General features: G+C 40.3%; 2 protein-coding genes across 6 annotated transcripts; one reads left to right on the forward strand and one right to left on the reverse strand.

Moving 5' to 3' along the window:
- Window positions 1–36,196: 36,196 nt before the first annotated feature.
- On the reverse strand, window positions 36,197–40,354 carry LOC102394784 (centrin-4). 3 transcript variants are annotated; one of them, XM_025268031.3, is made up of 6 exons: window positions 40,186–40,354; window positions 39,348–39,487; window positions 38,900–39,040; window positions 37,627–37,755; window positions 36,899–37,036; window positions 36,197–36,714 (listed from the first exon to the last, which is right to left on the reverse strand). In XM_025268031.3, the coding sequence occupies exons 2-6, from the start codon at window positions 39,408–39,410 to the stop codon at window positions 36,625–36,627; spliced, it is 561 nt and encodes a 186-aa protein (XP_025123816.1). In that variant the 5' UTR covers window positions 39,411–39,487; window positions 40,186–40,354; the 3' UTR covers window positions 36,197–36,624. The 3 variants fall into 3 exon arrangements, with proteins under 3 accessions (XP_025123816.1, XP_044786342.1, XP_006079011.1); XM_044930407.2 differs by lacking the exon at window positions 38,900–39,040 and having other exon boundaries at window positions 40,186–40,351; XM_006078949.4 differs by lacking the exon at window positions 39,348–39,487 and having other exon boundaries at window positions 40,186–40,342.
- A 126-nt stretch (window positions 40,355–40,480) lies between these two features.
- BBS12 (Bardet-Biedl syndrome 12) lies at window positions 40,481–53,044 on the forward strand. Of its 3 annotated transcripts, none has more exons than XM_044930405.2 (4): window positions 40,481–40,646; window positions 48,756–48,818; window positions 49,901–49,979; window positions 50,856–53,044. In XM_044930405.2, the coding sequence occupies exons 3-4, from the start codon at window positions 49,918–49,920 to the stop codon at window positions 52,969–52,971; spliced, it is 2,178 nt and encodes a 725-aa protein (XP_044786340.2). In that variant the 5' UTR covers window positions 40,481–40,646; window positions 48,756–48,818; window positions 49,901–49,917; the 3' UTR covers window positions 52,972–53,044. The 3 variants fall into 3 exon arrangements, with proteins under 3 accessions (XP_044786340.2, XP_025123810.2, XP_006079001.2); XM_025268025.3 differs by having other exon boundaries at window positions 40,482–40,646; window positions 50,829–53,044; XM_006078939.4 differs by lacking the exon at window positions 49,901–49,979 and having other exon boundaries at window positions 40,482–40,646; window positions 50,829–53,044.
- Window positions 53,045–72,089: the final 19,045 nt, after the last annotated feature.

Consider the following 72,089-nt stretch of genomic DNA (forward strand, 5'->3'; position numbering starts at 1 on the left):
ATTTAAGATGTTACAATGCTGATAATTTATATTTTTTTCTGTCACTCTTCAGATCAGATCAGATCAGTCGTTCAGTTGTGTCTGACTCTTTGCGACCCCATGAATCGCAGCACACCAGGCCTCCCTGTCCATCACCAACTCCCAGAGTTCACTGAGACTCACGTCCATCGAGTCAGTAATGCCATCCAGCCACCTCATCCTCTGTCGTCCCCTTCTCCTCCTGCCCCCAATCCCTCCCAGCATCAGAGTCTTTTCCAATGAGTCAACTCTTCGCATGAGGTGGCCAAAGTACTGGAGTTGCAGCTTTAGCATCATTCCTTCCAAAGAAATCCCAGGGCTGATCTCCTTCAGAATGGACTGGTTGGATGTCCTTGCAGTCCAAGGGACTCTCAAAAGTCTTCTCCAACACCATAGTTCAAAAGCATCAATTCTTCAGCACTCAGCCTTCTTCACAGTCCAACTCTCACATCCATACATGACCACAGGAAAAACCCATAGCCTTGACTAGACGGACCTTTGTTGGCAAAGTAATGTCTCTGCTTTTGAATATGCTATCTAGGTTGGTCATAACTTTCCTTCCAAGGAGTAAGCATCTTTTAATTTCATGGCTGCAGTCACCATCTGCAGTGATTTTGGAGCCCAGAAAAATAAAGTCTGACACTGTTTCCACTGTTCTGTCACTCTTAGTTGAGCTTAATCTTAACTGACATCATAGTCAAATATATCAGGAAAATTCTGCATATATTTTCTCCTGCATTACTAGGAGATATTGGCATTGTTGTTGTTTGTTGTTCAGTCGCTCAGTCATGTCTGACTTTTTGTGACCCCATTTATTGCAGCATGCCAAGCTTCCATGTCCATCACTGTCTCTCCCTGAGTCTGCTCAAACTCATGTCCATTGAGTCAGTGGTGCCATCCAACCATCTCATCCTCTGTCATCCCCTTCTCCTCCTGCCTTCAATCTTTCTGAACATCACAGTCTTTTCCAATAAGTCAGTTTTCCCATCAGGTAGCCAAAGTATTGGAGTTTCAGCTTCAGCATCAGTCCTTCCAATGAATATTCAGGACTGATTTCCTTTAGGATGGACTGGTTGGATCTCCTTGCAGTCCAGGGGACTCTCAAGAGTCTTCTCCAACACCACAGTTCAAAAGCATCAACTCTTTAGTACTCAGCTTTCTTTATAGTCCAGCTCTCAAATCCATACATGACTACTGGAAAAACCATAGCTTTGACTAGATGGATTTTGTTGGCAAAGTGATGTCTCTGATTTTTAATGTGTTGTTAGGTTGGTCATAGCTTTTCTTCCAAAGAGCAAGCATATTTAATTTCATGGCTGCAGTCACCATCTGCAGTGATTTTAGAGCCCAAGAAAATAAAATATGTCACTGTTTCCATTCCCAAGTGATGGGACCAGATGCCCTGATCTTAGTTTTCTGAATGTTGAGTTTTAAGCCAGCCTTTTCACTCTCCTGTTTCAACTTCTTCAAGAGGTTTAGTTCCTCTTTGCTTTCTGCCATAAGGGTGGTGTCATCTGCATATCTGAGGTTATTGATATTTCTCCTGGAAATCTTGATTCCAGCTTGTGCTTCATCCAACCTGGCATTTCACATGATGTACTCTGCATATCAGTTAAATAAGCAGGATGACAATATACAGCCTTGACCTACTCCTTTCCCAATTTTGAACCAATCGATTGTTCTAACATGCCCAGCTCTAACTGTTGGTTCTTGACCTGCATACAGGTTTCTCAGAAGGCAGGTAAGATGGTCTGGTATTCCCATCTCTTTAAGAATTTTCCACAATTTGTTGTGATCCACATAGTCAAAGGCTTTAGCATAGTCAATGAAGCAGAAGTAGATGTTCTTCTGGGATTCTCTTGCTTTTTCTGTTATCCAACAGGCATTGGCAATTTGATCTCTGGTTCTCCGCCTTTTCTAAATCCAGCTTGTACATCTGGAAGTTCTCAGTTCATATACTGTTGAAGACTAGCTTGGAGAATTTTGAGCTTTACTTTGCTAGCATGTGAAATGAGTACAGTTGTGTAATAGTTTGAATATTCCTTGTCATTGCCCTTCTTTGGGATTGGCATATAAAGACTTTTAGAAGACATGCAGCAAAATGATATTTTGAATTTTGTTTAGTCCTCTCTTCCCCAGTGTTTTTTTTTTTTAACACACTGCAAGGAGAGTTGATTTCCATCTTATTATTACACAGCGGAGGCCCCTGAATATAAATATAGTAGACTTTCATAGCAATACAACTTTGCTAGTTTTGCTGCCATTTTAATAGCTAAGATCTCATATCCATCATCCATATTCTGATGAAGACGTAACTCCGTACTTTGTTCGGGGTGCTCTTTCAGGTGCACATTATGCCACCTGAACCCTAGGAGCAAAGAGGAGTGGGAGGGTGATGCTTCCACAGCCTGAGTTAAGGCATTGCTTAAATGATTAAGTCGTTAACAGACATTTTAGACATCTATCTACTGAATTCTGCTAATTCTGATGTCAAGAGCTTGTATTGAGCTTATATGCATGTGTTTCTATAAAAGGTGGTCTCACTGTCTAAAGTCTATTTTTGGATCAAGAGGAATTAATGGATGACTTTATCATGAGCTGCAGCTGTAAGTCAGTCTGGTAACATGTCATCTAAGAGATACTCAAATTACAGTGTTGAGACTTAACCTCAGTTCTTCAATAAATATAGCTTTAGCCAGACCAATAATACATTTTATTTGAGGAATTTTAATATCTGGTGTTATAGAGAACAATGTCTTTAAATAGTTCTACCAAGTGCAGTGAAGTGATAGTCACACAGTTGTGTCTGACTCTTTGTGACCCATGGACCATACAGTCCATGGAATTCTCCACGCCAGAATACCGGAGTGGGTAGCCGTTCCCTTCTCCAAGGGATGTTCCTGACCCAGGAATTGAACTGGGATCTCCTGCATTGCAGGCAGATTCTTTACCAGCTGAGCTACCAGGGAAGCTCAAACAGATCCACAAGCTCATCAATATAACTGTTAAACTAACGTGAAGGTTCCTTGAGGGCCATGACGAATTTTTCTCTTTGGCGCATTCAGTGACAAGCATGAGGCACAGAACAGAACTCAGTTACCACTAAGCGGGATGTAGGGGAAGCACCTGGGTTACCTTAACAAGCACAAAGGCAGTTTTGTTACAAGCTCTATTTCAAAATTTTGTTTCAACAGTGCCTCCTTTTCTCTTCATCAAATGGTTACGATATTTTCTTTTGACACTGTACAGAATCTGTTTTGGTTCTTCAATACTTGAGCCAGTCTGGATGCACATAGACATGAGAGGCAGGAGCATTTTGAATTACTCTGATGTACAAGTATTCTGTAATCTGATTAATGTAAATATCATACTGATGTTTTTAAAGCTGTTAAGACCAGAGGTGCATTCAGAGTGCTCTGCCGTATAATCTGTCTGACCCCCATACCTGGGGTGGTCCTGAGGAATGACAGTTTGCCTTCCTACATTTTTCTGTAAGGATAACATTTTATGTCACAGAAAAGTTTGTTTGACTTTACAGTGGGTGAACTTTGGGCATTATCTCTCTTGGAAATAATGTTTTATAAAAAGGTGTTTTTAAATAGTTTTTATGTTTAAAAAGATTTTTTTCTTTCTTTTGAAAAATATTTCTTTATTTATCTGTGCCAAGCATTAGTTGCAGCAGGAGGGATCTTTATTTGTGGCATGCAAACTCCTAGTTGCAGTAGTGGGCTCTAGTTCCCTGACCAGGGATCAAGTCCAGGCCCCCTACATTGGGAACACAGGGTCCCAGTCACTGGACCACCGGCTCACCAAACAAACAAACACAGTCTCAAAGAACTGCAATTTTTCTTGGTTAATTCCATTAGAGAAGGATGCTGACTTTAATTCTTCCTTATTGAAGGAAAGGCTGCTTTGGTTGGGTTCTGCAGTAATTGTTAGAAATATCATTGAAGGTAAGACCTTTATTGGGCTTGGAGAACTATATGAAAACACTCTCAGGTAGTTTCTGGAAATTAAATAGAGATAATCTTGCCTAAACTATACCTGCATTTGAAGCGATTATACCATTGGGCTTAGGGTATATTTCTATGGGTCATTCCCTGTGAAAATTCAAACTAGTTCAGGGTTAAAGGGCTTTCCCCTCTTGCCCCATGTAATCCGTGTTTCAACTTCCTTGTTATAGTCTCAAGAGTATTTTATGATTCTGAAACAATCATTTTCAAACCTGAGTGTGCATGAGACTCATCTTTTTCTTTTTTCCAAGATTTATTTATTTTTGGCTGTGCAAGGTCTTTGTTGCTGCAGGTGGGCTTTCCCCAGGTACAGCGAGCGGGGGCTCCTCTCTAGTTGCAGTGCCCGGGTTTCTCATTGCCATGGCTTCTCTTGTTGCTGTGCGTAGCTTCATAAGTTACAGCACATGGGCTCAGTAGCTGTGGCACAGAGGCTTAGTCGTTCCGAGGCACGTGGGATCTTCCCAACCCAGGGGTCAAATCCATGCCTGCTGCATTGGCAGGCAGATTCTTTATACCAGTGAGCCACCTGTACCGAGCTATTACATAGCTCCAGGACTAGTCTTAGACCGCTGTAGAACTAGACGACCTGGAAAGGTATATCAGACAGGACACCCAGCTATGTTGTTTTCCTAATTAAATGTCTACATTTTTTCCTGACAATCAAAGACCTAAATTTCCTTAGTAGTAAAATGAGAGATTTGGACAAGCTACTTTTCAGACCATAAAGTTCCAACATCCCATTACTTTGCTTCCTTGGCCATTATCTGTATGTGTGAGTAAAACTCATGGAATTATTTTGCTGGTATGTCAGAACTATTATAGCCATGTGTATTAGTTAAAATCAGCCATAGCTATGAGTGCATCTTCATGTAATCTCTATCTAATAATGAAATCAAACACAAATTCTGCCTCTCTTCCAGTTACTTTTAAGGTCTCTGTGTGTATATATACTTGTAAATGAAAGTAGAACGTAAGCATAGTCGGTCTCCATATTTTAGTTCACTGTCTCTACCAAATGCTCTATAGACTACCCTAGTAACATTGTCAATACAAAGACAACATTGTGTAGATTTCACAGGGACTTTGAGAAGTGATGAATCAAGATTTCTCTAATTCTTTTTAAATTTACTTCTTTTCTCCTGTGTTAGACTAAGCTCTACACTTTGAAGCACTGGAGAAGAGGGACAGAGCCTCTTTAGCTTTGTAATTTAACACATGTTTTTTGAATGAATAATTAAGCTACCTTTCCTTTCTCTAAACATAAAACCCAAATATCCTAAAAAGCTGTCAACCTACTGAGTTTTCCTAAAAGCTACCGTATTTGAGGGTGTGAAATCATGAGTAATGATTATGATTATGTACAGCTGATATTTTTTGAGGGTAAATATTCTGCTTTGTAGATGTTATCAGGTAAAACCCCATTCAGTCTAGAAATCAGCATGAAAACTTTTTTATTCAAATTTGTTTATTTTCATTTGAATTGTCTCACTTGAACTAAAGCAATAATCCTGATGGTAAGACATAAAAACAATCACATTTCTTTGTTTTAGTCTTTCTTTTCTTTCATCCTAGTCATTTCTGTAGAAACAGAGACCAAAATGACTGGATAGCATTATGGAGGGTAAGAATTTCTGGTAAGAATACACCTACACAAATGTGCTGCAGGAAGTAGAAGTCCATACCTGTTACCCTTGTAACTAATGAGTTGATGAGTCATATAAGAACATAGGACTACTGCTACTGAATGTTGAAAATTTATGTCCCAAATATGTTTTTCTGCACCAATAACAAAACATGGATTCAAGGGGCAAAAACATTAAAGGCATAGATTTTATATACATATACATTTATATTTGTCTATACAGATGTACTGGGGCTACCCTAATGGCTCAGCAATAAAGAATCCACCTGCCAATGTAGGAGATGCAAGTTCGATTCCTGAGTTGGGAATATCCCCTGGAGGAGGAAATGGCAGCCCACTCCAGTATTTTTTTCTGGGAAGTCCCATAGACAGCAGAGCCTGGCAGGCTACAGTTCATGTATAAAGAAGAGTCAGGCAGGACTGAGCAATTGAGCACTCACTTACACAGATATACACATGCGCAGAGGTGGTTGCAAGTGTTAGGTAGTTAGAATAGGAAACAGGAGTCCAAAGTGGCGGTGGCTAAAAGACAAGGAAGGGAAAAGCCGGGAAATAGAACAAAGGAAGGTCAAAGGAAGGTCCGAGGACCAGAGTGAGGACCTCAGGTAGAACAAACAGCACTCCTGGCTAGCCCAATTTACAGAGGGCAGGCCCAGGGTGGAGGAAAAAAACATATAAAAAGAGGAGCCAAAGGGCCGGGGCTCTCTCTCCCCCGCTCATGTGCTCTCTGTCTCTCTCTTTCTCTCTGTGTCTCTCTCTGCCTCTTCTCGTTTTTTGGGTCGGCATCCCCCCATGCCTCGAGGATGTATTTTCCTGCTATTTTCTAAATAAAATAGAGCTGTAACACGGAACTGTAACACTGATCTAAGAGCTATAACACGGTCTGTCCAAGACCCGAGAGCTATAACACGGTCTGTCTGAGAGCTATGACATGCTAAGGGCTCTAATGTCTGTTGCTTCAAATTTTTGTTGAGACAAGACAGAACCAGGGAGAGTACACTCTCCTGACACAAGTAAGGTGTGGGAGGTGGACATGGAGGATGAGATGATGAGAAATGATAATGTTAATGAACACCTTTTATGTATGAGCCAAATGACATTCATTCATTAGTTTTATCATCACAATAAATGGTTTCTAGTAACACCATTTTACAGATGAAGAAAATGAGACTCAATAGAAAGTAGAGCCCAGTTTTGAAACAAGTTTTACCTGATTCCAAAGCTAATAAGACATATGACAAGACTTTGCCTGTTGTCCCTGGACTGCAATGGGTGTTGTAGCCAAAAGTCCATATTCAGTGAGTATGTCCATGTTTTAAAATCAGAATGCTGCCTGGAGCCAACCACATTCTGCCAGAGCTTCAGGTAGCAGAATTGCTCCCACCACATGTCTGATGCACCTTCCACCTCTGCTCCCCTCCCCACAACCCCCTTCTCTGGCAACTAAGAGGACTCAGAGGGAGGAAAGTGTGACTTTTCCTCTCCTCAGAGCTAATGGAAAGAGAAAGGGGGGAAAAAAGAATTTCTTCTAAAGGTTGAGGGCCTGCAGGAAGAGAGAACCAACATTTTTATTCCCATAGGTGCGTTTTGGAGAGCAGGATGATGGCAAAGAGGCACACGCATTGGAAGTAAATGCCACAACTAGGGGTCACTGAGAATAGACGGCTAGACCTGGCCAGGGCCTAAGCGAGTTGCACCAGAATAAGCTCCCTCCCCACCACGTCTACAAGGGATGTTGGGGCCTCTTCATCAGCTATGTAGACACTGAACAGAAGTGTAGTCATAATCAATCAAGAAGAGGTCTGCAACTCTGCCCCTCCCTCCCACCCCCACTTGAAACGCAGCTAGAAGAGGGAGGAGGAGATGGATACAGATGGAGCCATGGTCCCTTCAGGCAGATCTTGCCTAAGCTGGAGGAAGGAGATGAACTTTGAATCAGGTTTGAGAATAGGATTAAATCTGAAAATGCCAGAATTAGACTGTGCTAATAATCAAAATAGGTTGAAATTTGTAAAACTAAACCATGCTGAAATGTTATTAAAGAAGCCAGTACTAGAGGGAAAGATTGGGGGGATGGGGTCATTTGGCACAAGATCCAGGAGAGTTTTAGGAAAATAGAAAACTTTTGTATTTATATGCTCTTCCGAACAAAAGGTCAGCATCATCACCAAACCATTTTTTTCCTCTCAAGTGATCCTGGTAAAGGTAGTGAGACAGAGGCATATCTGTAGCACCTCAGGGCCCGTCTTAAGACATCCCCTAAGAACTGAGGCTCCTCAAAGCTGCTAAGAAAGTGTAGCTATTTCTCTTAGGTACTTACCCCGTAGGTGTTCCTGCCTCTGTTGAACATCCACCTCCCATTAATCTGACTTGATGAAAAAGTTCCTGGCTGCCTCTCTTTATCACAGATCTGAGATGGAGACTGAAGCCCCCAGCTCCTCTGCAGGACCACTAGATCAAATGCTTTAAAATACTCTCAGATTCAGGGAGTCTTGAATCTTTAAATGGAAGGTTTAGGTATTGTGCGTTTGGAAGACATGCCACTCAAAAATTTGCCCTGCTCTCCTCTCCCTGATCCAAAACCCCCAAGTATTCACAGAGATACCTGTGTTTTTAAAGAGCAGTCAGTTCAATCGCTCAGTCGTGTCCAACTCTTTGGGACCCCATGGACTGCAGCACGCCCGGCTTCCCTGTCCATCACCAGCTCCCGGAGTTCATTCAAACTCATGTCCATTGAGTCAGTGATGGCAACCAACCATCTCATCCTCTGTCATCCCCTTCTTCTGCTGCCTTCAATCTTTCCCAGGATCAAAGTCTTTTCAAATAAGTCGGTTCTTCACATCAGGTGACCAAAGTATTGGAGTTTCAGCTTCAGCATCAGTCCTTCCAGTGAATATTCAGGACTGATTTCCTTTAGGACTGAAGGAGCAGTATCTATATCTAATTTAAGTTTGTTGTACCAGTGACCATTGTGGTAGCTTGCATCACCGCCTCCCATTCACTACACCTTCCTGTGTCCATATCTTTTGCCACAGACCTTACAATTCTTCCCTCTAAGGGAGCAGAGTATATTTTCCCATCCCTTGACCTTAGATTTAGTCATGTTATTTGCCTTGAACAATGGAATGACAGGGAAATGAGCCCAGGCTTAAGAGGCATTGAATATTGGCTCTCACAGACACATGAGTCATGTAGTTTTTAAGCCCCTGAATTTTGTGATGGGGTTTATAATGCACTAAAAAATCACAACAAACTGTAGAAAATTCTTAAAGAGATGGGAATACCAGACCACCTGACCTGCCTCCTGAGAAATCTGAATGCAGGTCAAGAAACAATAGTTAGAACTGGACATGGAACAACAGACTGGCTCCAAATTGGGAAATGAGTACGTCATGGTTGTATTTTGCACTCTGCTTATTTAACTTATATGCAGAGTACATCATGAGAAACGCTGGGCTGGATGAAGCACAAGCTGGAGTCAAGATTGCCAGGAGAAATATCAGTAACCTCAGATATGCAGATGATATCACCCTTATGGCAGAAAGTGAAGAAGAACTAAAGAGCCTCTTGATGAAAGTGAAACAGTGAAAAAGTTGGCTTACAACTCAACATTGAGAAAACTAAGATCATGGCTCCAGCCCCATCACTTCATGGCAAATAGATGAGGAAACAGTGAAAACAGTGACAGACTTTATTTTTCTGGGCTCCAAAATCACTGCAGATGGTGCCTGCAGCCATGAAATTAAAAGACACTTGCTCCTTGGAAGAAAAGTTATGACCAACCTAGACAGCATATTAAAAAGCAGAAACATTGCCAACAAAGGTCTGTCTAGTCAAAGCTATGGTTTTTCCAGTAGTCATGTATGGATATGAGAGTTGGACTATGAAGAAAGCTGAATGTTGAAGAATTGATACTTTTGAACTGTGGTGTTGGAGAAGACTCTTGAGAGTCCCTTGGACTGCAAGGAGATCCAACCAGTCCATTCTAAAGGAAATCAGTCCTGAATATTCATTGGAAGGACTGATGCTAAAGCTGAAACTCCAATACTTTGGCCACCTGATGCGAAGAGCTGACTCATTTGAAAAGACCCTGATGTTGGGAAAGACTGAAGGCGGGAGGAGAAGGGGACAACAGAGGATGAGATGGTTGGATGGCATCAGCGACTCAATGGACGTGAGTTTGAGTAAACTCCGGGAGTTGGTGATGACCAAGGAAGCCTAGCATGCTGTAGTTCATGGGGTCGCAAAGAGTCGGACACGACTGAGCGACTGAACTGAACTGAACTGAAAAAACTAACTGATACTATCATTTTTCTAGTACAGTGAAGAAATGTGGTAGAATTTAAACAAGGTCACTGTATTGAAAGGCGATGAATACCCCTCCCCCCCAACACACACACACACACACACACACACACACACACACACACAACTGCACACACACACAACTGCACACACACACTGCTTCTCTGCCCTGTCTCCTCCCACAAGACTGTTTGAGTTCATGGACTTGGAGTCCACTCTGCAGTCTCTCTTTCTCTCTCTTCCTCTCAGACACACTTGAACCTACTGTGCTCTTGTTTCATACTTGCAAAGGCAACAGGAAATGCCACTTCAGTCTTATACCTAAGATGGGGTCTCCATCACAGAGGACCCAAAATCTTATAACAAGGAAATTTGTTTAAATGCTTGTGCAGATCAAAAAGTGCTTAATTTCACTCATTTGGTTTGATCCTTGTTGGAGACATCATCAGTCAGATAGCTAAAGGGGACCAGGGGGAGCTAGCATTTAGAAGTCCTAAGACCCAACCCCTTCTGTTCATTATTTCTGTTGCAAAATTATTCCTGTATTCCAACTGAAGAAACCTGGGCACTCTTGAAAGCAGCTTCTTTTTGTGTCTTGAAAGGAAAATGCTTACATTTCACAATGACTCATCTTTTGGAAGAATCTCCAGTTCTTTCTTGGGAAAGAAGTAGTTATATTTTGTTAGAAGAGGGACATAAAATTGATTTTGGAGAAACTAAAAGTGGTAGTTAAAAGCATATGTATATTGCATTTCTTTAAAAATCACATAAAAATACATTAACTTATTCTTAGTTCAGAACTCAGAGATTTAATGGCTCCCTAATCTTAACTTCAACTGATACCAACTTCAGTTCAGTTCAGTCGCTCAGTCGTGCCCGACTTTTTTCAACCCCATGAATCGCAGCACGCCAGGCCTCCCTGTCCATCACCAACTCCCAGAGTTCACCCAAACTCATGTGCATCGAGTTGGTGATGCCATTCAGCCATCTCATTCTCTGTCGTCCCCTTCTCCTCCTGCCCCCAATCCCTCCCAGCATCAGGGTCTTTTCCAATGAATCAACTCTTCGCATGAAGTGGCCAAAGTATTGGAGTTTCAGCCTCAGCATCAGTCTTTTCAATGAACACCCAGGACTGGTCTCATTTAGGATGGACTGGTTGGATCTCCTTGCAGTCCAAGGGACTCTCAAGAGTCTTCTCCAACACCACAGTTTAAAAGCATCAATTCTTCGGCGCTCAGCTTTCTTCACAGTCCAACTCTCACATCCATACATGACCACAGGAAAAACCATAGCCTTGACTAGATGGACCTTTGTTGGCAAAGTAATATCTCTGCTTTTGAATATGCTATCTAGGTTGGTCATAGCTTTCCTTCCAAGGAGTAAGTGTCTTTTAATTTCATGGCTGCAATCACCATCTGCAGTGATTTTGGAACCCAAAAAAATAGAGTCTGACACTGTTTCCACTGTTTCCCCATCTATTTCCCATGAAGTGATGGGACCAGATGCCATGATCTTTGTTTTCTGAATGTTGAGCTTTAAGCCAACTTTTTCACTCTCCTCTTTCACTTTCATCAACAGGCTTTTTAGTTCCTCCTCACTTTCTGCCATAAGGGTGATATCATCCGCATATCTGAGGTTATTGATATTTCTCCCAGCAATCTTGATTCCAGTTTGTGCTTCTTCCAGCCCAGCGTTTCTCATGATGTACTCTGCATGTAAGTTAAATAAGCAGGGGGACAATATACAGCCTTGACATACTCCTTTTCCTATTTGGAAGCAGTCTGTTGTTCCATGTCCAGTTCGAACTGTTGCTTCCTGGCCTGCATACAGGTTTCTCAAGAGGCAGGTCAGGTGGTCTGGTATTCCCATCTCTTTCAGAATTTTCCAGTTTATTGTGATCCACACAGTCAAAGGCTTTGTCATAGTCAGTAAAACAGAAATAGATGTTTTTCTGGAACTCTCTTGCTTTTTCGATGATCCAGCAGATGTTGGCAATTTGATCTCTGGTTCCTCTGCCTTTTCTGAAACCAGCTTGAACATCAGGAAGTTCATGGTTCACATATTGCTGAAGCCTGGTTTGGATAATTTTGAGCATTACTTGACTAGCGTGTGAGATGAGTGCAATTGTGCAGTAGTTGAGCATACCAACTTACTCTAGCACAAACTCAAGACATCATTTTCTGAGAGAATTGGACATTCTTCAATAAGATCACTGTTTTACCTAACATTAGTCTTTTCTTCAGTTAAAACTTTATTTTTTCCTTATTCCTCCAAAGAACCAAATTATTTAGTATAGACATCAGGCCATTCTATTTATTACTAGAATTTCCCTCTTAAATTTATTGAAAGCCATTTTTCTCCATAGTCTGTGTCTAATAAGAACCTCATGAGCTATATGTATACATATAAAAAATGAGTTATCATTTTCCCTATCAGTTTTATAACCAGTAAAACATACTATGATAGTCATATATTTTAACTATAAAAATGTATTAAAGTTTTTTTAAAAAGTTGGCTTAAAGCTCAATATTCAGAAAACGAGGATCATAGCATCTGGTCCCATCACTTCATGGGAAATAGATGGGGAAACAGTGGAAACAGTGTCAGACTCTATTTTTGGGGGCTCCAAAATCACTGCAGATGGTGACTGCAGCCATGAAATTAAAAGACGCTTACTCCTTGGAAGGAAAGTTACGACCAACCTAGATAGCATATTCAAAAGCAGAGACATTACTTTGCCAACAAAGGTCTGTCTAGTCAAGGCTATGGTTTTTCCAGTGGTCATGACTGTGAAGAAGGCTGAATGCCAAAGAATTGATGCTTTTAAACTGTGGTGTTGGAGAAGACTCTTGAGAGTCCCTTGGACTTCAAGGGGATCCAACCAGTCCATTCTAAAGGAGATCAGCCCTGGGATTTCTTTGGAAGGAATGATGCTAAAGCTGAAACTCCAGTACTTTGGCCACCTCATGCGAAGAGTTGACTCATTGGAAAAGACTTTGATGCTGGGAGGGATTGGGGGCAGGAGGAGAAGGGGACGACAGAGGATGAGATGGCTGGATGGCATCACTGACTCGATGGACATGAGTCTGAGTGAACTCTGGGAGTTGGTGATGGACAGGGAGGCCTGGTGTGCTGCGATTCATGGGGTCGAAAAGAGTTGGACACAACTGAGCAACTGATGTGATCTGATCTGATGAGATTTTCTAGCCTTCCTTTAATGTAACTGGTATTTTTTAAAATGAGTTTAAATCTATGTATCATGTCTTACATATGGTCCAAATATCTGTTAAGGACATGGTGACACCTCACCTCTATATGGAGAAGGCAATGGCACCCCACTCCAGTCCTCTTGCCTGGAAAACCCCATGGATGGAGGAGCCTGGTAGGCTGCAGTCCATGGGGTTGCTAAGAGTCGGACACGACTGAGTGACTTCACTTTCACTTTTCACTTTCATGCATTGGAGAAGGAAATGGCAACCCACCCCAGTGTTCTTGCCTGGAGAAACCCAGAGACAGGAGTGCCTGGTGGGCTGCCGTCTATGGGGTGGCACAGAGTCGGACATGACTGAAGCGACTTAGCAGCAGGAGCACCTCTAGATAAGAATTATCCTGAGCCAAGAGCTTAAAGACTAAGTGAGGTCACCTTGTGAGTCAACTGAGGACCTCTGAAAAGCACTTTATTTTATTTTTTTTTCATCCCAACTACATTGAGATTTTAATAGTATAACAAGCTTAAAGCTAGAGCACTGACTCTCAAATGGTAAAATTATAGGATTTGCAATATTCCCCATGAGAAAGAATTTAAGAAATGCAGGAGAGTCCTTCATCGCCTGAGTCCATTTTTACATTTCAAAGATGACTACATGAGGCTGTGATCTCTCTGACAGCAAACCCAAATCTTATTTTTATTGATTTCAGTACATGGTGCAGCCTCCAGCAGGTTATAGGTATTCAATAAATGTAGACTAGATGGTCTTAAGGCCATGTCAGATGTATAAAAATATTTCCTAGCCCACACCACTGCTCCTAGATACAAATCTAAAACCATTTATCAAACACCTGGGAGAAGGGAGTTCGAAGAAATAAAAGTACTTTTCTTTAATGTTGAGGAGAGAGGGTGTAAATTCCCTTTACTTCAGTTCAGTCGCTCAGTCGTGTCCATCTCTTTGCGACCCCATGAACCGCAGCACGCCAGGCCTCCCTGTCCATCACCAGCTCCCAGAGTTTACCCAAACCCATGTCCATCAAGTTGGTGATGCCATCCAACCATCTCATCCTCTGTCGTCCCCTTCTCCTCCTGCCCTCAATCTTTCCCAGCATCAGGGAAAGATTGACTTTTCCAATGAGTCAGCTCTTCGCATCAGGTGGCCAAAGTATTGGAGTTTCAGCTTCAGCATCAGTCCTTCCAGTGAACACCCAGGACTGATCTCCTTTAGGATGGACTGGTTGGATTTCATAGAAGAAGGAGGATTTGAATTGAGCTTCCCAAGGCCAGGGTGGCAGGATCACCCTGAAAAGCACTTTAAAAACCCTCTCAGGAATGCCATCCTTTTACACACTCTTGAGTGGTTTAGGATTAACATCTCCACCCCTCAAGCTGTGCCCGTAGAAGCTACCACCTCTAGCCAGTCAACTGTACAGGTCCTAGCCTTCTCTGTGGAAGGTAGAGAAAGGAGGCTTTGGTGCCATGGGCAGCTGATCTTCCCCTGTGTGGAAGCAGCTCATCTGCTCTGCTGCAGGAGAGCCCAAACATTCTGAGAGAAGCAGGGACAAGCAAGGGAGAGAAAGCTCAGGCTGAATTTGATCCTGGCTCCATGCGTCCAGCAACTATATACCTGTCTGCACCCCTCAGTTACAGAAGTGACTCAGTTCTCTTTAAAACACATCAAAATATGTCTCTCTTTGAATTATAGAAAGAGAGGATGTGTCTAGAGCCTAACAGTACTTTTGGTCAGTCCATGAGTGCTCCAGTGTCATGAGCCACCAGCTGTCAGGGAGCCAAGGAGGGTGGGCTTCCAGAGTCAGGCAGCCCCTAGAGAGTGCGGACACCAGCACGCACTCTCCTGAGATGTCCATTCTCTGAGGCTTTGGGGGGAAGCAGGGATGCCATCGTTACCCTGCTGCTGCTGCCGCCAAGTCGCTTCAGTCGTGTGCAACTCTGTGCGACCCCATAGACAGCAGCCCACCAGGCTCCCCCATCCCTGGGATTCTCCAGGCAAGAACACTGGAGTGGGTTGCCATTGCCTTCTCCAATGCATGAAAGTGAAAGTGAAGTCCATCAGTCGTGTCCGACTCTTCGCGATCCCGTGGACTGCAGCCTACCAGGCTCCTCTGTCCATGGGATTTTCCAGGCAAGAATAATGGAGTGGGTTACCACTGCTTAACTTTCACCTGTTTCTTTTCTTTACAAATTATAGACAAACTACTATAGTGATGGTTTACAAGTCATAGGAAAATCTCTTTTGCTGTTTAGAGAGCCTGAAATGTATTATAAATATGAAGAAACCACCAACTAATAAATATTTCAATATTAAACTAGGACTTTCTTATTGTTACTATCAACAATATTAACAGACAAAAGTAAAACACCCTGCCCTTTTGGGGCTCCAAGGACAAAGAAACATGCATCCAAGGAAGCAAAATGAAACCAAGAAACCCTAGATCCAGATGATTTGTCTCATAAGTGTGTGAATGCATATATATATGCATTTGTAAGTATGTATACACTAATGGCAGCCCACTCCAGTATTTTTGCATGGATGAAGGAGCCTGGCAGGCTGCAGTCCGTGGCGCTGCAAAGAGTCGGACACTCAGTGATTGAGCACGCATACACTAATCAACAAAAATGTAATAGGGATTATGTGCATACAGCTCCTTTTTTAATGTTTGAGCCCTTAAGAAGGTGGCTCCTCATGCTGACAGCTTGATTGAGGAGAACTTGGGGAGAAATTGTGCCACACTCTTAACAGGTTTTTATGTTTTTCATCCATTTATATAGGAGCTTCCTTCCAGAACTTGTTTCTTAACAAATAATGGCAGAGTTTACAGGGTGTACTTTAAAAATTATCATACATTGTGAATAACGATATATAGTTATCCCTCAGTATCCCTAGGGGATTGGTTCTAGGACACCACCTCCCCACCAAGCCTTGGATACCAAAATCTGCAAATTCTCAAGTCCCTTATGTAAAATGGCATTAGTAGCATTTGCGTATAACCTATGCACACCCTCTTGTGTACTTTAAATCATCTCGAGGGTACTTATAAGCTAATACAATGTAAATGCTATGTAAGTATTTCCCACATGAAGCAAATTCAAGTTTCCTTTTCTGCAACTTTCTGGAATTATTTTTCCCCAATATTTTCAATACATGTCTGGCTGTATCTGTGAATGATACGGAACCCATGGATATGGAGGGCCAACTCTAAAGAAACTTTATAAGTAAGTGCTCAGTCACTTCAGCTGTGTCCAACTCTTTGTGACCCCATGGACTGTAGACTGCCGGGCTCCTCTGTCCACGGGGATTTCCAGGCAAGAATACTGGAGTGGGCTGCCCTTTCCTTCTCCAGATAAATGAGTACTTAGGAAATAATAAATGAGAACTAAGAACACACATCAAAGAGACAATTATGTTGCAATGGTATGCAGAGTTTCATTCTAGATAGATAACTGCCTTAATTCTCTGTTTCTCTTGACCCTAATAAAGGAGCTGATGAATGACTGGATTCTAATGAGTTATTCAGTGATTTTAAAAGAGGTGTCCTCATAACGATCAGACCAGTGTCTCAAATTAATTTCTAACTATAAAAATGATGTTTATTTGCCACATTTTGTATATATTTTATTTTTGTAAATATGTAAATAAAACTCTAAGATCCTTTTTATATAGAAGAGCTCCTAGGGAGTAGGATTTAAGATTGTGGCCATAAAAAGCCAAATAATCTGATACGCAGAAATATTCAGGTTTTCCTTTGAAGGTGGCAACAACCTTAAACCCAAGTCTTTTTGTCTGTATTATATGTATCTCCCAACAGTGTGGCATAGACACATTTCCTCCTTCTTTCACAAATGGAGGCATTATAGTGATTTCTTGATATTTCTTACCAAAGGTAATGGTAGATTATCTTAAAAAAAAATCTTACTTGAATATGAGAGAAATGCTCTAAAAACTCGGTCTTTGAGAATAAATAATCAACATCTAGGTCAGGAGAACTGGAAACTGTTCAGTTGCCCCACATTTAGCCGGGCTAAGAAAGCTTTCTTGTTACTCAGGTGGTGCAGGGAGTCTGCACGGCACTCCTTGGACAGGCGTTTATTGGCTCATCACTTAGAGAGCCACATATATTATGGGATTATTCATAGCTGGTACATGTATTCATTTTAAAATACTTGTCCAGTTCCTTCTGGGTTAGAGAGAATATCACATTAAGGTGGAAAGAACAAAAAATGGATAGACTGACAGACATGGAAAAAGGGAGCAAGGGACGGTGAAAGGAAAATGGATTCATTATGACACAGGTGTAAAATTCCCTAGTTAAGAACAATACAGCATTACAAATATACATGTAAAGGTATGGTTTGGTACTTTTCCATTAATTTTTCAATTGACCTCTTTGACCTCCTAAAGAAGAGTTTCTGACTAAAAGGGGGTTTCCTCACCACTCAGTTCTTTCTTCGGCTGGTCCTACAGCAAAACAGCGATCCTATATTTGGCCCTTCGGACAGTTGCCATGGAAATGAGAATGGCAAACACTTTCAGCTTTCTGGCTTCACTGTGGGATCCAGCGTAGAACATGATTAAGCTGTCAGAGAACCTCCTGAAGTTAAGTTTTACCTGATAACTAAAAGTTTCCAGAAAAATGGTGACACATACGGGAAGGAAAATAGATTGCTTAACTCACTCTGAAAAATCCCTTTGATTCATAGACTGTCTGCATGATTGAAACATAAGAAAACCATGTCTTTCTCTAATCAGACTCTTCTCAATTCACACATTTGTACCTCAGGGAGCAAGTAAAACCTCCCTGTGCTTGTGTGAGGAAGAATCACATTAACAAAAGGAAAACAGGTCTTCTGAGTGCTGAAGAGACAAGAAAGCAAGATGCTAAATTAGGGATGAGAAGTGACAGAGTAAATGAGAGGGAGGGAATCCAATGCTGTTCAAACCATTTTTAAGGAAAATTAGATATCTTATTTGTGGGGTGGAGGGATGTGAATGTCAAAGAATACTGGTTTTTTATAGCTGGAATCAGAGATGATTGGGAGCTTGAGGGGCTGCACTACAATGGATTTGAAACTCTCTTTGTTCCATTTGTCCCAGACAAGACCTGGCTTCTCTGGGAAAACACTCTAGCTATCACTTTGAACCCATTGAGAAGTTCTGTTCTACATCATTGCCCCCTAGTGAAGCTCTACCAGACAGAGTAAGGTCAGCAGTTTTTATACTGGAAGTAAAGAGGACAGACCACTCCATGTAGTACCGTGACTACAAACAAAAGAGCTGATTTGCAGAGGCCAATAGAGAGCTGCTTGGAAGAAGACTTTCCAGATATTGGCGGAACAGGAAAAAGAAGTTATCATTTGAAAAGATGATGTGCTCTATGTTCCATTTGGGATTGTTTAGTTCTTTTAGTTAGAAATATCCCTTCATCTGTATACTTGCTGGAGAGTGTGTAAATTATTATAGCCACTTTGGAGATCAATTTGGAAACATCTAGAGAAGTTGAAGATGCAGAGTTCATATGACCCAACAATTTTACTACTAGATGACTACTATAGAGTGAATTGTGTTTGCCCAAAATTCATATGTTGAAGCCTTAACTCCCACGGGACTGTATCTGGAGGTAGGGTCCTTAGTAAGTAATTAAGGTAAAATGAGATCATTAAGGTGGGGCCCTAAACTGATAGGATGAGAAGAGGTAGGATCTCACCTCTCCTTCCATCTGCCATGTGAGAATAGAGCTAGAAGTGACCATCTACAACCCAAGGAGAGAGCATTCAGCAGAATCCAACCATACTAACACCCTTATCTTGGACTTCCAGCCTCTAGAACTGTGAGAAAATGAATTTTTGCTGTTTAAACCACTCAACCTACAATATTTCATTACAGCAGCCAAAGCTAACTAAGACAGTGACTATCCTAAAAAAGTTCTTATGCATATGCATGAAGGAAATATATAAAGATGTTCATTAGAGTATTGTTCCTAATAGTAAAAGTAAGGAAACCATCTGACTTCCATTAGAGAAAGAAATATCTTGTTCACATAGCAGAATTCTATAGATCAGTTGAAATGAATGAACAATATTAACATGTACCAATGTAAATAAATCTCAACAATATGTCAAGTAAAAAAATCAAGCTGACAAAAGATATTTATATATGCTATCATGAAATGTTCAAAACACCCAAAATAATAGTTTATAACTTTAGAGGTACATACTTGTTATAGTTAAGGCACAAACATATGCAAGAACTTCTGAGAAGGGAGGTAAAAATGATACTTAAGGCAAGGGGGTGATTTTTGCTATATCTGTAATGTTTTATTTTTCAATATGAAATGAGATTTGTGCCAGTTTCAGCAGATTGTTCACATCTTTCAAATCTAAGTGGTAAATGCATAGTATCTGTTAATTACTTGTGGGTTTCACATATTTCATAAATAAAGGTTGTTTTCCCTTATCATCTGGGTTTCAAACAGTACAAGAGTACATTTTAGATAGATAGTTTTCTTATCTACCTTTTGTATATGCTGCAATAGAAAGCCCAGAGAAGGTAGCTGTCATGACCAAAGTGACCAACTGGTAACTCGAGGATTAGAAAATAGCTGTTTTTTTCCATGGTGTACCCTCTGTCTGTTAATTGTTTGTTATAGGGACAAGGACTCCAACTTGATAATCTAAGCCAGAAATACTCCAAATCCTGTCCAACTATGGAAGGGAATGCTTGAACCCCCTGCACCCTCCCTGTCCTCCAAACCACATTCCATGATCGCATCACCTGTTTTACTCACTCACGGATGTCAGCCCTCCTAAGCAGCGTTCAGATTTTCTAGTTTCAAACAAAAGAATATATAGAAGCAAGATTACTGATCTAGAAATTTTCCAAAGCAATTGAAAGGTTGGTAAATCTAAACATGGATTAACAGCATGAGAAAGAGTGGTCATTATACTGAATTTCTAAATTAATCTAAATAATTGAATTTCTTTACAAAAGAAAAAGGATGACATGAAGAATGCCACAATATAATTCTGAAATAATAAGTAGAAAATATTCAGGGACATTAAGAATAAGAATTGGTTTTTCAACACCTAACATATACAGACCAAAGAAGAAAAAAAAAATCCATTATCAGATGCATTTTATTATGCTTTATGTAGTTGGGGTGAGGAATTTTGGCTGCATTGATTAGGTTGTGTTGACCCACTTCAGACGCTTGATGGTATCCTTTAACCTACATTTCCTAGAAGATAAATAAGTAAATAAAAAAGACTTGGAGGAAGACTGAACTTATTTTGAGAAATAATGACTAAATATGCAAGTTATGCATAGTTTCATACTACAAATTTACCAAAAATACACACTTGGGGGAAAGGTGCTATTACTCACGTACAGTGACTGGGTCACACACACAGACACACACCCTGGGCCAGCCATAGAGAAGAGAATGGTCTCTCATCTTGCTCAAATCAGATTACCCTTTTTTTTTTTTTTTTCCATTGTCTGGATTTTACTGGTTTCTCCAGAGTGTGTTTTCCACAGTATTCTCACCTGTTGCTTCCATCATCAGAGCCCTATCTCTGTTTCCAAAAAAACCCCCACACAACTTAGCCTCCTGTTTATCTGGTTGTTTGAAATTTGTTTTTTAAATTCTATCTTGATAATTAGTATTCCTAAAACATTCTCTTTCTACATGCTCTGTGTCCTCAGGCTAGATGCCTCTGTGACATTTCCCTGCTGGGTTGGAGAACAGATATTTTAACTCTAGTTCTCTGGGCAGGAAGGATGGCCGTAGTGCTTGGGTTAGCAGTGAAAACGTGAAGGCCCTGACACAGTTTCCATCCCATCATCAGACACTTCTCAGAACACAGTAGTTCAAGAGTGTTAGCCAGTGATAGTATGAGGTTGTTACTCGCATTTATAGCGTTTTACTTCTTATATTTTATATGGTTTGATATTTGATTTATCCACAATATATTCCTAAGAGAAGTAAAAGGTATTTACATATTTCTAATAAAATGACAGAAGGCAACAATGTAACCAATGCACCTATATGTTTCCCTGTAATTTTAAAGTTAAAGGATCCCATTCTGGGACATAATTTACTTTGACTGTAAGTGTTCATTTTTTGAAGGGATTGGGGGCAGGAGAAGGGGACGACAGAGAATAAGATGGCTGGATGGCATCACTGACTCGATGGACGTGAGTCTGAGTGAACTCTGGGAGTTGGTGATGGACAGGGAGGCCTGGCGTGCTGCGATTCACGGGGTCACAAAGAGTCGGACACAACTGAGCGACTGAACTGAACTGAACTGAGTTAGTTCTTTTGTATGTTGCTTTTCCCCAAACTGAGTGTTATAGAACTGTGTTATTGAGTCTTTTGTCAAGCATGAAGGAAAAAAAGTGTTCCACTCTCAACTAAACTGGAGCTAGAAAAAATTAAATGTTTCATTTTGCAAGAGTTCAGAGTCTATATGATTATCCAGCACACAACCCAAGAGACGCTAAGGTAAACAGCGTAACAGTGCCCTTCCTTCCTTTTTGATGTTGTATTGTGGGATGCTTATTAATATTACTTGAACAGTGTATTTGTAAATCCTTAAGCAGGTTATATTGACTTATATTTCTTCTTCTTTTTTTGCCACGCCTTGTGGCTTCTAGGATCTTAGTTCCCCAACCAGGGACTGAACCTGGGCCCTCAGCAGCGAAAGCACAGAGTCCTAAGCACAAGAATACCAAGGGATTCCCTTGACTTATATTTCCAATTCATTTTTATAATAGTTTCCTAACCAAGTTTTAAATGCAATTGCATTTTAAAAACTTTAAATTAGAAGCTTTATGTTCATAAAACTTTACCTCATACACAGCTATGGTGTATAAAATGTAGACATCTTTACCCTCTCCCTAATCACACTCTCCTCTCCTAGAAGTAACCATTGTCAACAGTCTAGTGAGTCCCATTTTAGTCATTTTTTCATGAAATAATTGGGTTCTTACCTCAGATAGAGAAAAATGTTAAATGTCTTCAAAATTGGTTTGGAGGGGGAATTTAGCCATTTTTTAAAATCTTCAAATAGTATATTCCATGGCTTACATTTTGAATAGTGTCAGATTTAGTTTTAAGTGAAACTCTTGACTTTTTATTAACATAAATAACTACTTACCAAGAAAGTATGTTAAATAATAATACAGCTTCTATACATTTTCCCTCAAATTGTGCTAGATAAATTATATCTTTAATTTTGATCTTTCTTTAAATCCTTCACTAATTTAGGTCAAACTCTGAGGATAAGCATATATCAAACCAGGCCATCACTCACCAAACTGAGACAAAACCTCAACGCCCTCTAGTGGAGAGACTGTTCCATGCTCCATTACGTGGGACCAACCCTCTGACTCCCATGGGTAAGAGAAATTTGTGTGAGTTCATTTTTTAAAATATGTATCTATTTTAATTGACTGATGATTGGTTTACAATATTGGTTTGATTTCTGTCATACATCAACATGAATTAACCACAGGTGTACTATATGAGCTCTTAATATTAGAATATTACTTCTTTCTTTTGTTTGTTTAACAAATATTTAAATTTGTAATTTAAAATTTTCTGGTTAGAATGAACCATCACCAAGAACACAAGGGAAAATATTGGGTGGGGGGTGCCTATACACAAAATATCAATAACTTTGTTACTGTAATTAGTCTCTGATCTTCCAAGTTACCTGCTTGTCTTGACTGCCTACTCTTGGCCATATCATGACTCTCTACTATTGAATCTACAAAGAATTAAATCTATTCCTTTGTTTTAAAAAGTTATCTTTTTCTTTGGTTTTATTTCTCCAGATTTATCACTTCTCTTAAGTATCGCTTCATTAATTTTTCCAAACAACAGCAAAAATAACCACTGAATTCGTTTTCTGTTTTTCTCCTAAGAATATGGTTTATCAGCCTCTCCCATTTATAACATGATGCCTGTTCCAAGGAATGATGAGAACAGCAAAGCACAGTGGTTAAGAATAGAAGGGTGGAGCTGGAAGCACTGACTCCGAGTCCAAAGGAGCCATTTACTATCCATATGATCTTGGACTAGTCACTTAGATCCTCATTTTCTCAGTTCCCTCATCTGTAAAATCAAAACGATGGTGACTGTACCCAGAAAGCCTAGGACTTAACTAAGAAAATCCATGTAAAGCCAGTAGAACAGTGCCTAACATGTAAAAAGCACTCGATGACTGTTACTTAATATTGCTATTTCATCAGTCTTATGAATAAATAATAAGGTAGCATGAATAAAAGATTTGAATCCAACCTCTTTTTTCAAATGTGGTTGTTCACTAGTCACCTTCTGTATTTTATATACCTACTAGAATAAAACTATTTTCTGTGGAGAAATATCACAGCATTTATTAATATAACCTCTCCAATTTTTTTATCCACAATATCTGGCTAAAAAACATCAAATAACTAAATGCCACAATTAAAAATAACTATAATAATAAACCTGGGATAATGAAGATATTGAAGTAATCAGACAGAGTATTTAAAATTAAAATAATAAATGGGTTCAATAAAACAGAATAAAATATGAAGAATTTCAACAGAAACCTGGATTCTATTAGATATGGCAGAACAGAGAACTTCTGGCAAACTGGAAAACAAGTAACTGAACTATAGTTTGAAGCCGAGAGAGAATAAGAAATAGAAAATACAAAAAAGAGTGTAAGAGATATATATATGAAGAATAATGATACAGTTTAACATGCATATTGGAGTTCTGGAAATAGAGAGGAAATGATAGTTCAGAAACAATATTTGAAGAAATATTAGCTAAAAATGTTTCAAAGTTAACAAAAGACATTAAACTGCAGAATCTAGCTATGCTATGAGCCTCATGTAGAATAAAAGTATAAAGAAAACCACACTTGGCTACATCAGAGTTAAGCTGCTAATAACAAAGACAAATGGAAGCATCTTAAAGCACTCAGAGGGGGAAACAAAAAACCCACACATTACCTTCAAAGAAGCAGCAATAAAGCATGTGCTTACTTTACAACAGAAACGATGGAAATCAGAACAAAATGGAATGGCATGAAAATGTAAAAGAACAAAAATCCTTCCTACCTTCTCACCTAGAATTGTGTACAAAATAAAAATATTATTCAAAAAAAGAAGGCAAAAATTAAGACCTTTTCAGACAAAGAAAAGCTAAGTTTATCACCAGTAGATGTCTATGTTAACAAATACTATAGAGTTATTCAGGCTTAAGAGAATAATCTCAGATGGAACCATCAGGAATGAAGAGCACCAGAAAGGTATGTGGGTAATCTAAATGAATACAGACTGGTTTATAATATCTTGTGGGGATTTGAATATGTATAGAAGTAAAATATATGACAATAGCACAATAAAAGAGAGAGAGAAATGGAGTTAAACTTTTGATTATAATAATAATATAAAATTCTATATGGGGGAACTGGTAAAAGTACTAATTAAAGGTGAACTGTAGTAAGTCTAGGATCTCCAAAATTTACTGGTTCAGAACAATCATAGCATTTACTTTGCTTACAAATCTGTAATTTACACAGAGTTCGGTGGGGACATCTTGTCTCCACTCAGAATCAGCTAGAATGGCTCAAAGTCTGGACTGTGGAACCATCTGAAGGCTTGCTAACTTGCTTGGCTAGTTAGTTAATACTAGCTATTGGCTAGAAACTCCATGGGGTCATGCCCAGAATACCTACTTGTGGTTGGTCCACGTGGCTGCTTGACAAGGCATGGTGGCTGGGCTGGATGCTTAGAGAGCCTGGCAGAAGCTATGTCACTTTTACTAATCTATCTTCAGAAGTCATGTGTCATTCCATTATATTCTGTTGGTTGGAAGCAAGTCACTCGGGGCAACCCATATTCAAAGGAAGACTAAAAGTCTTCCTGTTGATAGGAGGAATATCAAAGAATTCGTGGACATTTTTTTTTCAGCTATACCAAAAGAATCACTATTTTCCTTGTTCCTTTTTTTTTTTAATTGAAGTATCATTGATTAACAATGTTGTGTTAATTCCTGATAAAACTCTTAGAGGAAAACATAGGAAGAACACTTAGTGACATAAATCAAAGCAAGATCCTCTATGACTCACCTCCTAGAGTAACAGGGGGACCTAATTAAACTTAAAAGCTTTTGCACAGCAAAGGAAACTATAAACAAGGTGAAAAAACAACCCTCAGAATGGGAGAAAATAATAGGAAATGAAACAGCTGACAAAGGATTAATTTCCAAAATATATAAGCAGCTCGTACAGGTCAATACCAGAAAAACAAACAACCCAATCAAAAAGTGGGAGAAAGACCTAAGCAGACATTTCTCCAAAGACATACAGATGGCTAACAAACACATGATAAGATGCTCAACATCACTTATTATTGTGCTGAACTTAGTTCGCTCAGTAGTGTCCAACTCTTTGTGATCCCATGGACTGTATGTATAGCCTGTCAGGCTCCTCTGTTCATGGGGATTTTCCAGGCAGTAATACTGGAGTGGGTTGCTATGCCCTCCTCCAGGGGATCTTCTCAACCCAGGGATCGTTATTAGAGAAATGGAAATCAAAACTACAGTGAGGTATCAACTCACACCAGTTAGAATGGCCTTCATCAAGAAGTCTACAAACAATAAATGCTGAAGAAGGTGTGGAGAAAAGGAAACCCTCTTGTACTGTTGGATTGTAAATTGATACAGCCACTATGGAAGAAAGTATGGAGATTCCTTAAAAAAACTAAGAAAAAAACACTGTATGACCCAGCAATCCCACTCCTAGGCATATACCCTGAGGAAACCAAAATTGAAAAATACACATGTACCCCAGTGTTTATTGCAGCACTATTTATGATAGCTAGAACTTGGAAGCAACTTAAATGTCCATTGACAGATGAATGGATAAAGAAGCTGTGGTACATGTATACAATGGAATATTACCCAGCCATAAAAAGGAATGCATTTGATCAGTTCTAAGAAGGTGGATGGTGTGATCACTGACCTAGAGCCAGACATCCTGGAATGTGAAGTCAAGTGGGCCTTAGAAAGCATCACTACAAACAAAGCTAGTGGAGGTGATAGAATTCCAGTTGAGTTATTCCAAATCCTGAAACATGATGCTGTGAAAGTGCTACACTCAATACGCCAGAAAACTTGAAAAACTCAGTAGTGGCCACAGGACTGGAAAAGGATAGTTTTCATTCCAATCCCAAAGAAAGGCAATGCCAAAGAATGCTCAAACTACCGCACAATTGCACTCATCTCACACTCTAGTAAAGTAATGCTCAAAATTCTCCAAGCCAGGCTTCAGCAATATGTGAACCATGAACTTCCTGATGTTCAAGCTGGTTTTAGAAAAGGCAGAGAAACCAGAGATCAAATTGCCAACATCTGCTGGATCATGGAAAAAGCAAGAGAGTTCCAGAAAAACATCTATTTCTGCTTTATTGACTATGCCAAAGCCTTTGACTGTGTGGATCACAATAAACTGTGGAAAATTCTGAAAGAGATGGGAATACCAGAACACCTGACCTGCTCTTGAGAAATTTGTATGCAGGTCAGGAAGCAACAGTTCGAACTGGACATGGAACAACAGACTGCTTCCAAATAGGAAAAGGAGTATGTCAAGGCTGTATATTGTCACCCTGTTTATTTAACTTATATGCAGAGTACATCGTGAGAAACACTGGACTGGAAGAAACACAAGCTGGAATCAAGATTGCCGGGAGAAATATCAATAACCTCAGATATGCAGATGACACCACCTTTATGGCAGAAAGTGAAGAGGAACTCAAAAGCCTCTTGATGAAAGTGAAAGAGGAGAGTGAAAAAGTTGGCTTAAAGCTCAACATTCAGAAAATGAAGATCATGGCATCTGGTTCCATCACTTCATGGGAAATAGATGGGGAAACAGTGGAAACAGTGTCAGACTTTACTTTTTGGGGCTCCAAAATCACTGCAGATGGTGACTGCAGCCATGAAATTAAAAGATGCTTACTCCTTGGAAGGAAAGTTATGACCAACCTAGATAGCATATTCAAAAGCAGAGACATTACTTTGCCAACAAAGGTCCATCTAGTCAAGGCTATGGTTTTTCCTGTGGTCATGTATGGATGTGAGAGTTGGACTGTGAAGAAGGCTGAGCGCCGAAGAATTGATGCTTTTGAATTGTGGTGCTGGAGAAGACTCTTGAGAGTCCCTTGGACTGCAAGGAGAGCCAACCAGTCCATTCTGAAGGAGATCAGCCCTGGGATTTCTTTGGAAGGAATGATGGTAAAGCTGAAACTCCAGTACTCTGGCCACCTCATGCGAAGAGTTGACTCATTGGAAAAGACTCTGATGCTGGGAGGGATTGGGGGCAGGAGGAGAAGGGGATGACAGAGGATGAGATGGCTGGATGGCATCACTGACTCGATGGATGTGAGTCTGGGTGAACTCCGGGAGTTGGTGTTGGACAGGGAGGCCTGGAGGGCTGCGGTTCATGGGGTCGCAAAGAGTCGGACATGACTGAGCGACTGAACTGAACTGAAGAAGGTGGATGAACCTAGAGCCTTTTATACAGAGTGAAGTAAGTCAGAAAGAGAACAATAAATATAGTATACTAGCGCATATATATGGAATCTAGAAAGATGGTACTGATGAATTTATTTGTAGGGAAGCAATGGAGAAACAGATATAGAGAACAGACTTATGGAAAAGAGGAGGGGAAGGAGAGGGTGAGATATATGGAGAGAGTAACATGGAAACTTATATATTCCCATATGTAAAATAGATAGCCAATGGGAATTTTCTGTATGAGTGAGGGAACTCAAACAGGGGCTCTGTAACAACCTAGGGAGGTGGGATGGGGAGGGAGAAGGGAGGGAGTTTCAAGAGGGAGGGGATATGTGGCTCAGTGGGTAAAGACTCTGACTGCAATGTGGGAGACCTGGGTTCAATCCCTGGGTTGGGAAGATCCCCTGGAGAAGGGAAAGGCTACCCACTCCAGTATTCTGGCCTGGAGAATTCCAAGCACTGTATAGCCCATGGGGTCGCAAAGAGCTGGACATGACTGAGTGACTTTCACTTTCACTTTAGATGGCTGATTCATGTTTGACAGAAAACAACAAAATTCTGTAAAACAATTATCCTTCAATTAAAAAATTAATTTAAAAAATGTGTTAATTTCTGCTGTACAGCAAAGTTATCCAGTTATATAATACATACATATACATTATTTTTTAATACTTTCTTCCATTATGGTTTGTCATAAGATCCTGAATATAATTCTCTGTGCTATATAGTAGGAACTTGTTTACTCATTTGAAAAGACCCTGATGCTGGGTAAGATTGAGGGCGGGAGGAGAAGGGGATGACAGAGGATGAGATGGTTGGATGGCATCACCGACTCAATGGACATGAGTTTGGGTCAATTCCGGAAGTTGGTGATGGACAGGGAGGCCTGCTGTGCTGTGGTTCATGGGGTTGCAAAGAGTCAGACACGACTGAGCGACTGAACTATAAACTGTTGTTTACTCATCCCATAAGTATAAAAAGCTTACATCTGCTAACCCCAACCTCCCAGTCCGTCCCTCCTCCAACCTCCTCACCCTTGGCAACACTAAGTTTGTTCTCTATGTCTGTGAGTCTGTTTCTATTTCATAGATAGGTTTGATAATCACTCAGTCATGTCCGACTCTGCGATCTCATGGACTATATAGCCTGCCAGGCTTCTCTGTCCATGGAATTCTCCAGGCAAGAATACTGGAGTGGGTTGCCATTTCCTTCTCCAATAGATAAGTTTATTTGTGTCATATTTTAGATTCCACACGTAAGTGATATCATATGGTATTTGTCTTTCTCTTTCTGACTTACTTCACTTAGTATGATTATCTCTAGTTGCATCCATGTTGCTGCAAACGGCCTTATTTCATGGCCGAGTAGTATTCCATTGTATATATGTACCATATCTTCTTTATCCATTCATCTGTGGATGGTCATTTAGGTTGTTTCTATATCTAGGCTACTGTGAATAGTGTTGCTATGAACATGAGGGTAAATGTATCTTTTTTAATTAGAGTTTTGTCTAGATATATGCCCAGAAGTGGGATTGCTGGATCATATGATAATTCTATTTTTAGTTTTCTGAGGAAACTCCATACTGTTTTGCACAGTGGTTGTACCAATTTACATTCCCACCAACAGTGTAGGAGGGTTTTTCTCCACATCCTCTCCAGCATTTGCTATTTGTAGAGTTTCTAATGGTGGTCATTCTAAATGGTGGTGTGAAATGGTACAATAAAGCTAGAGTTAATAGCACAGAAAAGATACAATAGGATGGTGGTGGTGGTTTAGTCTCTAAGTCGTGTCCAACTCTTGCGACCCCATGGACTATAGCTTGCCAGGCTCCTCTGTCCATGGGATTCTCCAGGCAAGAATATTGAAGTGGGTTGCCATTTCCTTCTCTATATGATAGGATAAACAAACTCAAAAGTTTGTTCTTTGACAGTTCTAATAAAACCTCTAGCAAGATCAATTAAGTAAAAATTAGGGCATAAATAAACAATGTTAGTATTGAAAAAAGGGATCTAACTAAGATTCAACAGAGCTATATTTAATTAAAAAGGTTTTCATATTCATTACAAACATAGTTTCTTTCCAGTATTGGCTCTGATGGTTAATAGGGGTGGACAACAAATGGAGGTTCACTAGATCCTTCTGCAGCTGAGTGTTTAGCAGCCTGCTCTAGTCTATCAATATGTTGGCTAATAACTTCCCTCACACAGGACTCTCTCCACATTACCAGTGTAAGTGATACAAACTTATGATGCCTAACAGTGTGGACATGAATGGTTTTTTTCAACTTTTTTTTTATTGAAGTACAACATTCACACAAATGCACAAACCAAATAAACAGCTCAGTGGATTGAGGCAATGTAAACACTTGTGTAATGACTACACAAGCCAAGGTATATGAAGTTACCAGCACTTAAGAAATCCCCTGCAAGCCCCCTCCTATCTACTGCTTCCTCCCTCTTCCCCAAGGTAATCACTACTGTGACTTCTAACTTTACAGTTTAGATATGCCTGGGTTTTGAACTTTAGAGAAATTGCATTTATGGAGAACATACACTTTTGGTCCTGGCTTCTTTCAGTCAATGCTTTTTGCAATTCTCCAATACTGTTGCATATAGGTGACTTTGTTTTTTTCATTATCATAAGCTAGCTACATAGATTGGAGAAGGCAATGGCACCCCACTCTAGTACTCCTGCCTGGAAAATCCCATGGATGGAGAAGCCTGGTAGGCTGCAGTCCACGGGGTCGCTGAGGGTCGGACACGACTTGAGCGACTTCACTTTCACTTTTCACTTTCATGCATTGGAGAAGGAAATGGCAACCCACTCCAGTGTTCTTGCCTGGAGAATCCAGTGTTCTTGCCAGGGACGGGGGAGCCTGGTGGGCTGCCATCTATGGGGTCACACAGAGTCGGAAACGACTGAAGTGACTTAGCAGCAGCAGCAGCTAGATAGATAACTATATAAATGTATTTTTATACATTCTACTATTGATGGACATTTAGAATATTTTTAGTTTTGGGCTATAATGTATACTGCTACCATGAGCATTTTTTATATGTCTTGTGGCCCATAGGTGCACACATTTCTGTTGGATATGTTCCTAGGAACGCATGCTGATCATAACATACGTTCCTCTTTATTGAATAATGCCACCTGTTTTCAAAGCAGTTGAAGCATTTTACACTTAACAGCAGTAGTTGAAAATTCATGTTGGTTCACATTCTTGTCAACACTTGGAATGACTGGTTATTTCGGTTTCAGCCATTCTGGTAGATTTACAATGCTTTCATGGTGCATTAATTTGCATGGCCCTTGTATTAGTTTCATGTGGCTGTTGAAGCAAATTATCATAAGCTTGATGACTTAAAGTAACAAATTTATTCTCTCACAGTTCTGGAGTCCAAAAATTTGCACTCAGTTTTTGGGCCAAGATTAAGAAGTTGGCAGGGATACACTGCTAACAGGTGAGAATCCACCCCTTAAGTCTTCCATCTCCTGGTGGCTGCCAGCATTCCTTAGCCATGTCACTCTGCCTCCAGTGTTGCATTGCCTACTCTTCTATGTGTCGAATGTCCTTCTGCCTCTCTTTTACATGGACACTTGTGATTACATTTAGGGCCCACCAGATAATACAGGATATCTGTCTCATGATCCTTAATTGTATCTGCAAAGTCCTTTTTTGTCATAGAAGACAATAACATTCATATTTATCAGGAACAAGGATATCTCCTGAGAGGCCATTATTCAGCATAAAACATTCCTTATTTTGATTAATTTTCATGGGTTTTTGACCACTTGAGTATCTCCTTCTAAGATGTCTGCTTAAGTCTTTTGCTCATTGTTTCAAATTGGGCTATCTTTTTCTTGAGGCTTCCCTGGTAGCTCAGTGGTAAAGAATCTACCTGCCAATGTAGGAGACTCAGGAGATGTGGGTTCATTCGATCCCTGAGTTGGGAAGGTCCCCTGGAAGAGGAATGGCAACCTATTCCAGTATTCTTGCCTGGAAAAACCCAATGGACAGAGGAGCCTGGTGAGCTACAGTCCATGAGGTCACGAAGAGTCAGACATGACTGAGTACAAGAGGACATCTTTTTCTTCCTGATTTTTAAGCAGTTATTTATATATATTCTACATACAAGTATTTAGTCAGGTATATTTATTGAAAATATCTCTTTCCACTTAGTAGCTTACGTCTTCATATTCTCTCTGTCTTGTTGGTTTTTATTTTTTATTTTTTTTGGCCACACCATGTGGCATGTAGGATCTTGGTTCCCCAACAAGGGATTGAACCAAACCCCTGCAGTGGAAGCTTGGAAGCTTAACCACTGGACTGCCAACAAAGTCCCTTCATATTTTCTTTTTATGAAGAGAAGTTCTTAGTTATAATATAGTCCAATTTATCCATTTATTTTCATTTAAAGTTAGTGCTTTTTTGCATCCTAGTTAAGAATCTGATTTCAAGATTATGATGATATTTTCCTAGGTTATCTCCTGAAAGCTTTATATTCTTTCCATATATAGATCAGCAATCATTTACAATTAATTTTAATGCATGATATGGGAGTTTGAGATCATGTTTTCTTTTATTCCTTATGGATATTCTGTTGACTCAGAGCCATTCATTATAATGAAAATGTCTCACGGATGTGCAGAGTCATGATTTCTCTTAAATCAATGTATTATTCTGTTTCAGGACTTTCTGTTCTATTCAACTGGTTCATTCCTCTTTCCTAATCAACCCCATACTATTTTATAGGACTTCCCTGGTGGTCCAGTAGTTAAGACTCAGAACTTCCACTGCAGGGTACACGGGTTCGATACCACGTCAGGGAACTAAGATCCGCATGGTATGCAGGTGCGGCCAATAACAAAAAAATCACACAGTATTTCATCGACTGTGGCTCTATAGTAAATCTTGATATTCAGGCAAGCTAGTCCTCTCACCTAGTTCTTCAAGTGTGTATTGACCTCTTGGATTTCTATAAATTTTAGATTCAGCTTGTCAGTTTCCACACAGGCTAGGTTTTTGTTTGCACTGTATCTATAATCAATACTGGGAGAACTGGCATCTTTATAATATAGTCTTTTAATCCATGAACAAAATTTAATATTCCTCTTTTTATTAAAGTCTTCATCTCCATATTCTTTTATAAATTTTGATATAGAAGACTTCTGTATCTTCATTAGATTTACCCATGGGATTTTTATATTTTTATATAAATTTATATTTTATTTTATAAATTTATATATAAATTTTTATAAAAACTATTATATTAGTCGCTTAAATTTTTCATTTTTGTTATTTGTACCTGGTATGTGAAAATACAATTGTATTTATATTTGAATTTAATATAACCACCTTGCATCCAACAATGTCTAAGTTCTTTTGAATATTCTGTGTATACATCATGTCATCTGCAAATAAAAAGAACTTTATTCTTCCTCTGCTGACTAGCTCATCAGTACAGTGTTGAACAGAAGTTAGCGATAAAGGATATTCTGTTCTTAATCCTCAGCTCAGAGAGGAAGGTTTGAATGTTTTGCAATTAAGATGGTGTTTTAAGGTTTTGAAGATACCTTCATACAGTTAACAGAAATTCTCTCCTATTCCTGGTTTGCCACAGCTTTTATAATGAATAGAGTTTAAATTTTATCAGGTGCAACACTTTTTTCCCTACTGAAATGATTACATGATTTTTGGGTTTTATTCTAAAATGTGATACATTAATTACATTGATCAAGTTTCAAATGCTAAACAAATCTTGTTTTTCTGAAACAAACCTATCTTGGTTAAAAATGCATTGTCCTTGTAGCTTCTGGTAAAAAAGTTTTGCTAACCTCACAAACCAAGTTTGGAAGAGTTATTTCTATTTCTGTTCTCTGGAAAAATTAAATTTTCTCTTCATTGAGTGGCAGAAATCACCAACACACTCTTTTGAACTGGAGTTTTCTTTGTAGAAATATTTTAATTTTCAGATTCAATTTCTTTAATAATTAAAAAATTGTTTAGATTTTGCTACATATTCTTGTTTCCTTGGCTTGCTGCTTATTCCCAGGTCTGCTTGTGATCCATCCAATATGCATTTTCATCCATTTTGATGTTTGATTTTAGTCTGTTTTTATAGTTGCCAAGATTCTATCAGTACCAGCCTTGAAATCATCCCCTATTTTAGTGCTGCCTGAAGCCCAGTAGTTACTTTCACTGCCAACAACCTGCTTGTTAGCAACTAAAATATCAATCAGAACTCCAGGACGTTTATAACAATCAATGGCTCTGAGGAAAGGGTCATTTGAGCGTCAGCTTCAGGGTTGCAGGAACAACCTTTAATAGAAAATTTTTAGGAGTCTGCTCATTGGTGGCCTGAAGTTCTCTTAATATCCAAGTGCTATGGTCTGAATGTTTATGTGTGCCTCCCCCACCCCCAAATCCTGGACTCATATGTTTAAATCCTAACCCCCAAAGGTGATGCTATTTGTTGGTGGGGCCTTTGGGAAATGATCAGGTCATGACGGTGGAGCTCTCATGAATAGGATTAGCGTTCTTATAAAAGAGATCCCACGGAGCTCCCTAACCTCTTCCAATGAAAAGCCTCCAATGGAGAAAGCCCTTACTTGACCATGCTGTCCTGACTGATCTCAAACTTCCGGACTTCCAAACCATGAGAGATATATTTCTATGGTTTATTCTGTGGTATGTTGTTATAGCTGCCCAAACAGACTAAGGCACCAAGCTACAAAGATGAGGGAGAAAATTTGCTGAGTTTCATATATGTGGTTGAAAGTGAGTAGTCAGAAAACAGAAACATCCTAATAAATGGTGTTGCTATATGGTTATATTCTCATTTGATAAGTCTAATTAATCTTCTTTTTATTTAGTATCGGTTCAGTTCAGTTATGTCTGACTCTTTGTGACCCCATGAATCGCAGCACACCAGGCCTCCCTGTCCATCACCAACTTCCGGAGTTCTCTAAACTCATGTCCATTGAGTCGGTGATGCCATCCAACCACCTTGTCTTCTGTTGTCCCCTTCTCCTCCCGCCTTCAATCTTTCCCAGCATCAGGGTCTTTTGTAAAGAGTCAGTTCTTTGCATCAGGTGGCCAAAGTATTGGAGTTTCAGCTTCAACATCAGTCCTTCCAATGAATATTCAGGACTGATCTCCTTTAGGATGGACTGGTTGGATCTCCTTGCAGTCCAAGGGACTCTCAAGAGTCTTCTCCAACACAACAGTTCAAAAGCATCAATTCTTTAGTATGGATAGTTTTAATTCTTACTTACTTGTATATCAAGCAATTCAACAGGTAAGATGTCAACACCAGAGCTTCAAGATGAGGGACTGTGTTATTCCTTGCTATGTAACTAATTATTCCAAGACTTAGTAGCTTAAAATAACCTCTATCATCTCAGAGTTTCTGAAGTTCAGGAGTTCAGACATGGCTTAACTGAATTCTCTGCTTCAAGGATTCTCACTGGTTGTAATGAAGGTGCCAACAGGTACTGCAGTCTAAGATCAACTAGAGAGGGATCTATTTTCAAGCACCTTCAAATGGTTGCTGGCAGGATTCAGTTTTTTGTTGACAGACTGAAAGCCTAGGTTCCTCCAATGCTTAGCTCCTTGCTATGTGTTCCTTTTCATAGGGCAGATCAAAACACAGCTGCTTGCTTCACCAGAGCAAGCAAAAAAAAAAAAAAAAAAAAAGGGCAGGAGAGTGCCAGTAGAGGGAAGTCACAGGCTTTTAAGACCTAATATTGGAAGAGACAGCCCATGATTTTTGCCATATTCTATTCATTAGTAGCCATTCACTAGATCTACTCCACCTACCCTCAACAAAGGGATTACACAAGGGCAGGTATACCAGGAAACTAGGATCATTGAGAACCACTTCAGAAGATGCCTACCTCAGGAACTACCAGCCAACTTAGACACGGTAAGATCCACATCTAATTCATTGGATCCTTCATAACCCTTTCTACTAGCAGACAATCCAAAAATCTCTGATGTTGATTACTGATTGAGATGATTTTTCTTTTAGTAAGCATTACTCTAATGTCAACCACCTTTATGGCAGGTTCTTAAATTATCTCTCTACTGTTGGATTTGATCTTGCTCCCAGGAGAGGAAGGAAAATGTGGAAAACCAGGTAAGTTTTAATTTGTTCTGGGATAAAAGTAAGTGAATTCTGAGATCTTTAGCAATTTTAAAATTTAAGTTCTCTGACCTTTAGTTTTCTCATATGTAGTAGGATGGAGTTAATACTGTATGTGTGTTTAGTACTGCTTCTACATAATAACTGAGACAACATAAGTAAAATCTCTAGCACCTGTCCTAGGGACACAGCTATTAAAGAAATGTGTAGGAAAATCTGGATGATGTAAGTGCTGCTTTAAATTTCTTTATAAGAAAATTAGCAAATAATGAAGCTGCCAGACAGTTTTATTTAAGACTTTACATATCTGAATAATCAGTTAAAAAGCAAATGTTCATTTTTAGAGTTGCACAAAAGGAAAATAATAGGGAAAGTAATGGCTGGATTGCCAAATTCATATGATGTGGGGCCAATTTCCATAAATTAAAAAAAATCTAAGTTTTAGAACCTGGAGCTCTAAAAACAGCACTTGTAATTAATACTGTTCTTCAGATTCATAGTTTAAGGAAGTCACTATATTTTATTTCTTGATGTTATAGATTTAACAACATACTGGTAGCAACATGTAACTTCTCACATGGATTAGACATCAAGAGTTTGTGTATATAAACACTGAAAATGAATACATTCAGCTATTATGGAACTTACAACAAATACAAACTTGTTAACAACTTTCCAGAAGGCACAAAAGACAGCATTAATAAAGAGTGGTCTTTTGCATCATTTTCAAAAATTCTTCCTTGTTTATTTCTCCATCCCCATCATGATCAGCCTCATCAAGCATTTCCTGTAAAATGAAAGGTAAATAGGATACGTGAAATCTACTAAAAAGGGATGATATAAATGAACATTCAAATACACACTCAAAACCAAATTTTAAATTTATTAATATAACCAAAGTAAGAATATAACTAAAAATTATATAAATTGTATAATTATAAATTATAATTATACAAATAAGTGAAATTTACCTGAAGTTCATCATCTGTTAAATTTTCCCCTAGTTCCTTAGCAACCCTCTTGATATTGTTCAGTGATATACTTCCTGTATCATCATCATCAAATAATTTGAAAGCCTTCAGTATTTCTTCTTTTTCATCCTTTTCACTCTTTAAAAACAGAAACAACTAAATGTCATTAGTCTTTCATTTATTTATCAGTCTAGATGCATAGGTCTTTGAGGTCTAGAACAGAAATATAGCAGGTAGGCTGAGCTTTATTTACTGCTCTTCTGACTTTTGGCAATTATGCCAGAGCATTCACATCTGCCCTCAAGGTACTGAAACTCAGGGTTTATTTAAGTGGAAGAGCCACAGAGTGACAAAGAGAATCTATCTCTTATTGACCTCAGGTAACTGAGATCCCTTATCAAATATGTAAGCTCCAAGACAATACGGATGTTGTCTCATTCAGTGCTCTCTAGGATTATGTCTGAGAAAAAGAGGCAATAAATTGCTGATTTCAAGGCTTCAAAATTCTGGCCCCATTCTCTCTATCCTTATTATTTCCTAACAAAAATCCTCTTCTCACACTGGACAGTCTTCATTACTACCCTGAAAATGTCTTTAATCTTGTTATGCCTATCTGTCTAAATCCTACCCATCTTTAAAGATGGTTATATTTTCTTCTGATTGCTCCAGCCAAAAAATGTAGAAGGCTATTGCTTGTATTTCACTGAAAAACAAAATCACTACCATACCATTTTTACACTCATTATGGCAAAAAATTCTTCAAAACTAATGGTGCCAATTCCTTTTTTGTCAGTTTCAGCTATCATCTTTTTAATTTCTTCTTTCTTAGGCTCAAATCCTAAGGCGCGCATTGCAATCTGAAATAGAAAGTAGATAAGTTATAATAGGCCACAGTCTCATTCCTAGCTCTTAAATTACCTGTTAATTACTACAGTCTCTCTTTTTTACTCTGGACTAGCTTAAACCTCGGTGAAGGCAATGGCACCCCACTCCAGTACTCTTGCTTGGAAAATCCCATGGACGGAGGAGCCTGGTGGGCTGCAGTCCATGGGGTCGCTAAGAGTCAGACACGACTGAGCGACTTCACTTTCACTTTTCACTTTCATGCATTGGAGAAGGAAATGGCAGCCCACTCCAGTGCTCTTGCCTGGAGAATCCCAGGGACGGGGGAGCCTGGTGGGCTGCTGTCTATGGGGTCGGACAGAGTCGGACACGACTGAAGTGACTTAGCAGCAGCAGCTTAAAACTTGGAGAAGGCAATGGCACCCCACTCCAGTACTCTTGCCTGGAAAATCCCATGGATGGAGGAGCCTGGTGGGCTGCAGTCCATGGGGTCGCGAAGAGCTGGACACGACTGAGCGCCTTCACTTTCACTTTTCACTTTCATGCATTGGAGAAGGAAATGGCAGCCCACTCCAGTGCTCTTGCCTGGAGAGTCCCAGGGATGGGGGAGCCTGGTGGGCTGCTGTCTATGGGGTTGGACAGAGTCAGACACGACTGAAGTGACCTAGCAGCAGCAGCTTAAACCTAGAAAGTCAGGTCAGCATGCTTAGGTTCCAATCTCATGATGGGCTTTGGCCTGTGTGCGTGAGTGCTAAGTCACTTCAGTCATGTCTAACTGTGCGACCCTATGGACTGTAGCCCGCCAGGCTCCATGGGATTCTCCAGGCCAGAGTACTGGAGTGGGTTGCCATGCCCTCCTCCAGGGGACCTTCCCAACCCACAGATCAACCTGCATCTCTTATGTCTCCTGAATTGGCAAGGAGGTTCTTTATCACTAAGGCTTTGACCTACTCATTCATAAAACAAGAGTAAAATGCTTAACAAGATACTATTTCGGTTAGTGTAGGCCAGATCTACACACTAAAGGGGTAGGTGTCTGCACTTAAGAGATTTTATATCAAGCTTTCAGAAAGCTACTGTTAATGAAAGACTTAAAGATTGCAACAAATCAATGATAAAGTTTTTCAAATGTTTCAGAATTAGAAGTAATTTCAGAACCTTCAGTTCTTTCACATCTATGGTTCCAGACCCATCAACATCGAATAAATCAAAGGCCTCTTTAATTTCTTGCTTTTGAGTTTCATTCAATTCAATTTTTGCTGCATTTTTTTTCCATTGGTCTGAACTTGGTCTGGATGCCTGTAATAAATACACATGTGGGTGAAAGATAAACTGTGTAACTGGGAGAAGTACCAGAACCAGAATTAATGAACTAAGTATAATAAACATAGTCAAGCATCCTATTCCATATAATGAACCTCAAGAATTTTCCCCTTTCCCTTTGCTAACATTTATGCTTTTAGTTATAAATATATATCTTGCTGGAAAGCCTGGTTCTTTTTTACATCTTGGGGTTTTCTTTCAACTTAGTGCCCTTTGAGAAGCAGAAAAGGCAAAGAAGACATGCCAGAATAGTATATGTTATATGGGAAAAAATTGGCCTTACTTGGTATATCCAAACAGCAGTGTTTAAGGCATATTTACTTTCATCTGTGCCTGTAAGTCTCATAATAAAATGTATGAGATATGGTTGATTGAAACATCGTATCTTTTCCCACCTTCTCACGTACTTTTCTATATTGAAGACTGGGAAATGAAAAAAAATACATTTTTCAGGTTAAAAAAATTACTCCAGGGATCTGGAGAAGAATAAAGGTTGGACCAATTATCAATATCCAGGGAAGATGGAGGTCATCTTCCTGCTATCTGCCATTTTCTGCTGCAGCCTCATTTCAGTATCATGTCTTCAGCTCTGGGATAAGAGGCAGTAGTATCAGAGATTCCATGTCACTGTGTATCTAGACACCAGCTTCACATATCTTAAGAGCTGGTCGTGGAAGCAGCGCATTCTTCATGCCTGGACGGCAGCTACACTGGTCTGGTCTTCAGTAGTTCCAATGGCAGAGGTCGTAGCTTCCCCGGCCAGTTTTTTCAGGGTTCTGGATGTCTTTCCTAGAGGGGCCCATATCCTTCAACAGTTTTAAAGCCTCTTATTCTCTGTATTCAACTCGTTTCTGGCTAGCGAGTGGTTCCTGTCTGCAACGCCATTGGTAAAACGGTTGCTGGGGTTGAAGAGAGGAAAAAATAAACTGGAGAACCGCTCTTCCGTCCCTAGAGCCACGGACACTGCGCTTCTATTGGGCGACGAATGGAGGGGTTACTAATGACACTCGAGGATAATGAAAGGAGGCGAATAATACATTTCAAAAACCAAACAGAACTTCCTTATTTCAGGGAGAAACTTCAGCCTCAGCCCCAGTAAGAAGTTGCACTTTCGCACTCACCATGTCTCCAACCGGCGCCCCCGGCCGGAACCTCCTAGCTTTACCCGCCAGCCGAGTTGCCCAACAGCAGCTCACCGCCAGCAAACCGTTGCTAAGGCCGCTCTCGCCGATCTCTCCTGCAGCCCCGCCTAGCCAGGCTTTTTTCCCCACTGACTGACAGCTGTTTCACCCAATAGTCAGAAAAGAAGACCCTCGAGGCCCGCCCCCTCTCTCTAGTCTCTACCAGTAGCGTAATGGTCTGCCTTTACCCGCCTACCGTTAAGGGGAACTTTCCGTCTGGTATCTTAGCAACCAAAACTACCAGCCCATCCAGCTCGCCGCGCGCTTGCGCAAAACACGAGGCATAAGGGAAGGTTCTTTACCCTGGCGTTTTGGCTTTCCAGTGTCAGCAGAACGTCGGGGAGCGTCTCGTAGGGATGGAGACGAAAGCGAGATTAGTAGCAAAGTGTTTCTACCAAATGGTAAGTCTTTGGTGGAGACGTGAGGGAGCTCTTGTTTCTTTTTCTGACCCTTTGGGCCTGGAGGAAAGGATGAGGCTCTAGAGCCTGGTAAATTGGTCCAGGCTTAGGTTTATCATCCGGCCAGATTACCAGAGTCGAAGGGGACTGCCCTTTGCTTGCGCCGCTAGACGTCCCTCAGCCTCCACAGTGTGCGGGCCTTGACTTTTTTAACCGCTTCCCTCCTCCGTGGTTTGCCGGGATTCTGGCCTAGTTGGCAACATTTCTTTACAGGAGAGGCGTGCTGTGTGCCTGGGCCCTTGGCATTCACATGAAAACTCCCGGCATAGGAAAGAGTTTTTACTTGTGTTGTAGCGTTTCTTTGCACGTTGGACCCACGCATAATCGCTATCAGCCTTTTCTACCGCCCCTCCCCCCACCGCCAACACACACACACACACACACACACACACACACACACCCCCCCACCACCACCACATTATCACCTTCAACTGTTCCATTGGGAAGATTATTCCTTTTTGCCAAATTTGGCTGATTTTCCAACCATTTCCAGCGGAGATCCTCACTTGAGTCCAGCGTAGGTAGCCTGATAATCCATTTGACTCATTAACCGTCGAGATTTAGATGTCCAAAGCAAATTCTTGTCCAGAGGGCCAGACTTACTGGTTCAGCCCAGGTCTGAATCTAGTCAGGGGCCAGCTTAAGTTTGGGGAGTAGGAATGAAGAGGTGATAGTCTATTAAAACTTCTAACGCTTAATTGCTTACACGCCTGGACTCTATACCTCCTGCAGTGCCTTCTCTAGAGTAACTTCTAAAAATCATACTGGATTCTCCAACACTGGATTCAGGAAGAATTAACTTTTGCATAGGGTTTTCCCTTTATCTCCCTTATCTTCTTGAAGAAATCAAATTGCCAACATCTGCTGGATCATGGAAAAAGCAAGAGAGTTCCAGAAAAACATCTATTTCTGCTTTATTGACTATGCCAAAGCCTTTGACTGTGTGGATCACAATCAACTGTGGAAAATTCTGAAAGAGATGGGAATACCAGACCACCTGATCTGCCTCTTGAGAAATTTGTATGCAGGTCAGGAAGCAACAGTTAGAACTGGACATGGAACAACAGACTGGTTCCAAATAGGAAAAGGAGTACGTCAAGGCTGTATATTGTCACCCTGCTTATTTAACTTCTATGCAGAGTACATCATGAGAAACGCTGGACTGGAAGAAGCACAAGCTGGAATCAAGATTGCCGGGAGAAATATCAGTAACCTCAGATATGCAGATGACACCACCCTTATGGCAGAAAGTGAAGAGGAACTCAAAAGCCTCTTGATGAAAGTGAAAGTGGAGAGTGAAAAAGTTGGCTTAAAGCTCAACATTCAGAAAATGAAGATCATGGCATCCGGTCCCATCACTTCATGGGAAATAGATGGGGAAACAGTGGAAACAGTGTCAGACTTTATTTTTCTGGGCTCCAAAATCACTGCAGATGGTGACTGCAGCCATGAAATTAAAAGACGCTTACTCCTTGGAAGGAAAGTTATGACCAACCTAGATAGCATATTCAAAAGCAGAGACATTACTTTGCCAACAAAGGTCCATCTAGTCAAGGCTATGGTTTTTCCAGTGGTCGTGTATGGATGTGAGAGTTGGACTGTGAAGAAGGCTGAGCGCCGAAGAATTGATGCTTTTGAAGTGTGGTGTTGGAGAAGACTCTTGAGAGTCCTTTGGAGATCCAACCAGTCCATTCTGAAGGAGATCAGCCCTGGGATTTCTTTGGAAGGAATGATGCTAAAGCTGAAACTCTAGTACTTTGGCCACCTCATGTGAAGAGTTGACTCACTGGAAAAGACTCTGATGCTGGGAGGGATTGGGGGCTGGAGGAGAAGGGGACGACAGAGGATGAGATGGCGGGATGGCATCACTGACTCGATGGCTGTGAGTCTGAGTGAACTCTGGGAGTTGGTGATGGACAGGGAGGCCTGGTGTGCTGCGATTCATGGGGTTGCAAAGAGTCAGACACGACTGAGCGACTGAACTTAACTGAAGGAAAGAAAAATGTGCAAAGTATATTCTTGAAGTAGTCTCCCAAATCACTTCTCCTATTTCAGTAAGTAGAAACATGGCACGTTTTCCAAAGCCAACATCTTGTTTTGTTTACATTATATCCCAGGCACCTTACAAGCATTGTAATCATTGACTGGAAAAAAAAAACAACTCATTAGGATTCTGGAAAATAGGTGAGCTGTTCTAATATTAGAAGTGATTTTTATGTGTAAAGTTACCCCAGTGGAAATTAAAATGATGCAAATTCAAGATAGTTTGTGAATCAAGGAAAATGTTCAGTCACTTAATTATACTATATATGGATTTTTCAGGCCATTAATCTCACTGAGAAAGTTGCTCTTGATTGGTTTCAAGGACATACAGTTCATCTTTACAACTAGTATTAAAGGGATTTCTGAAATCAGAAATGAATAATGACCAAGTAGAAACAATTCAAATTTTTAGACTTTGCTGGATCAAGTTGGATCTCTTGGCAGTTTAAAGACTGAGTAATGTGTTAACCTGTTTTTGCCTCATTTTTTAATTTAGGCTTTTATATTTGGGATATTAACTTATAGTGAAAATGATTTTTCAATTATGGGTATAGATTGCAAGGTTTCTAGGTCTTAGGAAGTACTCGGCATTGAAAAATAGCTGTTACTAATCTAATTTTACTCTAGAACATTAATAATATTAATCTAGAAAAAATATTAAACCCATATAACTCTTAAATATACTAAATTTATTTAATGCTTTCTGTGTATCACATACTATGCCATTTATTGGGTGAGTTTGAAAGAAACTGAGTGTAAAGTATAAAGATGAATGAAGACAGGGAACCTACAGAGTAGTGGGGGAGAAAGGCACAGACATAAACACACGATTTTTAATTTAGGATGCTAAGTGCCTTAGTAGATGTATATAGAAAGTACTTTGGCAGCCAAAGAAGGAGGTACTACTACTCCTTGAGCAATTGGAAGAAGCTGTACCAAAAAGTGAGGCATTTGCCTTAGGTCGTGAAAGATGTATAGCATTTGCCAAGGTGAAGAAAGGGTAGGATATTCAGAGTAGAGGATAATATGTGCAAAAATGAATGTACGTGTGTGTTGTAGTGTGGTGAGATCATGGGGTTTATAAGGAAAGGTGGAAGAGATTAGTCTTAAAAATTAGCTGGAAGTCAGATATACCAAGCTAGGCATAAAGATTCTTTTTTCTAAGATAAATGTTTTTAGGCAGTGGAATGATCTGATTAGGTTTGTGTTTTTCAAAGCTATTTCTGACAACCATGTAAAGGAGGAACATTTTGGAAGCAGTTAAAGGGCCTCAACTAAGTGCCAAATAAGAATTATGTTGACTCTAAGGGTGGCTGAACCTTAAATTTATGGTTGAGGAATGCTGAGAATGGCATCTGTTTAATCTTGTTTCACTTCTGTACTCAAGTATGAGATAATAAATGTGGTGAAAACTGTTCATTTATTCACCTATCAGATAGTTATTGAGTACTTGTAATATGTCAGACAGTGTTCTCAGTATATCGGGTACATGACTGACTAAAACTGCCCTCCTAGAAATTATTTTCCAAGAGAGGGACATAGTCAATAGATAGTAAATTAAATAAGTATACTGTACTATTTTATAAGGTGATAGGCCTGGCCACACGACTGGAAAAGGTCAGTTTTCATTCCAATCCCAAAGAAAGGCAATGCCAAAGAATGCTCAAACTACCGCACAATTGCACTCGTCTCACACGCTAGTAAAGTAATGCTCAAAATTCTCCAAGCCAGGCTTCAGCAATACGTGAACCTTGAACTTCCAGATGTTCAAGCTGGTTTTAGAAAAGGCAGAGGAACCAGAGACCAAAAACATCCGTTGGATCATGGAAAAAGGAAGAGAGTTCCAGAAAAAACACCTATTTCTGCTGTATTGACTATGCCAAAGCCTTTGACTGTGTGGATCACAATAAACTGTGGAAAATTCTGAAAGAGATGGGAATACCAGACGACCTGACCTGTCTCTTGAGAAATTTGTATGCAGGTCAGGAAGCAACAGTTAGAACTGGACATGGAACAACAGACTGGTTCCAAATAGGAAAAGGAGTACGTCAAGGCTGTATATTGTCACCCTGCTTATTTAACTTCTATGCAGAGTACATCATGAGAAACAGTGGGCTAGAAGAAACACAAGCTGGAATCAAGATTGCTGGGAGAAATATCAATAACCTCAGATATGCAAATGATACCACCCTTATGGCAGAAAGTGAAGAGGAACTAAAAAGCCTCTTGATGAAAGTGAAAGTGGAGAGTGAAAAAGTTGGCTTAAAACTCAACATTCAGAAAACGAAGATCATGGCATCCGGTCCCATTACTTCATGGGAAATAGATGGGGAAACAGTGGAAACAGTGTCAGACTTTATTTTTCTGGGCTCCAAAATCACTGCAGATGGTGACTGCAGCCATGAAATTAAAAGACCCTTACTCTTTGGAAGGAAAGTTATGACCAACCTAGATAGCATATTCCAAAGCAGAGACATTACTTTGTCTACAAAGGTCCGTCTAGTCAAGGCTATGGTTTTCCCAGTGCTCGTGTATGGATGTGAAAGTTGGACAGTGAAGAAAGCTGAGCGCCAAAGAATTGATGCTTTTGAACTGTGGTGTTGGAGAAGACTCTTGAGAGTCTCTTGGACTGCAAGGAGATCTAACCAGTCCATTCTGAAGGAGATCAGCCCTGGGATTTCTTTGGAAGGACTGATGCTAAAGCTGAAACTCCAATACTTTGGCTTATACAAAGAGTTGACTTATTGGAAAAGACTCTGATGCTGGGAGGGATTGGGATCAGGAGGAGAAGGAGATGACAGAGGATGAGATGGCTGGATGGCATCACCAACTCGATGGACATGAGTTTGGGTGAATTCCGGGAGTTGGTGATGGACAGGGAGGCCTGTAATTCATGGAGTCATAAATAGTCAGACATGACTGAGTGACTGAACTGAAGTGAACTGAATGTTATGGGGAAAAAATTAGAGCAGATAAAGGGAGTCCCAGAGAAGGCAATATGGCACCCCACTCCAGTACTCTTGCCTAGAAAATCCCATGGACGGAGGAGCCTGGAAGGCTGCAGTCCATGGGGTCGCTGAGGGTCAGACACGACTGAGCGACTTCACTTTGACTTTTCACTTTCATGCATTAGAGAAGGAAATGGCAACCCACTCCAGTGTTCTTACCTGGAGAATCCCAGGGACGGGGGAGCCTGGTGGGCTGCCATCTATGGGGTCGCACAGAGTCGGACACAACTGAAGTGACTTAGCAAAGGGAGTCCAGAATGTAGGGATTTCCATAAGGGAAAAGAGGAGTTTGCATTGTTAAATAGGGTATTCAGGATAGATCTTGTTGAAAGGGGGATATTTGCATAAATATAAAGGAGGTGAGACCATAGATTTCTTGGAGAGGAGCATCCCAGAAAGAGGGAAGAAGCAGAACAGAAACACTAAGGTAGGAGGCATGCCTTACATGATCCAGGAACAGAAAGGAGGCCAGAGCAGAATGATCAAGGGATAGAGTAGTAGGAGACAGAGAGGTAAAGGGGAGAAGTACAGATTCTTAGCATGCTGTAAGGACTTTGACTTTCACTTTCACTTGAGTAAAATGGGAAGGCTTTGCAGAATTCTAAACAGAGGAGTGAAAGGATTTCAAATTATTTTTATAAGGGACTCCTGTAACAGGTATAAAAGCTTTATTTTCCAGGTTGGAGATTTTAAACAGTGGAGTGAAATAATTAGACTGTATTGGGAGTGAATTAAAGTGAGTGAAGTCGCTCAGTCATGTCTGACTCTTTGTGACCCCATGGACTGTAGCCTACCAGGCGCCTCTGTCCATGGGATTTTCCAGACAGGAATACTGAAGTGGGTTGCCATTTCCTTCTCCAGGAGATCTTCCCGTCCCAGGGATTGAACCCGGGTCTCGCACATTGTATGGATTGGAGCTAGGCAAACTCTTGATTTTGTAGCTGATCATACCTTTTCAGAAGACATTAATTTTTTTAAAATCCAACTCCTGAAAAGCTTTGCATGTCTTAGTGTTCTAAACCAAGTACTTTAGTTGTTGTTGTTGTTCATTCACTAAGTCATGTCCAACTCTTTGTGACCCCATGGACTGTAACCCGCCAGGCTTCTCTGTCCATGGAATTTCCCAGGCAAGAATATTGGAGTGGGTTGCCATTTCTGATTCATAAAGAGTCAAACACAACTGAGCACAGCATGGTTACAGTCAGTGACATTCTGTGACTTAAACATAGTATAGAGTGACTTCCCTGGTGGTCTTGTGACTAAGACTCTGAGCTCCCAATGCAGGGGGTCTGGGTTCGATCCCTCATTAGGGAACTGTGCTGTAACTAAGAATTCTTGTGCTCCAACTAAAGATCCCACATGCCCAGAGCCAAATAAACAAGCACAGTATAGAAAGCATAGTCCAGAAACCATAAACAGAGACACAGACACCTGAGAGGAAAAAAAAAAGGCCTATCCATGTTAAGGGTATGAACAAGGCTTGGAAGAAAGCATAAAAGCTTTGAAGTGGGAAGTACAGTGGAAGATTCTACAAAAGAGAGTGAGTTACTATCATGCTGGGTAGAGGGGCCCCCAGAAAGCAGTATTGTAGAGTAGTTAATAACTTGGGACTTAGGCATTAGACAAACATGGATTTTAGTTCTTAACCTTTCTCTTACTAGCTGTAAAATTTTATATATTATTTATTATTCATTTTGTACATAATTAAAATAGATTAATGGTAGTGTAGATATGTCTGTTAATTACAGTACAGTAAAAGGTTAATCATATTGTTGTTGTGAAGACTACATTCTGTGATGCAGGTAAACTGCCTTCTACTTAGTAAGCTCCCAAAATGTGTTAGAAATGAAAAACAAAAGCAAAAGGCAAGTTTTGGCTTTTCAAGCTTATCTTTTCAACAAATTTTTCTGAAGCAACCAGCGTGAAAGGGAAGCAGAGATTGGCGTTGTGCTGGCAAAGCCAAGGACCTCTGGGAAGAGCCAGAGGCTGGAAGAGGCACAGAGGATTCTTCCCTAGAGCCTTCGAAAGGAGTGTGGCCCTGCAGATACCTTAATTTCAGACCTCTAGGCTCCAGAACCATGAGATAGTAAATATGTGTAGTTGTTAAGCCACCCATTTGTGGGTAATTTGGTAAAGTAGACCTAGAAAACTAATAGAGCAAGAGTGTGGAGAAATTTAAAGGCCTGTACATTACTGGTAGGAAAGTGAAATGGTTTGGCTGCTACAGAAAAGTTTGGCAGTTCCACAGAAACATACGGAATTACCAGATGTCCACTCCCAGGTGTGTACCTACACCAAAGAATTGAAAACAGATACTCAAACACTTGCACACAGATGTTTTAGTATCACTTTTCACAATAATCCAAAAGTAGAAGCAATCCAAATGCCCATGAATGGATAAACAAAATGATAGCCACTGACCTACATACATAAAAAGGAATGGAATACTGGCACATGCTCAGTGCGGATGAACTTCAGAAGCATGATGCTAAGTGAAAGAAACCAGACACAAAGGGTCCCTTGTTATATGATTCTGTTTATATGAAATATCCAGAATAAGTAAGTCTGTAGAGGTAAGAAAGCAGGTTGGTGGCTGGTGCGGCTGAGAGTACAGGGAGGGACTACTTAACACCGCAGGGTTTTCTCTTGGGGGATGATGGAAATGTTTTGGAACAAGATAAAGGTAGTGATTGTACAACACTATGAATGTTCAAAGTGCCGCTGAAATGCGTACTTTAAAATGGCTAAGTTTATGTTCGATGAATTTTTTATAAATTTCAATAAATTTATAAATTTTCATAAAGCTTTTAGAAGAAATATGAAATATCCTTTGTACTCAGGGGTAAATGAAACTTTTAAAAATAGAACCTAATAACAATAAAAAAAAATGGATTACAAAAATAGATTGCCAGGCAGTATTAAGGGCCACTTATCAGTTTGAAGTCATGAACTTAAAATGACACCAGTCAGCGTGGTTGTTTGTTTCTCTGTTTATTTTCAGCTGCCTCAATGTAAGCATGGAGTAGACAGAGTTGGATTTCATCAAGCTTAGTGGTTTTGCAAGGTGAGTAAGATGAACCAAACGAAAGACAAGGGCTTTGAGGGAGAATATACTAGAGAGTGATTGTAATAACTGGCAAATGGGAATTTAAACTGGATAAGTAGAGAATTGATACATGGGTTTGTTGTTCATTCTCTAAGTCGTGTCCTACTCTTTGTCTGACCCCATGGACTGCAACACACCAGGTTTCCCTGTCCTTCACAATCTCCCGGAGTTTGTGCAGATTCATATCCATTGAGTCAGTGATGCCACCTAACCATCTCTTCCTCTGCTGCCCCTTCTCCTCTTGCCTTCAGTCTTCCCTGTCTGGGGTAAAGGACAGCAAACATATGGTAAAATCAGGGAACTGTAAGACAGGATGGGTCTCAGCATGCTGTCTAGAGACATAACTGAATATATCAATAGTTTTATTTTTATTTTACAGAATTGAAAATTTCACAGAAGAGGTTTTGAAGCCAAGTTCAAACGATTTGTTATATTAATATATTTTCCTTGGCCATACTGGCTTTTCTCCTTAGCCCTCAAAAGCCTGTAGGAAGCTGCTGTTGAGTATCAGTTATGCTGTGGCTTCCTGCTGATCCTGAGGTGTATCTGAACTGTAGTACTCTTCAGCTTCAGAGAATGCATCTCAGTAGTATAGGTAGTATAGGAACAAATTTACCAGTGTCGAGACCCGCATTAGAGGAAAAGCAAAACTCTGAGAGTTGTTTGCTTTTTGACATTTTGAATTTAAACGATTGTGATAAAAAATATATACTTAAAGAAATTAAAGGCTTAGAGTTGGAAGAGAAGTGTATGTTATCTGCAGTTTTAGCTCTAGTACTTTAAGAGCTTGTACCTCACAACTCGGGTTATTTTATTACAGATGGCTTTTCAATTAGAGGGTACTTTGTTAAAAAGTTCTTTTATTGGACTAAAGACTTCCTCTTATACCTTCCTCCTCTAATTTTAGGTGTGAATTCTGAAATATTATGTGAAAAAGTCTAATTGCTCTTGAACTTCCTTTAAAATACTACTTGCTTCCCCCACCTCATATTCTAATCAATAACCAAATCCATCCTTTCACTTCCATCCCTCTTGCACAGTTCTCATCTGGATAACCATGGCCACCCTGCCCCCAGTCTGGCACCCAGCCAATCAGTGGTCTACACTGTTACCAGACTGGTAATGTATCCAGAGCACTAATAATAATAAAGTTATTATTTTTATATTCTTTAATTTTATTTTTAATATCTTTTGCTTAATTTTATGTTATAAATATATTATTATTATTGCAAGTACTCATAAGCACTAATTATGTGCCAGGCACTATTCTAAGAACTGTCTACTCACTTAACACCTTATAATAACCCTGTGAAGTAGATTCTGTTATTATCCTCATTTTTCAGATATGAAAACAGGGCAGAGATGTTAAGAAACTTGCTGAAGGCCACACAGTTTAAGCAATAGAGACAAGTTCAAACCCAGACTTCTAGATTCAGAGTATGTGCTTTCAAACACTACATCAAGGTATTTCTTCTTCTTCTCCCCTTAAAACACTTCCATATTTTCCCATGATAAGTAGGATCAGGTTTGACACGGCGCCTACTACCTTTCATGATCCAGTCTCTTTCCTTCTATTGCTTCATCTTACTACTTGCTTTATATTCCCATGAAACTAAATTATGTGTGTTATCCCAATAAATTGTTTTTGTCACATATAGTTCATTTACTACTACTTCCTTCAGCTTGCTAATTATTTCAAATTATTCATGTCCAGCATTACGTTCTTCTGAAAGTACTGCCTCTTGCCTGCTTTATAATCCACTTCCCCCATTGAATGAAGTGTTCTTCTCCACACACCCATGCCTTTATCATTAATGCTATGTCATTGCACTGGCCATATTTAATGGAAACTACATATATCAGAAACTCCTCAAAAGCAGGAACTATATCTTATTTTCCTTTTAATAAGCATCTTTTAGAACCCTGAAGTACCCTGAATAAAGTTCCAAGTTTTAATTTTATTTGCAGATGATGATTCTTGGTGATGGATTGCAGGGTCATAAACAAAAGAAGGCACACAGGACTGCAACAACTTTCCTCATTTGCCGAAACAGGAAGAACTTTCCTAGGCCCAGTAAAATCATCCAAATTTATTATAGATGAAGAGTGCCATGAAAGTGTGTTAATTAGCTCAACAGTAAGGCTTCTTGAAAGTTTGGATTTAACCAGTGCAGTGGGACAACTTCTCAGTGAAACAATTCAGGCACAAAACAACACATACAGAACTGGAACCAGTACGCTTTTGTTTCTTGTTGGTGCATGGAGCAGTGCTGCCGAAGAATGTCTTCATTTGGGTGTCCCCATTTCATTAATAGCGTCTGTGATGTCAGAAGGCTTGAATTCATGCATTGAAGAGGTAGAATCCCTTCAAGTACCTGTCCACAGTGTATATGACCATATAGACAGCACAAAAACGTTTTCTGGACTTAGTGTCAGCTTGTACCCTTCTCTACAAATCCCTTCAGGTACTGGCTTGGTCCAGAAAGAGCATGATCTCAAAGATGTTACCTCTCAGTCACTGGCCTTCTGCAGTCTTTCTGGGAGACCTGTTAAATCAACTCAACTGTTTAGGCTTCAGGTTAAGTTTGAAGCAGATGAGAACACATCACGAACTCCTCAAACTCTGAAAAACAACCTGTTTGCAGACACCCACTGCCGAAAGTCAGTCCTGACCCACAGTAGACATTTTAGTAGGACAGATCATCATTGGATAAGCAAGCCAGGTGGATTTCTAGAACAACTTAGTGCAGCTGCTCCAAAGACTTACAGATGTAGTGATCTGGCAGAGTTGGAGGTGGGTTTGAGTCACGGAGACCCCAGCAGCATGCGGCTAGTGGACGAAGCAGTACAGCTGCAGCATCAGAATGCAGGCAGGCAACGAGGCAGCCATACCATGCTATTCCCCTTTGACATTTCAAGAATCTTCACCTGCTGCTTACCGGGCTTACCTGACACTTTGTCTTGTGTCTGTCCAGGATACATCACTGTTGTGTCAATGTCCAGTGCTACTCTGGTCAAGGAATTGCAGAATCAGCCAGTCCGTGTAGTTCTTGTTGAGGGTGACCTCACTGAGAATTACCGCCATCTGGGATTTAATAAGCCTGCAAATATTAAAACAGTGTCAGAAAGCGTGAAGGTTCAACAAGACAGCTCAGAAGAACTGTGGACAGATCATGTATTACAGGTGTTAATCAAGTTCAACGTGAACCTTGTGCTGGCACGAGGAAATGTGTCTGAACGCTTAGCTGAAAAATGCACAAATAGTAAGCGGCTGGTAATTGGATCCGTGCAAGACAGTGTGCTGCAGGCTTTCGCAGAGGCTTCGGGGGCAGTGCAGGTGGCCTACCTCACACACGTGAATGAAAACTGTGTGGGCAGTGGGGTGTCTGTGACCACGTGGAGAAGCATTCCCTCTGACACTGTAGATGGGATCAGCAGAATGGCAGTCGTGTTAAAAACAGAAGGAATTAATTTGGTTACAGTAGTGCTGACCAGCCCAGTCATTGCCCAGATGCGAACCAAAGAAGACAGGTTCTGGACTTGTGCCTCTCGTCTGTATTATGCTCTGAAAGAGCAAAAGGTCTTCCTTGGAGGTGGCGCAGTTGAAATTTTGTGTCTTACCCATCTTCAGAGTCTCGCAGGACAGTCTGTGAATAAAGGAAATCAAGACTGTTCAGGGTGGCTGCATAACACTTCCTCTTGGCTGGCCTCATCTGCAGCGCTGTATAGACCTACGGTGCTTAAATGCCTGGCAGATGGATGGCACAGGTACCTCTCAGCTCTCCTGCGTAACACTGCCGTTTGCTCATCAGACTCTGAAGCCGCCACGTCCATTCAGTGTCACCTACAAAATGCTGCAGACTCTGGCTCTCCTTCATCTTACATCTTGAATGAATATAGTAAACTTAATAGTGTAATTTTAAATTCAGGCATTTCAGATAAGCTGGAACCAATTCCAAGAGTTTATGATGTTGTTACACCAAAGATTGAGGCATGGCGCCGAGCTCTGGATTTAGTACTGTTAGTACTTCAGACAGATAATGAAATTATCACTGGACTTGCACACACAGAGAAAAGTTCACAGGAATCAGAAGGCTTTTTATTTTTGTAAAGTTATTGGCTAAGTCTTTGGAAAATTGTCTTTGGTAACATGTCATGCTAATAATAAATTTTCCAGTAGTTAAGTCTCAGTGTCTGAAATGTCAGCTTTTGCCAAGAAGATAATTGATATGTATCAATAACTATTCAGGATATGAGATTTCACCCTACTTATAATCTCACAAGTTAGCCTGTTACTTTTCATGGAATGCTACAGAATACACAAGATGGTTGGATCAGAGACAGACTTTTATTATTCACAGCAAAAGCAGTACCCAGAGTTTTGGGTTGGTCTATGTCAGGTCCCCATTTCTCTAAGTCCCACAAGAGCAACAAAAGGGCCACTGATGGAAACCAGCACACTCAGTGTGTTGTGTTATAGCAGAAGAACATTGAGCTTGGGGTCGCTACTGCTTTTATAGTCAGCAGAAACATCTTGTTCTTTGTCCAACAGTAGTTGTTTCCTCATGCCTGAAACATGTAAACACAAGCCTGAGACATGAGCTGGTTAAAGCTGGGCCGTGGCACACTGAGAATGTATGCAGTGTCACTCAGAGCCCACGGTGGAGAGCCTCCAACAACTCACTCTTCAACAATTCTCGGCCAGACTTGAATGTTCATGGCTGTTGGCTACTCTGATTACTCTGGCAAAGAGGTTACTTCGTTCTATACCAAATCCACTCAATTGGTCCCATATAGCAACTAAATTAAGGCTACCAAAATGGACTCTGAGCAGCAGGATAAAATCAGTCTGCAGTATTGACCTCAGCCATGTTTCCCAGCATCTTGAATTGAGTCAAATGGTCAATTCCAAGGAGGACCAGTAGGTTTTTTTATTAGCCAGAATGTAGTCCATAATTTGCTGTCCATAATGAGCCATGCAAGGGAGCTTTGACTGACTTGCTTATCTTTGGTGACATTGCAGAAATTACAGGAGGCTATAGATGGGCCAAAGGCAGCCCCCTTCACTAGTGGAGATAGCATTGTGGCCACACTCCCCACATATGAGCACATGTAACCACAGCAGGCCCAGGTCACTATATTTCGGGATTTGTTGTGAAACCCGATTTGAATCATATATGCCTAGTCGCTCAGTCACGTCCAGCTCTTTGTGACCTCAGGGACTGTAGCCTGCCAGGCTTCTTTGTCCATGGAATTCTCCAGACAAGAATCCTGGAGTGGGTTGCCATTCCCTTCTCCAGGGAATTCTTCCCAACCCAGGAATCAAACCCAGGTCTCCTGCGTTGCAGGGAGATTCTTTACCACCTGAGCCACCAGGGAGGGTCGCAAAAGTCAGACACGACTGAGCAACCAAGCTTGAGCAAACAGAATCACAATGAACCTGGCTTCCCTAATTTGAATTAACCATAAATTTAAGTCAGATAGGTATTGTCACCCAATAATTGCAGCCTCAGTTGTCATACATGGCAAAATCCAAGGCTCCTCAGACATTAAGAGAAGCATATGATTAGTCAGATTGAAACAAGGTTGTCCTGGTCCCTGTGTTTGTGATGTGTTCTTATCTGGGAGCTGCCGTTGGTGGCATCACGTCCTGCCTCCAGTAGTGAACAAGAGGCTTACCAAGGAGCTGAGCCTTCTTTGTGGTGGGCATGGAGACAGCATTTGTTTGTTTGACTCTCAGAGGGACTGAGTGCTATGAATCTATCCAAATGGTCTCAAAGAACTTTACTTGGCAAACAGCGTTATGAATTTTGTTTGTTTATCAGTTGGTTCTATTGGTGAATAGTTTGAGGTAGATAGTGCCATAGTCAGGAAGAAAACTGCCACAGTTAGGACCACTGAGAGAGGCTTCCAACTTGTCAACCTTGTAATATCTAAATACCACCTGTACAGTGAACATTTGAGGCATCAGTGTATACAGGCATTCACTCAGTCCCTGCCTGTCTGTGGGTTAGGATGGGGTAGGGCATGGTGGTGATTGGCAGGAAGCCTGTCTCATTTCTCTGCTTGTAGCAATACCCCGAATGGTGGAATCTTCTCGGGTACTTTATGAGCATTTAAGTTTAAGCACATAACACACTGATGCCAATTGTGTGTTTTTATAATAGTACAGTGAATGGGGCCATTGGGCCCCACCCACAGGGTCACTTTTTTCCTTTTTGCAAGATTTGCTCCAATCCTATCAGTTGACTTCAGTCACTTTTCCTCCATGGGAACATGGACCAAGAAGGTTAACACTTTCATATTAGGGGCTTTAACAGTTGCCAGGAGATGATGTGATCTCCCTGACTTGGGAGCTCAGGAAGGGGCAGAGAGAGAGGGCAGCAGGCAAGAGGGTTGGTTTTTTTTTTTTTTTCCAGCTCTTCATTTCAGTGTTAGGGCTAGCTTTTCCTTTGTTCTCTTGCCAATATCTGGAGAGTACCCAGGCTCCAGGGATCTTTCTGTTTGCCCTCTGCATGCCACCGCATCTCCTCAGTGCCCTGCGCCGTAGGTACCTTTGGCCACCCTGTGCCCAGTACCCACTTTCTTCAGGGACTGCTGGGTGGGATGTCAGTTGGCACCTGTATCTAACAGCCATAAAGTTTCAAGTTCCTTTCTTTCCCAGAGTTCCCCCATCACACTCGACTTTTTCCTTAACAGCTGCTGATATCAGCAGGGAGGTGCCAGATGTATTAAGTTTAGAGGGAGAGAAGGGCTCCATGCCAGGAAGCAGTGCTTTGTGTTTACTTTTGATTTTGATCAGCTGTGCAACTTGTGCTCAGAAAACTTTGTCTTTTTGTGTCTACTCAGTTGTATCTCTTCATTGCTGACAGCATTGCTTTCAGCTCTGGGGACCCCTTGACTTGGCAGCCGCAGCGTTTCTTCTCTTCCTTGTGCTGTGGGGCATGCTACCTTGTGGTCCTGTTCACATTCTTCCTCTTCCCACCCAAGCTGAGTGGGCGACCACCAACACACCATTTGGGTGGCTTTTTTTATTCCCACCTCTCTCACATACTTAGTTTCCAAACATTGATTTTCAGGTACAATAGGCAACCCATAGTCCCTTCCCCCTTTCCTACTTCTTGAGTGAAAACATTCACTGTTGGAGCCCAGGGAGCCATATCTCTTAACCCCGCCCACTAGGGCTCATCTTTTCCAGAGAAACATGGCGCTCTCAAGTGAAAACTGGCAAGAAGTACACAGGGTCTGGAGTTTTGCCCTGGTTACAAGCTAACAAGTTAGCCTATTAAAATTTCATGAGACACTGGCAGAAGACTCAAGACTCCTGGATCAGAGACACAGGACTTTATACAAGTAACCGGAGCTTCATGTTAGTTTATGTTGGTCCCCCACGCTCTCAAGTCCCTCAGGGGTGACATAAAGAGCCCATGATGAATGCCTGAACACACAGTAGTTTGTATTACTGGAGAGGAACACGGAGCTTAAGCAATTCATAACTTTTATAGTAAGCACAAGTAAGCCTATTTTTTGGAGAAAGATACTACATCATCATTCATGGTTGCTCACTGCAAACTCAACCTTGAGAAATGGCCTGGAAAAAGAGAGCTGCATACCTAGCAAGAACATGCAGTGGTGCCCAGAGCCCATGGCAGACTGCCTATCCCAATAAAGTCTCTTTCGCTACTTAGCCATAAATTGAACATTACAAGACCTGAATTTATGTGTGTAGTTTTGGAAATGAGTATTAGAAGAGCTCTAAGAAAATAATAGTAATTAAGTTACTGTTTACCTACCAGGTTGCAGGCACCCTTCTGAATTCTTTATAGATTGCACCAATTTGCCACTGTCACCACAGCAAAGTAACACATACTAGGTCGCTTAAACAACAAACATTTATTTTCTCACAATTCTGGAGGCTGAAAGTCTGAGATCAAGCAGTGGACAGGGCTGGTTTCTTCTGAGGCATCTCTCCTTGACTTACAGATGTTGTCTTCACATCTTCTCTCTACCTGTCTTTCTCCAGATTTCCTTTTTTGGTCAGGATACCAGTCATACAGGATTAAGGCCCACCCTAATGACCTCATGTTAACTTAGTTACCTCTTTAAGGACCGTGTCTCCAAGTACAGTCACATTCTGAAGTACTGGAGTTTGGGACTTCAGTGTGTTAATTGGCATAGGGACACAGTTCACCCTATAACTCATGTCTAGTCTCAGTCTTTGCGACATCTATTCTCTCCATTTTATGGTTGAGGAAATTAGCCTAGTAAGGTAAGAAACTTGTCCAGGGTCTCACAGATAATAGGTAATAGAGCTGAAACTTGAATTAAGGTTTTATCTGGTTCCAAAGTCTATATTTCTAAACATTAATTGTGACATGAAGCTTTTTTTTTTCCTATGACAGCAAAACGAGAAAAAAGAATGCCTGGTTTATTTACAGGATTAATTTAAATGTATTAGAAAATGTAATTTGATTATCCTCATGGTTGGGAAAACAATATCATTTTTGCTTTAGCACTTATCTTATATGTGTTAATGTGAGAACTTTGCACAGATAATCATTTCCGTTATACAGACTTTGTTCAAAGTTAGAATAATAACAATGTTGAATATTAAATGAACTGTTTTTAAAAATATATTATTTTACTTGCTATCAATACTTTTATTCTCTTTCTGTATACTATTAACACTCAGTTTTTGTTAAAATATCACGAAGATTATGAGTGCCACTAATAGTAACATAGATGTTTAAATCATATAGTAGTTTTGTTTTTTTTTTTTTGCAAATCTGATATTTGCATGTATTCATGCTATTATGAATCATCGAAAAAGCGAGATGGTTCATTCGTTGGATCATCGAAAAAGCAAGAGAGTTCCAGAAAAGCATCTACTTCTGCTTTATTGGTTATGCCAAAGCCTTTGACTGTGTGGATCACAGCAAACTATGGAAAATTCTTCAAGAGATGGGAATATCAGACCACCTTACTTGCCTCTTGAGAAATTTGTATGCAAGTCAGGAAGCAACAGGTAGAACTGGACATGGAGCAACAGACTGGTTCCAAATTGGGAAAGGAGTATGTCAAGGCTGTATATTGTCACACTGCTTATTTAACTTATATGCAGAGTACATCATGAGAAATGCCAGGCTGGATGAAGCACAAGCTGGAATAAAAAATTGCCAGGAGAAATACCAATAACCTCAGATATTCAGATGACACCACCCTTAAGGCAGAAAGCGAACAAGAACTAAAGAACCTCTTAATGAAAGTAAAAGGGTGTGAAATTTTTGGCTTACAACTCAACATTCAGAAAACTAATATCTTGGCATCTGGTCCCATCACTTCATGGCAAATAGATGGGGAAACAGTGGAAACAGTGACAGACTTTATTTTGGGGGGCTCCAAAATCACTGCAGATGGTGACTGCAGCCATGAAATAAAAAGATGCTTGTTCCTTGGAAGAAAAGTTATGACCAACCTAGACAGCACATTAAAAGCAGAGACATTACTTTGGCAACAAAGGTCCATCTAGTCAAAGCTATGGTTTTTCCAGTGGTCATGTATGGATGTGAGAGTTGGACTGTGAAGAAAGCTGAGCGCGGAAGAATTGATGCTTTTGAACTGTGGTGTTGGAGAAGACTCTTGAGAGTCCTGTGGACTTCACGGAGATCAAACCACTCAATCCTAAAGGAAATTAGTCCTGAATATTCATTGGAAGGACTGATGCTGAAGCTGAAGCCCCAATACTTTGGCCACCTGATGCAAAGAACTGACTCATTGGAAAAGACCCTGATGCTGGGAAAGATTGAAGGCAGGAGGAGATGGGGACGACAGAGGATGAGATGGTTGGATGGCATCACTGACTCAATGGACATGAGTTTGAGCAAGCTCTGGGAGTTGGTGATGGATGGGGAAGTCTGGTGTGCTGCAGTCCATGGGGTCACAAAGAGTTGGACACAACTGGGCAACTGAACTGAACTGAACATACTATTAAGTACTGAGTAGATGTTGTAATAAATACTCTCCTTTGAAACTAGAAGTCTCACTCTAAAAATATAGGTTTTGTAGGTTTGTTTTGTTTCCATATTGAAAAAAAAAAAAAAAAACCTGCATGGTACCATGTGGTTTATCAGCTGTTTTTCTAATTCTTATAATCATGAGAAATATCTTTAAATTTTAATTACTTATGGAACTTTTCTGTTTTTGCAAACTGAGGACAGTCCCTCAAATAAACATGATTCATCTAAGTAAGTGGGGTTTTCAAGAAACTCTGTCAGCAAGCAGGTATAGACATTTCTTTTAAAAAATAAATACTTATTTTTGGTTGCAGTGGGTCTCTTGCTGCACACAGGCTTTCTGTGGTTATTGTGAACAAGGGCTACTTTGTAGTTGCAGTGCGGAGGCTTCTCATTGTAGTGGCTTCTTTTGTTGCGGATCACAGGGTCTAGGGTTTGTGGACTTCAGTAGCTGTGACACATGGGCCTCAGTAGTTTTGGCTCCTGGGCTCTAGGCTGTGGGCTCAGTGGTTGTGATGTACAGGCTTAGTTGTTCCTTGGCATGTGGGACCTTCCTGGACCAGAGATTGAACCCATATCCCCTGCATTGGCAGGCAGATTCTTAACCCCTGGACCACCAGGGAAGTCCCTAGACATTTCTTAAAACACCAGAGCCGTGTTGCTGTCTTTTGGAGACCAACCTGCCTGTTGAATATTGCAGACTACAAGGAGGTTTGCAGTTACGCTACATCTACATTATAGCCCATTTTCCCAAGGATAAATAACTCCTCCTAGACCCAGGATTAACTAGTTCTTCAGAAAATTATCTTGAAAAAGTTCTTGCAACAGAATTCCTGTATATTGCGGGTGTGCCTGCCCACCCAGAGGCTGGGCAGATGCAAAATCAGCAGGAAGTGGTAAGCTGCAAAGTAAGTGCAGGGCTACCGACAGGTCACTGTGAGCTGCAGTCCCCCAAAGTGTACTTCCAAAAGGGAGGGAAATATGAGTGGAAAAATGTGTAAGCAAGTTTGAGCTAACCTGGGCATCACATTCTGCTACTGCCGCTGCTAAGTCACTTCAGTCGTGTCCGACTCTTAGCGACCCCATGGACTGCAGCCCACCAGGCTCCTCCGTCCGTGGGATTTTCCAGGCAAGAGTACTGGAGTGGATTGCCATTGCCTTCTCCAGGCGTCACATTCTAGGTGAGTGCAAAGCAACAGCAAACAACCCCAACTCTATGTGTTTATGTTGTTGACCTGAAATAAATATTTATCTTCGGCGTATATATGTAGATATATATATATGCTGGATATATCTTCAGCAAAGATGGGTTTATTTGGGATCAGTGGAGAATTGTAATTCAGGGTCTGCAACCACGGCAAGCCATGTGCAAGTCCCCACATGGCCAGGGAAGGAGAACACTTTCATAGGGAGGAAAAGGAAGTTGGGAAGGTTGTAGTAAAACAGTGCATGGCTTTAAATTGGCAGAGTCCTTGCCAGGAAGGAAGAGGAGTCTGCTGAAATGCCAGGGTGGATGAATCACAAGCAGGAATCAAGATTGCTGGGAGAAATATCACCAACCTCAGATATGCAAATTGTACCACTCTAATGATAGAAAGTGAAGAGAAACTAAAGAGCCACTTGGTGAGAGTGAAAGAGGAAAGTAAAAAAGCTGGCTTGAAACTGAACTAAGATCATGGCATCTATGGAAATCATGGAAAATGGAAGGGGAAAAGTGGGAACAGTGACAGACTTTATTTTCTTGGGCTCCAAAATCACTGCAGATGAAATTAAAAGATGCTTGCTCCTTGGAAGGAAAGCTATGACAAAGCTAGATAGTGTATTAAAAAGCAGAGGCATCACTTGGCCAACAAAGGCCCATATAGTCAAAGCTATGATTTTTCCAGCAGTCATGTATGAATGTGACAGCTGGACCATAAAGAAGGCTGAGCACTGAAGAACTGATGCTTTCAAGTTGTAGTACTGGAGAAGACTTGAGAATCCCTTGGTCAGCAAGGAAATCAAACCAGTCAATCCTAAAGGACATCAAACCTGAATATTCATTGGTGGGACTGATGCTGAAGCTGAAGTTCTGATACTTCAGCTGCCTGATGTGAAGAGCTCATTGGAAAAGACCCTGATGCTGGGAAAGATTGAAGGCAAAAGAAAGGGGGAAGCAGAGGATGAGATGGTTAGATGGCATCACTGACTCAGTGAACATGAGTTTGACCAAACTCTGAGAGATAGTGAAGGACAGGGAAGCCTAGCATGCTGCAGTCCATGAAGTTGCAGAGAGTCAGATAGGACTTAAAGACTGAACAACAACAAAATTGTCCCAGGGCATGAGAGCTCTCCATTCTGCTAGCTCTTATTTATTTGAGATATCTTTATTTAATTTTTAACACAGTGGATGCAGGAGAATTGACTAGTTCCATGGTGATCTAAGCTCTGAAGAATATCAGAAACATTCAGCAAAGGGCTCATGTGCTCACGGCACAGAAAGCCAGACTCTGGCAGCAAGAGTTTTCAGCAGAGTAAGGGTTTGTTACTGGGATGGCAAGCAAGGCAGTGGGAGGCAAGCCTTATATCCACTCCAACTTGATCTTTGAATTAGGAATTTTAAAAGGGGGAGAACAGAGGATGGGGTTAATCATCATCTTGTGGTATATTTTAATTACAGTTTCAGGAGTCAGGATGTGTCTGGTTTACAATTCTCTGGCCAAGTAGTCCATGGCTTGCGGGGGCTCTATTAGCTCATCTTGTCCTAGCAAAGCAACCAGTTTGTATGTTAATGATGATATCTATAATAGCGATTTTGGTACATTAATGATGTCATCAACAATAGCAATTTTAGTATATTAAAGATGTTATCAGCAGTGGCAATCTTATTCATCTGACTCTAGTTGATTGGTTCAGTTAGCACAGTATTGACGTCAGAGGGGACAAGAACAGGGATAAAGATTTGAATAGAGAGATTGTAATCATAAACTCAGTATGGAAACTCAGTTTTAGGGGGACTCGGTTTCAGTACTTCATTCCAAGAGAACTGAGTCACAATCCGAGTGGGGAAAAAATGTTGGAAGCAAGTAAAATAGAGCCGGGTGGAAACACTCGGAATAAGGGTAAGAGAAGGGTTACATTGGGAATGGTGAAACAATGTCATCTTGTATTGGTACCAGAGGCTAGGAGACACTATGAGAGCTCTGAAAATAAACGTGACCTTGAAGGCAAGGTCCATACACCTCTTGGAAACACAGAGCTGGAGGTAGAAAATCTTTCCAACCAGACTAAGCTTTGATAAGCAGAGAAGGACTACTCAGAAAGGTTGTATTTTCAGTCCTTCACTTTTAACAGGAGAGAGACCATGAGCTGAGAAACTGGCCCTGGCCATTCCCATCTCCTCTACAAGAATCTCCCCCTTGGTGGGATTCACAAAAATCCATGCCGTTTGAACATGAGGGAGAAAAGATGTCATTTACACTCAAATGACCTTAGGACAAGCAAAGAGGTTAAAATAGATTAAATAATATTTGAACAATGAGAGCTCACCAGAAACAAAAATGGAGCTACAAAGCAGATTAAAAGTAATATTTCTAAATGAGTTAAAAGAAATAATTTACTTAGAAGTTTTTTTTTTTGGGGGGGGGACATTAAATAGCAATGACGACCTCAGAAATTAGATGGCTAACAACAGTTTATGAAATGACAACTAACACAACTCAGAAAAGCATTGGAATAAATTACAGTTGACCCTTGAGCAACATGGGGATTAGGGGCACTGACCACCAAGCCCTCGCAGTCAAAAATTTGGATATAACTTTGCAGTCAGCCCTCTGTATCCACATCTGAGGATTCAACCAACCTAAGATTTTATAGTAGTTTAGCATGTATTTAGGCAATGGCGCCCCACTCCAGTACTCTTGCCTGGAAAATCCCATGGACAGAGGGCCTGGTGGGCTGCAGTCCATGGGGTCGCTAAGAGTCAGACACGACGGAGCGACTTCACTTTCACTTTTCACTTTCATGCATTGGAGAAGGAAATGGCAACCCACTCCAGTGTTCTTGTCTGGAGAATCCCAGGGACGGGGGAGCCTTGTGGGCTGCCATCTATGGGGTCGCACAGAGTCAGACATGACTGAATCGACTTAGCAGCAGCAGCAGCATGTATTTATGGAAAAAAGAATCATGTGTAAGTGGACCAGCATAGTTCAAACCCATGTTAATCAAGAGCGAACTGTACAAGTTACACAGAACAAATGAACTCCACAGAAAGCATAGTGAAGGATGTAAATTTCATTCCCAGGAACCCTGGAAAATGATCTCATCTTTCACAAATTCTTCTAAATTTCTGTAACACATCTGCAGTGTACCATTTTATTTTAAGATGATGGTTTAAATAGCCAAACTTTACAAAGGTTGACTTTTCTATGTAAAGCAGGGACCAATCTAACATTATAGTCACCATTAAAGTCAGTGCCTTTAGTCACTCATTTAAGTTTAAGGGCAGCTTTTGGCTCCCTAGTTCATGCCAGTGGTCTGCTCTAAAAGTCTCTGTTTAGTGAGGGGCAAGCAATAGTGGGTCAAAGGAATCCAGAGTCTCTCAGGGCGGCAGTGCCTTGCAGACACCCAGTGGCAGGGTTTGCATGACTGTAGGTTCACAGGCCCCCAAACTTTTGTCAGGCTAACAGAGGTAATCATCATCAGTGTAATCAACTCATACTAACTAAACTTACAGACAGTTGTGGAAACAGATACTAATTTCATATGTATACCAAAACTACAAGGAAAAACAGGATACTCATGTTTACTGAGCCAAGACTTATTTTCTGCTGTATGAAAGTCTCTGGGAAGCTAGGAAGATTGCTTGTTGAGGCTAGAATCTAAGCCGAGGGTCTCCTGTGATTCAGCACAAGCAGTAGTGTCTACCCTTTCTTCAGAAAAAGAGTGGTGGGAACCTAGCACTAACCAGGAAGGTGAGCGCTTTGCTTACTTCTGTTGTGATATCCTTTATTCAGATGTTAAGATAATTAATTAGACACTGCTTTTTATTACTCAATCATATTTTAGACTTGCCCTCTAGGGGCATCACCCTGTGGCCCCTTTAGGTTGTTTTTGTTTCTTTGGCTTTTTTCTTATTTTTTTTTAGTGTTTTTTATTGAAATATAGTTGATTTACAGTGTTGTTAATTTCAGGTAAACAGCAAAGTGATTCATATATATTCTTTTTCAGACTCCTTTCCCATGCAGGTTATTACAAAATATTGAGGATCATTCCCTGTGCCATACAGTAGGTCCTTGTTGTTTATCTATTTTATATATACTAGTGTGTATTTATTACCCCTGCTCCCACCTCTCCCCTTTGGTAACCATAAATTTGTTTTATATATCTGTGAATCTTATTCTATTTTATAAATAAGTTCATTTTTATCATTTTTTAAAGACTCTACAGTAAATGATAACATGATATTTGTCTTTCTCTGTCTGACTTACTTCACTTGTATAGTAATCTCCAGGTCCATTCACGTAGCTGCAAATGGTATTATTGCATTCTTTATTGTGGCTAAGTACTATTCCATTATATATGTATATCATATCTTCTTTATTAATTCATCTGTTGATGGACATTTAGGTGGTTTCTTTGTCTTGTTTATTGTGAATCATGCCTCTATGAACATGGGGTTGCATGTATCTTTTTGAATTGTAGTTTTGTCTGAATATACACCCAAGAGTGGGATTGCTTGATCATATGGTACTTCTATTTTTAGGAACCTCCATACTCTTTTCCATTATGTCTATACCAACTTACATTCCCACCAACAGTGTCGGAAGGTTCCCTTTTCTCCACACCCCCTCCAGCATTTGTTATTTGTAGACTTTTTACTGATGGCCACTCTGATGGTACCTCATTGTAGTTTTGATTTTCATTTCTCTAATAATTAGCAATGTTGAGCATCTTTTTCATGTGCTTATTGGTCATCAGCATGTCTTTTTTGGAGAAATGTCTATTTAGATCTTCTGCCCATTTATTGATTGGGTTGTTTGATTGGATCTATGATCCCACATGTGGCATGGTGCAGTCAAAAAGGAAAAAAAAAAGATTGCTTTGACTATTCAGGTCTTTCGTGTCTCCATCAAAATTTTAAGACTATTTGTTTTAGTTCTGTGAAAGATGCCATTGATAATTTGATAGGGATTGCATTGAGTTTATAGATTGCTTTGGGTAGTATAATCATTTTGAAAATATTGATTCTTCTAAGCCAAGAACATGGTATATCTTTCCATCTGTTTGTGTCTTCTTTGATTTCTTTCATCAGAGTCTTATAGTTTTCAGAGTACTGGGTCTTTTGTCTCCTTAGGTAGGTTTATTCCTAAATATTTTATTTTTTTATATGATGGTAAATGGGATTGTTTCATTAATATCCCTTTCTGACCTTTCATTGTTAGTATATAGGAATGCAACAGATTTCTGTGTGTTATATTTATATCCTGCAACTTTACCAGATTCACTAATGAGCTCCAGTAGTTTTCTAGTAGCATCTTTAGTATTTTCTAGGTATAGTATCATGTCATCTGCGAACAGTGACAGTTTTATTTCTTATTTCCAATTTGGATCCCTTCTTAATTTTTTTTTTTCTTCTCTGATTGCTGTAGCTTGTTCCTGATCTTAAAGGAAATTCTTTCAGCTTTTTACTGTTGAGTATGATGTTAGCTGTGGATTTGTCATGTATGTTTTTTATGTTGAGGTATATTCCCTTTCTGCCCACTTTCTGGAGAATTTTTATCATAAATGGGTATTGAATTTTGTGAAAAACTTTTTCTGCGTGTATTGAGATAGTCACATGGTTTTCTGTTCTTCAGTTTATTAATGTGTATCACACTGATTTGTTTGCGAATAATGAAAATTCTTGCATCCCTGGGATGAATCCCACTTGATCATGTGGTATGATCCTTTTAATGTATTGTTGGATTTGATTTGCTAGTATTTGCTTGAGGATTTTTGCATCTATGTTCATCAGTGATACTGGCCTGTAATTTTTTTTGTGTGTGTTATCTTTGTCTAGTTTTTATATTAGGGTGATGGCTTCATAGAATGAGTTTGTAAGTGTTCCTTACTCTGCATTTTTTTTTCTTGGAATAGTTTCAAAAGGGTAGGTGTTAACTCTTCTCTAAATGTTTTGCAAAATTTGCCTGTGAAGCCATCTGATCCTGGACTTTTGTATTGGGGGAGTTCATAAATCATAGATTCAGTTTCAGTACTTGTAATTAGTCTGTTCATATTTTCTATTTCTTCCTGGTTTAGTCTTAGGAGATTGTACCTTTCGAAGAATTGATGCTTTTGAACTGTGGTGTTGGAGAAGACTCTTGAGAGGCCCTTGGATTGCAGGGAGGTCCAACCAGTCCATTCTAAAGGAAATCAGTCCTGGATGTTCATTGGAAGGACTGATGCTAAAGCTGAAACTCTAGTACTTTGGCCACCTCATGTGAAGAGTTGACTCATTGGAAAAGACTCTGATGCTGGGAGGGATTGGGGACAGGAGGAGAAGGGTTCGACAGAGGATGAGATGGCTGGATGGCATCACCAACTCTATGGACATGAGTTTGAGTGAACTCCAGGAGTTGGTGATAGACAAGGAGGCCTGGCGTGCTGTGATTCATGGGGTCACAGTCAGACATGACTGAGCGACTGAACTGAACTGAACTGAACTGAAGAATTTGTCGGTTTTCTTCTAGGTTGTCCATTTTATGGGAATATACTTGCCTTTACTATATGATTCTTTGTATTCCTGTGGTGTCCATTGTAACTTCTTTTTCAGTTCTAATTTTATTGAATTGGCCCCTCTCCTTTTGTCTTGATGAGTCTCACTAAAAGTTTACCAGTTTTGTCTACCTTTTCAAAGGATCAGCTTTTAATTTTATTGACCTTTAATTATAAAAAAAAAAAGTACATGAGTCTCTGCTATGCCAGCTACTAGAATGTCAATCTAGTAAAACCCTGATTATTTTGGGTTCCAAGGGAAAAGCAGAAACTCAGACATTCCTAGCATCTTTCTTGACTCTATTCCTCCTCCCCAGTCAAGTTTAGCTACCCCCTCATATGTTTTCTCAGCAGCTATTCAGAGAAATGCCAAGTACCACACTCTACTACAATCAGCTATGCATTTGTCTCTGTCCCCCAGTAGACTGGAATGTACAGTCAGGCTTGAGAATGCTGACGTAAAGGGGTGGTTTTTCCCCTTGTTCATTGGTTCTCAATACCTGGCAGCCCTCTAGAATCACCTGGGGAGCTTTAGACAAATCAAAAACTCTAGAGTTGGGTCCTAGCTATCTGGATTTTTAAGGCTTCTCATATGATTGTTATGCACAGCTAGGCTTGATCAGCACTACTATAACTTAAATGAGGCTTCTCTAGTGTCTTCAGTGGTAAAGAAATATGCCTGCCAGTGCAGGAGACATGGGTTCAATCCCTGGGTCAGAAAGATACCCTGGAGAAGAAAACAGCAACCCACTTCAGTATTCTTGCCTGGAAAATACCATGGACACAGGAGCCTGGTGGGCTCCAGTCCATAGGGTCGCAAAGGAGTCAAACACTACTTAGTGACTCAACAACAACAGCAACATAACTTAAATAGAATATGAAGAGATTAAAGAGAATGTGAAGAGATATTTTTAATACAAAGTAATTGCTAATCTTTCCAGATAAAACTGCTTGCCCACCTTCAGGGGGAATACACAGTTGCAACTTAGCAAAAATACAAAAGTCATGCACTTAGCTCTAGGCTGGGGAGGGTAATGTGGGAAAAAGGCACAGTGACAAAGAAAAATGAGAGATGCAGATCTTCATGCATTATTTTATGTAAAACAGGTGCAATTCCTAAAGTATCAGATATAATTAACTTTAACTCAGCAATCATCCAAAGAAGGATTGCCCCTGGCAGAGTGGTGATTGTAGATCATAGCTACCATTAGACTTCTTCATGCCAAGCCTGATGGAGAGCACTTTACAGGCACTGGCTTGCTTAACTTCCACAGTAGTTCTCTGAGGTAGGTTCTACTGTTATCTTCACTTTACAGATAAGTTGAGGCTCAGAGGCTGTGTCTTGCCCAAAGTACACAGTTGTTTAGAGGTATAGTCTGGCTGCAGGGCTCGAGAGACGCTAATGGCAGCCAGTGGTCTCTGAAGAGGGGCAAACAGAGACAAGAAGGTCCACTGGAGTGCAAGAGGAATATATTAGATTTTCTACTTCTGTTTAGCTTTGTTTTCTGTCATTTTTTGTTATATAATTTATATATCATATTAGTTTAATAGGATGTATATTACTTATAAACAAGTAAATGTGCAGATATTAGGCCATATAATCAGAAAAGTTTGAAGACCTTTTTCTGTAGGACCTGCTGCTGCTGCTGCTGCTACTGCTAAGTCGCTTCAGTCGTATCCGACTCTGTGCGACCCCAGAGACAACAGCCCACCAGGCTCCCCCGTCCCTGGGATTCTCCAGGCAAGAACACGAATGGGTTGCCATTTCCTTCTCCAATGCATGAAAGTGAAAAGTGGAAGTGAAGGCACTCAGTCGTGTCCGACTCTGAGCGACCCCATAGACTGCAGCCTACCAGGCTCCTCCGTCCATGGGATTTACCAGGCAAGAGTACTGGAGTGGGGTGCTACGGTATACAAAGAACATGTGGCAGAATGTGAGTCAGTTTTGATACAGTAGAAAGTAACCTAGGAGCTAAAGGGTGAAAATCAGATGAATTTTGGCTAGCTCTAACTTCTTCTGTAGGTAAAAATATTGAGACTTAAAAATATATTTATTACAGTGTGTGTGTGTACTCAGCCATGTCCAACTCTTTGTGACCCCATGGGCTGTACACCCCTCCAGGCTCCTCAGTTCATGGAATTGTCCAGGCAAGAATACTGGAGTGGTTGCCATTTCCTCCCCCAGGGGATCTTCCTGACACAGGGATCAAACCCATGTCTCCTGCATCTCCTGCACTGGCAGATGGATTCTTTACCACTATGCCACTGGGAAGCCGAGATTTTGAAATATTTTTCAATGAGCCAATTTTTAAAAATCTAGTTTCTTTGTTACTTTAAAATGAGTTTTCATCTGTGACCACTTGGTAATGTGTTTTTAATGGAGTTTTAAGACAGCATAGGTCTCATTTAGACTAGAGAATTTATTAATTCTCTTAGATTGATTCCTGGGATAACAAAATCCACATTGTGCAAAGCAAAGAGGAATATATTAGAATTCACAGGCATGTGAATTTGCCTGTGCTGCTTGTGGCCTCGTTTCCAAGCTCCTCAATCATGGTCATGTTGTACAAGTTCTTACTTTGCGTCTGACTTTTTCCTTCACCAATTCTTTCTTCCTAAATACTTGTGTCTCCTCATAGCCAAGCCCCATTCTTTGTATCTCTCTAACTATGAATAGTCTTTTCCTCTTCCCCTATTCACACTTCCTTCCTGAGATTTATCTTAATATCTTCATTATTCTTTGCATTCTTCTTCTAGAACGTTTTCAGAGGAAACTCTTAGTGTCTTTTTCCCTGCACACACCAAGATAACCATTATTAGTATCTGGTTCGGTTTTCCCAGGTCTCTTATAGCTCAGTTCGTAAAGAATCTGTCTGCAATGAAGGAGACCTGGGTTCAATACCTGGCTTGGGAGATCCCCTGGAGAAGGGAAAGGCTACCCACTCCAGTATTCTGGCCTGGAGAATTCCATGGACTGTACAGTCCATGGGGTCGCAGAGTCAGACATGACTGAGTGACTTTTTGGATGTAGATATGTTTTTCAGCAATCTCTAAATGGGATCATATGAAACACACTGCCATATAACCTACTTCTGTCAAATAATAGATTAAAAAATATCTGAAATATCATTAAAGAGAGTGCAGTAAAATAGTTTCAGTGGAAGCATATTATTCCAGCTCAATAACCTACTTTAATTTATTTATTTAACCCATATCCTATCAGACATTTAGGCCAGTTACAGTTTGGCTGCTGTTACAAACAAGGCAATAAAAATGTATTTATAGCTGAATCTTTCCTCTTAATGATTGTATCATTTGAATGATTCTTAGAGATGGATATGGGATCAACAGATAAGTGGATATTTTAGCTTTTCTTGTATATTTTTGCCAAATTGTTCTTCGTAAAGGCTCTGTAAATGAAAGTGTCATTTCCACAGCCATTGTCAACACTGGATATTATTTTTTAAATTTTGTTTCACTAATTTGAATGAAAATGCAGTCTCATTTTGACTAACCATTCTTTGACTATTAGTGAGGAAGAAAGAACTGGTTTTTCTTTATATTTTTTGTTTGTAAAATGTTTATATTTTAAATTTCTTCCTTTGATGTTATGTTTAGAAAGGTACTTCCAGCCCCAGGAGTGTGTTATGGTCACCTATATAGACGTCTAGTAATTTTAATTTCTTATTCAACTTTTAAATATTTAACCCATCTTAAATGTGTTTTAGTAGATGATGTAAGATTCTTAAAAGAAAATTTTCTAAATGGTTATCTAATAGTCCCAACATCATTATGGATTTTCATCGTCCACTCAGATACTTCTTGGCCATGAGAAGGAAAATACCAATAGAAAAAGAAACACCATGCTCTCAGTTGCTGTGAAACATTTTCATGCTGATCTAATTATGGATTTGTACTGTTCAGTGTTCCACCATTCTTTTCTGCTACTGTAGTGCCATACACTACTGAAAAAAGAATGTAGTAAAAACCTTGTCACATGAACAGTGATTAGGCAGAATCCCCGGTATAGAAGTAGTCCTGTGATATACTGAGAGCTACTCTCTCAAAGAAGTATTTTAAAGCACTTTTTTTAAAATTTAAATTTATGTATTTTAATTGGAGGCTAATTACTTTACAATATTGTATTGGTTTTGCCATACATCAACATGAATCCGCCACGGGTGTACACGTGCTCCCCATCCCGGACCCCCCTCCCACCTCCCTCCCCATACCATCCCTCTGGGTCATCCCAGTGCACCAGCCCCAAGCATCCTGTATCATGCATCGAACCTGGACTGGTGATTCGTTTCTTATATATTATACATGTTTCAATGCCATTCTCCCAAATCATCCCACCCTCTCCCTCTCCCACAGAGTCCAAAAGACTGTTCTATATATCTGTGTCTTTTTTGCTATCTCTCATACAGGGTTATCGTTACCATCTTTCTAAATTCCATATATATGCGTTAGTATACTGTATTGGTGTTTTTCTTTCTGGCTTACTTCACTCTGTATAATAGGCTCCAGTTTCATCCACCTCATTAGAACTGATTCAAATGTATTCTTTTTAATGGCTGAATAATACTCCATTGTGTATATGTACCACAGCTTTCTTATCCATTCGTCTGCTGATGGACATCTAGGTTGCTTCCATGTCCTGCCTATTATAAACAGTGCTGTGATGAACATTGGGGTACACATCTCTCTTTCAATTCTGCTTTCCTCAGTGTGTATGCCCAGCAGTGGGATTGCTGGGTCATATGGCAGGTCTATTTCCAGTTTTTTAAGGACTCTCCACACTGTTCTCCATGGTGGCTGTACTAGTCTGCATTCCCACCAACAGTGCAAGAGGGTTCCCTTTTCTCCACACCCTCTCCAGCATTTATTGCTTGTAGACTTTTTTTTTTTTTTTTGTTTTTTTTTTTTTAATTTTATTTTATTTTTAAACTTTACATAACTGTATTAGATTTGCCAAATATCAAAATGAATCCGCCACAGGTTTACATGTGTTCCCCATCCTGAACCCTCCTCCCTCCTCCCTCTCCATTCCATCCCTCTGGGTCGTCCCAGTGTACCAGCCCCAAGCATCCAGTATCGTGCATCGAACCTGGCGGCAAGTCATTTCATACATGATATTTTACATGTTTCAATGCCATTCTCCCAAATCTTCCCACCCTCTCCCTCTCCCTCAGAGTCCATAAGACTGTTCTATACATCAGTGTCTCTTTTGCTGTCTCGTACACAGGGTTATTGTTACCATCTTTCTAAATTCCATATATATGCGTTAGTATACTGTATTGGTGTTTTTCTTTCTGGCTTACTTCACTCTGTATAATAGGCTCCAGTTTCATCCACCTCATTAGAACTGATTCAAATGTATTCTTTTTAATGGCTGAATAATACTCCATTGTGTATATGTACCACAGCTTTCTTATCCATTCATCTGCTGATGGACATCTAGGTTGCTTCCGTGTCCTGGCTA

This window comes from Bubalus bubalis, chromosome 17, assembly GCF_019923935.1.
Source record: "Bubalus bubalis isolate 160015118507 breed Murrah chromosome 17, NDDB_SH_1, whole genome shotgun sequence".
NCBI classification, from domain to species: domain Eukaryota; kingdom Metazoa; phylum Chordata; class Mammalia; order Artiodactyla; family Bovidae; genus Bubalus; species Bubalus bubalis.

Bases quoted from the DNA above. Each gene is read 5' to 3' on its own strand.
- BBS12 (XM_044930405.2), top strand. From the start codon at position 49,918: ATGGCCACCCTGCCCCCAGTCTGGCACCCAGCCAATCAGTGGTCTACA. The intron at 49,980-50,855 runs GTAATGTATCCA...GATGGATTGCAG, and splicing joins TCTACACTGTTACCAGACTG to GGTCATAAACAAAAGAAGGC.
- LOC102394784 (XM_025268031.3), bottom strand. From the start codon at position 39,410: ATGAGACTTACAGGCACAGATGAAAGTAAATATGCCTTAAACACTGCT. The intron at 39,041-39,347 runs GTAAGGCCAATT...TATTTATTACAG, and splicing joins CTGCTGTTTGGATATACCAA to GCATCCAGACCAAGTTCAGA. The intron at 37,756-38,899 runs GTTCTGAAATTA...TTTCTATTTCAG, and splicing joins TAGATGTGAAAGAACTGAAG to ATTGCAATGCGCGCCTTAGG.